General features: G+C 39.5%; 4 protein-coding genes across 10 annotated transcripts in view; 2 read left to right on the plus strand and 2 right to left on the minus strand.

Annotated features, from left to right (window-relative positions):
- The first annotated feature begins 23,287 nt into the window (after positions 1 to 23,287).
- Positions 23,288 to 34,235, plus strand: LOC131228719 (probable beta-D-xylosidase 6). Of its 2 annotated transcripts, XM_058224569.1 has the most exons (6): positions 23,288 to 24,056; positions 30,656 to 30,822; positions 30,927 to 31,024; positions 31,832 to 32,182; positions 32,269 to 32,685; positions 33,530 to 34,235. In XM_058224569.1, the coding sequence occupies exons 1-6, from the start codon at positions 23,322 to 23,324 to the stop codon at positions 34,126 to 34,128; spliced, it is 2,367 nt and encodes a 788-aa protein (XP_058080552.1). In that variant the 5' UTR covers positions 23,288 to 23,321; the 3' UTR covers positions 34,129 to 34,235. The 2 variants fall into 2 exon arrangements, with proteins under 2 accessions (XP_058080552.1, XP_058080553.1); XM_058224570.1 differs by lacking the exon at positions 31,832 to 32,182.
- Positions 34,236 to 37,425: 3,190 nt separating this feature from the next.
- Positions 37,426 to 42,526, plus strand: LOC131229135 (probable beta-D-xylosidase 6). Of its 4 annotated transcripts, none has more exons than XM_058225009.1 (6): positions 37,427 to 38,375; positions 39,934 to 40,100; positions 40,199 to 40,296; positions 40,796 to 41,146; positions 41,233 to 41,649; positions 41,730 to 42,526. In XM_058225009.1, exons 1-6 carry the CDS (start codon positions 37,641 to 37,643, stop codon positions 42,326 to 42,328), a joined length of 2,367 nt encoding a protein of 788 aa, XP_058080992.1. In that variant the 5' UTR covers positions 37,427 to 37,640; the 3' UTR covers positions 42,329 to 42,526. The 4 variants fall into 4 exon arrangements, with proteins under 4 accessions (XP_058080993.1, XP_058080992.1, XP_058080995.1 ...); XM_058225012.1 differs by lacking the exon at positions 37,427 to 38,375 and adding an exon at positions 38,478 to 38,965; XM_058225011.1 differs by lacking the exon at positions 37,427 to 38,375 and adding an exon at positions 39,331 to 39,568.
- A 985-nt stretch (positions 42,527 to 43,511) lies between these two features.
- LOC131229031 (uncharacterized) lies at positions 43,512 to 57,098 on the minus strand. Of its 2 annotated transcripts, none has more exons than XM_058224888.1 (11): positions 56,953 to 57,098; positions 56,629 to 56,841; positions 54,899 to 54,994; positions 49,738 to 49,826; positions 48,663 to 48,791; positions 48,336 to 48,456; positions 48,108 to 48,192; positions 47,883 to 47,992; positions 46,113 to 46,264; positions 44,200 to 44,296; positions 43,512 to 43,936 (listed from the first exon to the last, which is right to left on the minus strand). In XM_058224888.1, the coding sequence occupies exons 1-11, from the start codon at positions 57,031 to 57,033 to the stop codon at positions 43,628 to 43,630; spliced, it is 1,482 nt and encodes a 493-aa protein (XP_058080871.1). In that variant the 5' UTR covers positions 57,034 to 57,098; the 3' UTR covers positions 43,512 to 43,627. The 2 variants fall into 2 exon arrangements, with proteins under 2 accessions (XP_058080871.1, XP_058080872.1); XM_058224889.1 differs by having other exon boundaries at positions 43,768 to 43,926.
- A 3,784-nt stretch (positions 57,099 to 60,882) lies between these two features.
- Positions 60,883 to 72,089, minus strand: part of LOC131229893 (fatty acid amide hydrolase) — an 18,305-nt gene continuing 7,098 nt past the window's right edge. For both annotated transcript variants that reach the window (XM_058225954.1, XM_058225953.1), the window contains exons 12-21: positions 70,387 to 70,438; positions 69,456 to 69,536; positions 69,279 to 69,362; positions 69,000 to 69,103; positions 68,735 to 68,827; positions 66,839 to 66,907; positions 66,436 to 66,500; positions 64,951 to 65,012; positions 61,403 to 61,498; positions 60,883 to 61,302 (exon numbers count right to left, since the gene is read on the minus strand). In XM_058225954.1, the coding sequence (XP_058081937.1) occupies positions 61,240 to 61,302; positions 61,403 to 61,498; positions 64,951 to 65,012; positions 66,436 to 66,500; positions 66,839 to 66,907; positions 68,735 to 68,827; positions 69,000 to 69,103; positions 69,279 to 69,362; positions 69,456 to 69,536; positions 70,387 to 70,438 (769 nt within the window). In that variant the 3' untranslated portion in view covers positions 60,883 to 61,239. The remainder of the gene's footprint in view (positions 61,303 to 61,402; positions 61,499 to 64,950; positions 65,013 to 66,435; positions 66,501 to 66,838; positions 66,908 to 68,734; positions 68,828 to 68,999; positions 69,104 to 69,278; positions 69,363 to 69,455; positions 69,537 to 70,386; positions 70,439 to 72,089) is intronic.

Consider the following 72,089-nt stretch of genomic DNA (forward strand, 5'->3'; position numbering starts at 1 on the left):
GTGTGTATATAATAAATACATCACCATGGGGCCATATAACTTTGATCTCCTTTGACCCGTTCCGACAACTCTGATCTCGAGGAGCGTCAGCGTGCGTCTTCGCATGACACGTGCCTGCACCATCATATAGATGGTGTGTGTTAGACACTGTCCAACCATTTTGACAGCTCATTTTAGGGCATGATCACAAAAATGAAGCTGATCCAATTCTTAGGCGGACCACACCACGTGAAAAGTCATGATTGAATTCCCATCATTAAAAAACTTCATGGATTCCACCAAATGTTTATATGACATCCAACCCATCGATAAGGTCACAAGGACCTAGATGAAGAGACCTCATAAATAAAATCTTGATCAAAGGCTTTTGTAGCTTATAAGAAGTTTTTTATGGTCAATTACCACTGTTTCCTCTACAATAGTCCATTTTGGATATAGACCTGCTTCATTTTTTGAATCATGCCCTAAAACGAGCTTTCAATATAGAAGGATGGCATGAATGTAGTCAGATACATTACGGTGGGCCCCACAGTCAGGGTCCCACCCACCTCAGTAGATCTTGGTTTTTCCCTTCATGTGTGACCCTATGAAGGTTGTGGATATATATACATCATAGCGGGCCATAGGAAGGTTTCAACAAGGACACTATGGCATAATAGGCCCGTGATCCAATCCATCCATCAGAGCGGCACCACTATATTGATGCTCTTGAACAAGAATCTGGTTGATCCAGTGGACACGTGGGCCACATTTTGCAAAAAAAATGTACGGCTCTGTTGGATGAAGTTCTCTAACCCATCCAATATTGGATCGCACAAGCTGAATGGACCAGGTTTATTTTTAGGAAAACATTCGCATGGTTGGACCCACATGATGGATGGAATATGTCATGTTAGCACGTGTGGTGTGTGAGCTGCACCAAGTCAGTATAAAACTGGCCTCATACGTGGCTGTTGGATTGTCTTTGGGGTTTGGTGATCCACATCTTATCCCATGTAGGGATTGGATTCGTGCAGCCTCGAACTCACCCAATGCGGTGCAGGTGCAACCCTTGTTGGGCCGACCCTGATGTATGTATTCTATATCCACACCGTTCATCTGGTTTTTCAGATCATTCTATACTATGATCCTAAAAATGAAGCAGATCCAAATCTCAGGTGGACCATACCGTAGGAAACAGCGGTGTTTGACAGTAAAAAAAACTTTTCATGGGCCACACAAGTTTCGGATCAAGTTGATATTTGTTTTTTGCTTTTCCCCCTCTTTCAGATTTTTTTGACCTAATCAACCGATTAAATGTTTAACAAACATTATAATGGGCCGTAGGAAGTTTTCAATGGTGGGTTATTCAATCACCACAGTCGCCTATGATATGGTCCACCTGAGATTGGGGATGGAGATGCATATTGCGTGGTGTGCCATGCACCACGGACCTCAGTGGTAGGTTGACATGGCCAAATTTTATAGCCTAATCGGTTCCCTCTTCTGTGATGCTACACCTACACCCAGCCACGGTGGCTGCCTAAAAATCTCTAATATAAGTACTGACTGATGGGGATGGAGATGCATATTGCGTGGTGTGTCATACACCACCGGCCTTGGTGGTATGTTGACATCACCAAATTTTATAGCCTAATCGGTTCCCTCTTATGTGATGCTACACCTACACCCAACCACGGCGGCTAATTAAAAATCACTAATATAGGTACTAACTGATGGGAATGGAGATGCATATTGCGTGGTGTGCAATACACCACCTTGGTGGTATGTTGACATCACCAAATTTTATGGCCCCACCATGATTTGGCAAAATGAATGGCAGTGTGGATATTATTGATAGGCGTTCAATCACCACACAAGTATACCATACAGCTGGTGTATTGAAATCAACAAGTTCTGTGGGTCTCATCGTAAAGTTTGTGTTATATTATCAAGTGGACCATATTGCAAAAAGTTGTGGGGGATTGAACATCTACCATTGAAACCCTTTTGGGGGTCATAGAAGTTTTGGATCAATATAAAATTTGTCCAGGCCTTTGTGACCTTATGAACGAAAATAAACCTTATTGTACAAATTTTGTAACGATGAAAATCATTATCTCCACTGCTATTTGTAGTGTGGTTTGATTGATCTTTGGATATGATTCATTTTTGTATAATGCTCTTAGATGATCTCAAAAAAATGCATGAACAGTATATATAATAAATACATCACTGTGGGGCCATGTAACTTTGATCTCCTTTGAACCGTTTGTACAACTCTGAGCTCGAGGAGCGTGACACCATCTATATAGATAGTGTGTGGTACACACTGTCCAACCATTTTGACAACTCATTTTAGGGCATGATCCCGAAAATGAAGCTGACCCAATTCTTAGGTGGACCACACCACATGAAAAGTCATGATTGAATTCTCATCATTAAAAAACTTCATGGATTCCACCAAATGTTTATTTGACATCCAACCCATCGATAAGGTCACAAAGACCTAGATGAAGAGACCACATAAATAAAATCTTGATCCAAAGATTTTAGCCCACAAGAAGTTTTTAATTGTCAATTGCCACCGTGTCATGTACTATGGTCCATTTCGGATATAGACCTGCTTCATTTTTTGAATCATGCCCTAAAATGATCTTTCAGTATGGAAGGACGGCGTGGATGTAGTCAGATGCATTACGGTGGGCCCCACAGTCAGGGTCGGCCCACTTCAGTAGATTTGGGTTTTCTCTTTATCCGGCTCTGTGTGACCCTATGAACGTTGTGGATATATATACATCATGGTGGGCCATAGGAAGGTTTCAACAAGGACATCATTGTCAAACTGCTTTTTGTGGTGTGGTCCACTTGAGATTTGGATCCTCCTCTACGCAGATGCCCTAAAATTATCTCGAAAAATGGATGAACGGTGTGGATATAACACATATATATCATAGTGGAGCCCACAGAACTTAGTGATATCAACACACTACCGAGATCTATGGTGATGGTTGAAAACACTGTAGTGGGATTTCACCACCTATGGATACACAACCCTTGACCAGGTGTTGAAACTTCTAAGAGTCCACCACCTCAGCAAGATTAAGGATCCTATGTTTAACTTTTCATAAGCATTCTCAATAGCTTGTTTTTTGAAATTATTTATTGTGAGTTAATTGTATAGTTTCTAAACAAAATATCAAATGGGTTTTTACGATTGCTAACTTATATATTGTGCAAAAATATTCGCAAGTGGTTAATGTAAGTAAGTCCGAAAAAAAAGAAGAAAAAAGAGCCTAAACCCAACACAAAAAGCAAAACGAGTAGGGATTTAAATGGTTCAGCTGTATACCTTATTTATGCGCAGTAACGTGCCCACTCCATGGGACGGTAACAAAGTCATTAAAAATTATAGGTGTACACGAGTTGAATTGACTTGGCATAGCCCGCAGCCAACCCTAACTTGAACTCTACTCAGCTTGCTCCTTGAGTTTGATTGGCTAACTCGGCTTGATTTGGTGAACAACTTGGACCAGCTTGAGTTGAGTTTTAGATTGTGAGACATTTTTTCAAACATTTATATATATATATATATATATATATATATATATATATATATATATATATATATATATCTTCAATCTCACACACTTCAAATGCAAATTAATAAAAATATTTTGCAAGCAAATCATCAAACACTCAGTGAACAGCGTTAGGATCAGGATTTCAGACAGTCTTATATCATAAAGTTTTTTTAAAAAAAAAAAATTGTTTTTTCAATCTTCCATCGAATAATTATTTCGAGAATACCCAGGGCAGTCCAAGAAAAAACACTTCGTTGATGCATTTCATCAAACACTCGGCAAACAACATCAACATCAAAATGACCAAATCACCAAACCAATTCGATCCGAGTCGATTCGAGTCGGGGTTCGAGCCTAGTCGAGTTGAGCTTGGACATGGTTGAACTCTACTTGAAACTTTTTCTAGCTTCAATTACCAACTCAATTCAGTCCAAATCCAATTTCAAGCTGAAGCGAGTCGAGCTTTTTTTAGCCGAGTTGAGTCAAGTGAGAGCTAACTCGACTGGTATACAACTATATTAAAAATAAGAAAAATATAAATACAAAACTCACTACTCTCTCTTACTCATGCCAGCAATCCCACACGAAAGACCACTCTCTCTAAAAGATGAATTAATGAAATTCTCACTCTTTATACATACTCTCCTTACAGAAATATCATAAGAGAGTGCATATGCTAAGGACCCATGAAAACTAAGCTTCAAACCATACACACACGTACATAAACAAGTAGGAAAGAGAACAGAAGTTGAAAGTAATAGACGTCAGCCTCTGTACATAAGGCACCGTCTCAACATTACCGTGATTCTAGAACCATGGCTCATACATGCAGTCGGCACCATTGGTGCCAAATCAATGGCTTTGATGGCCTTGAAAAGTAGCCCAAAAGATGGCCCATTTCTTGGAATTTTTGCTCGTTTGTCATGTAGTATCAAGAAAAAATCATTTAGGAGCACAAAGTTTCAATGGCTTGTTCCAATTGATATACCAAACGTGAGCACTAACCATTTATATTTAATATTTTGATATGACAATGAAAATTATTTTATTTGTGATCTGTGTAGTCCATGAGGTGACCGTGACGCCATATGCCCATTGGTGGAAAGAAAGGAAAAAAAAAAAACTGATTGGCTCACTCATCAGGCGGGTCAACCGTATGCATGAAAAAAAGTGTAAGACTCTTATCAGGTGGGCTATACATGATCAGCAGTTTAGATCTGACCATTGGATTATTTAGATTGAGCAATTAAGTGGGCCCTACTACAATTGTGATAATTGCAAATAGGTTTGGGGCGGGACGTTTGAACCACGGTTCGTATACACGGTTAATTAAGCCGAATATGGAAACCTAGGGAAAACCCTAGAGGAGAGAAGTATGATGGATAAGCTTTTGCAGCATTCTTTTCTATAAATATATGTGTTAGTCCCTTACCAATAGAAGAGAGAAAACCCTAATCCCATTTTAGAGGTTCTCCTAAGTGGGTGAGGTACGGAATATCAAGATTCCCATCAGCTACATCGAGACATTAGGAATGTCTTCGTACTTCCTAATCAGGTACCCTTTAAGGTTATGGCATTAAATCTTCATTATTGATGTATAAACGATCTGCCAATTCCGCAATATAGATCTAACAAAAAGATCCTTAGAGAGGCCAACCAATGGACCACAATTTTGCGGACATTGGGCCAACTGATGACTCAAATGCCTGATTTTCAGACAAATTGCATGCCTTCTTGATTGAACCACTTATTTTACTATAATATTTCCCCGATGAACCACTTGAATCTAACTTCATCGTTCGGACGTGTCTTGTACAGATATTCTCTTCCCCACCTATCGGTTACCCGTTGTTGTTGTAATTTCCTACAAGGAAGTTTTCTAGTGTAAATTAGTTAATTAGTTTTCATCCTATGCCTTAGTGGCCCGCAATAGATATGAATTGGTTAATCGCCATTGTTTCTTATGGTTTGAAACAGCTGATATTCGGATTTCACAATCTTATGGATCAAGCCATAGAAAGAGTCATCAACACAGATGAATGATGGTGGAACTTGGCTATCCAAACACGCCCTAAAATTGAGATAGATCGAAATCTCATGCAGACCATATCATGAGAGAATAGTGGTGATAGAACGCCCACCATTAAAAGCTTCCTAGGGCTAATTATAATGTTTATTTTGTTAGAATTTAGAAATATAAGAGTTTCTTGTACACAACGGAGGATAGAAGAAAATGATAACAAAACGATCAGATCTATCGGGTTCAAGACTCGACTTGAATAGTCAATTTCTCAAGACAAATTTGCTGCCCTTTTTTTGGAATTTCCAGCAAGTGCAAACGAAGGAAATCTGCAAATTGTCTTCAGGATACAATGAACTCTCAATCCGATTTTCAACACGAAAATTTGCACATTTAAGTGTTGAACAGATCTCTAGTTTTGACACCGATATGCCTTAAGACGCTAAAAAAAAAAATCAGCAAGAGATCAGATCGAGAGTAATTGCATAGAAGATGATATAATCTCAAGGATTAAGAGTATTATCTTCTGGATTATAGTATCCAGGATTTATATTAATTGAAAGGTTATGGATTTCTTCTTGAAGAGGTACAAAAGTGCCTCTTTAAAAAATTCATACCCATTCACAGCAAATAATTGCCTTCCATCAAAGGACATGACTCTTTGTCCTATAGCAGTTATTTCTGTACCCATTCAGACAGAAGCAGTTATCCAATAGGAAAAATTGTATCCACATAAGTGACACATGGCATAGGTGCCACATGTACAATCATGTCACAATTACTCTCAATTAGGAAAAAAAGGTAACAAAACATCAGGGTACTATGGTCCAAAAAATTGAACCATGTGCCAAAAAGAATAAGGCTCTTATTGCTTCTTGCGACGATGCGCGAACGTGCGAAGTGCTAAGTGCGCCAAAAATTACCCAAGCAGCCCTACAGCTCATGCCACGCGTGCGCGGATGGTGCTTCATACCGTCCTTGAGGAGATTTGAACCCTGGTTGTATAAGCAAAAACCCATTCTCTTACCGACTGGCTATACACACTATTTATGGAAAGTTTAAATAATTAATATATTTATTTACTTTCTAAAAATAATTTTTATTTTTGAAATTTATTTTTATTCTAAAAAACACAACATATTTGCCATCTAAGTCGTTGATTAAGTCGAGAAGACTTGGATGAAAGGAAAACACAAATATCAACTTCATCTAAAACTTTTGTAGCCCCTAAATTATTTTTAATGCATGATGGCCGTTAATCAATATTATTTTATGTGGTGTGGTTTAGATGAAATTTAGATCTACTGTGCGAATTTTTGAACTCATGTCTTGAGATAATCTAAAAAAATAAATGAACGTCACATGGATCACCGCAACACCTATAGAGCACTGGATCAATAGCTATTAAGAGTGTTGGTAGGCAATTCGCGTCCCAAACAAGCGGGCAAATGCAATTGTTGTCATATTCTCTTTTCTAAATTTCTAGCCGCCATATTCAAGGTATTTAACAATGATAATGATGTTTGTAATGGTTATTTTTGTCACTGGAATTTGGCTATCAAATACAATTAATTAGTCATAGAGGTATGCCCATCGATGGACTTGCAAAGAAATAGAAAGATATAAACAACGGAGTATGTCGATAACAGTTGTGGACCATCTAATGCTTAAGTTAGGCTGGTAGGCTTGGATCAATGGCTTACAATCGGGTCTTTTTTTTAGCTTACCTCCCCTTATTTAGGGTATTTGTACTTATAAGGTCATTGGACAGTTCCAAAATCAGCCCAAATCCTTCTTTTCTAGATTCGGGGGAGATTCTTTGCAGATTTCTCATGGTCAACCTACTCAACTTGGGGTGTTATATGTTGGAATATTTGGTTGAATTAAATAGGCTATTAAAAATCGAGAACCAAAAAAGAAAAATAAAATTTTGAGAAAGAAAAACTTATTGAATTGAGTCGAGGCGTGACTGAGTCACTTGGCTTGAAATCGAATTTGCTCCCCTTAGACAACGTCCCAAGTGCAACAAGTTTCCAAAGCAATCGACCTCCAGGATACAACGACTATGACCCGGTCTCAGCGATGCACTCACTGTACACGGGCTCGAACCACTTGCAGTTTAATCCGAAAGTGCTGAGTTGACTTAACGATGAACTCAGTAGAAAAATGCTTAAAACCGAATATCAGAGAGCATTTTATAAGAGAAGAATTTTTTGTATTTTTTTAAACTGGAATCAGTAGTCTTTATATAGACTCCGAAGTGGTGCATAAGCACCCTTTACAAAAGGTTAGGTCCGTTAGGTTTAAACCCAAAAGGGGCAACCAACCGGAAGGGATGCATCTCTCTGGTTTAAAACGAAAAAGCGCAAATGTGAGTATACTCTCGCACATACAGTCCTGCGAGTACCCATACACACACCCACGCGAGTACACTCACACCGCACCCCCACCCGCACTCTCGCCCACGCCCAGCCTAGCCCGTCCAGTCCCGTCTCGTCCCGTCGCGTCGTGCACGCGCACACACACACGAACATGGACTCAGACTCGGACTCGGACTCGGCTCGGCTCGGCACGCACGCGCGCGTGTGGTCAATGACATAGATTAGAGCTATTGGCATAGCCCCCCCTCACAGGACCAAATTCACATGCCTCCTGAAAGGGGCTCAAGCCCTAGGCAAAAAGACTATCTTATATACAAGATAGTTTACTTTGTCAAATCCGATATGGGACAAAACCCACAACTCAAAAGTACCACAACTTTTCAAAACTGGAGGAAAATCACCGAAAATTTAAAAATTCAAATTTTAATATTATTTTAAAACAAAATATAACAATCCCCCACATGTTTTAAAATAAAACTCTTTTGGATTAAAGCGTAATAGTTATGCAATGGTGTCGGTGTCACCATAGACTTGAACCGACATTAGAGCAAGCAAGATAGGTCTACAGGAATTCGGTGACACCATAGTCTTGAACCTGAATCCTTTTAATGTAGATCGCAAGTACATGCCACTCACACAACTCTTCCTCTGCAAGTGATTCTACGGTTCGGTGCGTTTCGGCTACACACCATTACCTGAATTTCATGAGTGCTCTAGAGAATTCGCCTAGATTCTTATAGGAAGCGGCCTCCACCTCCACACGCAGCCCTACAGCCCATGCCACGCGCGCGCGGACGGTGTGAACCCTGGTTGCATAAGCAAAAACCCCTTCTCTTACCGACTGACTATACACACTATTTATGAAAAGTTTAAATAATTAATATATTTATTTACTTTCTAAAAATAACTTTTATTTTTGAAATTTATTTTTATTCTAAAAAACACAGCATATTTGCCATCTAAGTCGTTGATTAAGTCAAGAAGACTTGGATGAAATGAAAACACAAATATCAACTTCATCCAAAACTTTTGTAACCCCTAAATTATTTTTAATGCATGATGGCCGTTAATCAATATTATTTTATGTGGTGTGGTTTAGATGAAATCTAAATCAACTGTGCGAATTTTTAAACTCATGTGCAACGCCCTGAAAATCGGGGGTCGAGCACAAACTCGATTCCTGAGTTCCAACGCATCACTTATGCAACAAAGAAGATGATAATTAAATGTTGTCCGTATTGGTGCATTAAACATGAGTGGGATTATACCAAAACAGCGTATCATACCCCAGAGACAGTTAAATCACGCAAGCAGAAGACTGTAATGATGGATATAAAACATGTAAGTTGTGGCACGTCCCCAGAGTATAAACATCTCCCAGGTAAAATATTACAAATATTGTTTCAAAATACAAAATGTCAAAAATATGAGAGCCCACTACAAGTATAACCCTGAAGCCCCGTTGATCAGAACGGTGTATATGAATCCGCCTAAATACTGCATATACGAGAAAGCATCTTCCTCGTCTTTGAAGTCTGGCTCTGCCTCGCCAGTCGGGTCTCCATCTGCAACTAAGATAGAGTCTGGTTGGTGTTTAAAACACCATCCCGTAACGTGGGAGTGAGTGATCAACTCAGTGAAACAATAAAGCAAAGATTAATATGTTATCAATTTAGTCAAGCAGTAATGATAAAACAACACAATCAAACATCCTTAAGTACTCTGATTAATGCAAGAATGGTATGTATAAATGATGTATGCCCTCACCTGCACTCCCTCTGCGATCTTCATCTAACGGTCACGCATGTCAGTCACTTCCTCGTGCTCTCTACTCAACGTCAAACGGCATATGTAGTGCGGTGGATGAAGGTGATTACCAAATTCTTATTAGTCTTTTTTCATACAGCAAGATTGGGAAGCTAAGGTACCTCCCTTATATCAGTTCCCAAATGATGATCCATTCTAGGGTCGTCAGTTCTAGTAAATCTCATACGATGTTACGGTTATAGGTCGTTACAAAGGGCTTGTCACCTTATCCGTATAAGCCTAGTTTGTACTCTTGTTGCTACGGAAAGGCTCGTCGCCTCTACACAGTCTCAGAATATGCTCGAAGTCACTACAAATGGCTCGTCACCTTATCAATATAGGCCAATAACTCGAATACAGTGTCTCATACCACCGCATTCGGCTCACGAGGCTATGTTGCTCACTGGTCACTACGGGGAGGCTCGTCGCCCCAGCGTAGGCCGACAGCTCGACCACGGTGTCCCATACCACCATGTCTGGATGAGTCTTAGCGGATCGAGGTACCATGGTTAACGAAATTTTCAGTGGTAAGTTGGTACCTTAAGTTCAAGCAGTATCGTCCATACATGGTAAACATACATTGGGTCAATCGGATTACTTGACGAGTTCGACCAGTATGAGCGCACATCGAATTGATCGACATGAAGTGCACGAGCACTCCGTGTGGCCTAACCACTGTCGACAACTGAAGTACAGCTCGGACTCATCGAACACATCCTATGGGGCGAAAGCGACCTTAGCCACCAAATCAGGGCCTGTTACCGATTGCCTGGACTATATCGTAGTCCCAAACATATCCAATTTCAACAAGTATTCATATGAAATAGTCAAAGCAGTAATAAACATATAATTCCAATTCTACAATCATTTGAGCATGTTATGAAGTACAACATACATAGGAATTCACACATGCGCATTTCATAAGTAAAACAGACAATATAATATAAGTTGCATGGAGGAAATCATACACATAGTCAAGGTAGTTGAGAATCTTATCTCAACACTCATATAAAACACCTAATGCCAAGTACTTACTCATTCAGACATTTTTACGAACACTTAGACTACACCTTTTTTAACATACACAACGTATGTTGGCCATAACGTATACTGGGGAAAATCCTTTCTCCAAAGAGTTGTTATACATACAACTAGTATAAATACATGACAATTAATTATGGTAAACACACTTTTAAATTCCATACGTATACGATCCTTTCTACAAATACATGGAATACACTAAACTCAATATAGTTCATATATATCTAAAACGCGAAACAAACATCGCATTTGACATGTGAAATAGCACCCACATCAATAATAAACTATTAACCGACATTGAAAGCCTTGAAAATCATAACCTATGCGTTTATAGTCCGCACCTTTCGCCGATAGAATCGTAACGAACTTAGTTTAAAATCTAAGTCTTTGTCTACGGCACCGTAATAACCTATAACAGGGAATAAGTTAGCTAATTCATCTATTACACTAGTCGAAAACCCTAAAATAAGTTAGAGTTAGGTTTTCTGACCTCAAAAAGTCAATAGATATGACTCCATCACGCAACATGTGTTTCACTATATTGTGTTTGAGTCTAATATGCTTGCTTTTTCCATTATATATTTTACTCTTTACTTTTGCTATAGCTGTTTAACAGTCACAATGAATAGACACGGCCGATACAGGCTTTGGCCACAATGGTATATCATCTAAGAGATTTCTAAGCCACTCGACTTCTGTTCCAGCCTTTTATAAGGCAATAAACTTGGATTTCATAGTCGACCGAGCGATACATGTCTGCTTGGTAGACTTTCAAGAGACTGTTCCTCCACCCAAAGTGAAGACATATCCACTTGTAGATTTTGTCTTATCTGAATCATTGATCCAGTTAGCATCACTATATTCTCCTAATATAGCAGGATCACCGATATAATGTAAACCATAGGCCATACTGCCTTTTAGGTATCTCGAAATCCTAGACAAGGCATTCTAATGCTCTTTTTCAGGGTTATGTGTATATCTATTTAGCCTTCCTACTGCAAAAGATATGTCTGATCTAGTGCAGTTTGTTAGATACATAAGGCTACCAATTATTCTGGAATATTTTAATTGAGATACACTATTTTCTTTATTCTTCATGCGAGTCACACTATAATTATAAGGAGTACTGACAAGTAAACAGTTCAAATGGTTAAACTTTCTCAATATCTTTTCAATATAATGAGATTGTGATAACATAATAACACAATTTTTTCTGATTACTTCAATATCCAAGATTATACTAGCCTCTCCTAAGTCTTTGATGTTAAACTTAGATGACAAGAATTTCTTAGTTGCATTAACTAATTTAATATTAGTTCCAAAAATAAGCATGTCATCAACATAAAGGCATATAATAACATAATCATTTTCAGAAATTTTACTATATACACATCTATCTACATCATTTATATGATAACCATTTGATTTTAAAACACCATCAAATTTTTCATGCCATTGTTTAGGAGCCTGTTTTAAACCATATAGTGATTTAATTAATTTACATACTTTATTTTCTTTACCTGATATCTTATAAACCTCAGGTTGTTCCATATATATTTCTTCTTCTAAGTCTCCATTTAGGAAAGTTGTCTTAATGTCCATATGGTGTTTACTATATACACATCTATCTACATCATTTATATGATAACCATTTGATTTTAAAACACCATCAAATTTTTCATGCCATTGTTTAGGAGCCTGTTTTAAACCATATAGTGATTTAATTAATTTACATACTTTATTTTTTTTACCTGATATCTTATAACCCTCAGGTTGTTCCATATATATTTCTTCTTCTAAGTCTCCATTTAGGAAAGCCATCTTAACTTCCATCTGGTGTACCACCAGTTTATATATAGAAGTTATCGCTATTAAGACCCTGATAGTAGTAATTCTAGTTACAGGGGAATATGTATCAAAGTAATCTATTCTTTCCTTTTGTTTAAATCTTTTCGCTACCAACCTAGCCTTAAACTTATAAATAGTCCCATCTGATTTTAGTTTCTTTCTAAACTCCCATTTACAGCCTATTGGTTTGTTTTCAGGTGGTAGGTTTACAAGTTTACAAGTGTTATTAGATATAATAGATTCTAACTCACCATTTATTGCTTCCTTCCAAAAGGTTGCATCTGGAGAGTTAATTGCTTTTATATAAGTTGTAGGAACATCTTCTACTAAGAAGGTGAAAAATCCATCTCCTAGGTTAGTTTCTCTTCTAACCTTAGTACTTTTTCTTGGTTGTATCTCTTCTACTACTTTCTCATAAGCATTTTTACTAGTAGACGCAATATCTGATTCATTGACTTCCTCTATTCCTATAGATTTAGATTTCATAGGGAATACGTTTTCAAAGAACTTTGCATCCTTAGCTTCTATAATTGTATTAAGATCTGGAATATTATCCTTAGTTTTTAAAACTAGAAACCTTTAAGCCGCACTGTTTTGTGCGTAACCTATAAATACACAGTCGGTTGTTTTAGGACCTAATTTTCTTTTCTTAGTTTCAGGTAATCCTACTTTAGCAAGACACCCCCACACTTTAATATATTTGTAACTAGGAACATGATTCTTCCAAAGTTCATAGGTGTTTGTTTAGAAGATTTAGAAGGAATTCTATTTAGGATATAACAAGCAGACAAAATTGTTTCTCCCCACATATTTGAGGGTAAGCCTGAACTATTTAACATAGCATTCATCATCTCTTTTAGAGTTCTATTCTTACGTTCTGCCATTCCATTCTGTTTTGGTGTATAAGGAGCTGTAATTTCATGAACTATTTCATTCTTTTCACATAATTCTCTAAATTTAGAAGATTCATATTCACCTCTTCTATCTGTTTTAAGTCTTTTAATTTTTATATTTAACTGATTTTCAACTTCAAGTTTGTATTTAGAAAAAATATCTAAAGCTTCATCTTTGTTTCTTAACAAATATACTCTAGTGAACCTAGAGTAGTCATCTACAAAAGTTATATAATACCTTTTTCCACATCTAGACATGTGATTTTTAAAATCACCTGAGTCACTGTGTATTAACTCTAATAGAACAGATGATCTTTCTATTTGTTTAAAAGGTTTTCTAATGAATTTTGATTTTACACATGTTTCACATTTATCGAATCATTCATTAGATATATTAGGTAATAAACCTAATCTTTTCATTTTCTTTAAAGATACTACATTCATATGACCTAATCTACTATATCATAAATAAAAAGATTCAACGATATAAACTGAACTGGATGCCTTTTTATTATTATCATTGGATACATTTACAATGAATAAACCATCACTACAGTATCCCTTACCAACAAAAGTTTCATTCTTAGTCATTACAAGCTTATCTGAATCAAATATTAACTTGACACTAGCCTTATTGAGGAGTGAACCAGATACCAAGTTTCTTTTAATGTCAGGCACATGTAAGACATCATTCAACATTAGAGTCTTTCCAGAAGTGAGTTTCAGAAGTACTTTCCCTTTCCCTATAACTAGAGACGTTCTAGCATTACTCATGAACACCTGTTCATCATCTCCTGATACTTTGTAGAAGGTAAACATGCTACGATCCTTGCACACGTACCTATTTGCACCAGTGTCTAGCACCCACTCCAAGTTGTTTACAAGGAAGACTTCTAACACCACAGCTACTACCCTGTCAGACTCATTACCTGTTTCTGTAAGATTAGCCTGCGGCTTATCTTTGTTTTTCTTAAGCCTGCAGGTTTTGACATGATGCACAGGCTTTCTATAGTTGTAGCAGTTTCCTTTTTTTCTTAAATTGATTGTTTGCATTCTTCTTTTTGAGCCTGCATTTATTTGTATAATGTCCAGGTTTGCCACAGTTATGACAGTTGTCATTTTTCTTATTATTTGTCCGACTTGATTCCACAAGATTCGCCTTTGAATTTATCTCATTTTTATTTTCTTTTTGGTCCCTGATTCTATTAGCCTCCTCTATTCGTATGTGTAGGATAGTGGTTTCCAAAGAAACACCGTTCGTTTTATGTTTCATTCTATTCTTATATTCTTTCCAAGAGGGCGGTAACTTTTCTATTAGCGCTCCTGACAGAAACACTTCATCCAACTTAATTCCTTCTGTCGATAGTTCGTGAACTAGACTTTGAAAATCGTGAATCTGATTTGTGACAGGTATATCGTCTGTCATTTCATAATGAAGGAAATTAGCAACTACATGTTTCTTAGCACCTGCATCTTCTAATATGTATTTTTTTCCAAAGTAGTCCATATGTCTTTAGCAGACACGTAAGAAGCATACACATCATATAGTTCGTTGGATAAAGAATTTAGAATATAGTTTTTACAATTATTTTCATCTGTTACTTCAGTTTGATTTGCTGGATCTATAGTAAATGATTCAGATAAAATGTATGAAACTTTCAGGGTAGTCAGAGCGAACATCAGTTTCTGTTTCCACCATTTAAATGATTGTCCAGCGAACGGTTCGATTTTGGCTAACTCAGCAGAAGCATTTACTGTTACTGTAGTATAGTCTATGTAATTCAACAAATTCGATTCAAGATTGTTGGAATATTTGGTTGAATTAAATAGACTATTAAAAATCGAGAACCAAAAAAGAAAAATAAAATTTTGAGAAAGAAGAACTTATTGAATTGAGTCGAGGCGTGACTGAGTCACTCGGCTTGAAATCGAATTTGCTCCCCTTGGACAGCGTCCCAAGTGCAATAGGTTTCCAGAGCAATCGACCTCCAGGATACAAAGACTATGACCCAGTCCCAACGGTCCACTCACTGTACACGGGCTCAAACCACTTACGATTTAATCCGAAAGTGCTGAATTGACTCAGCGATGAACTCAGTAGAAAAATGCTTAAAACCGAATATCAGAGAGCGTTTTATAAGAGAAGAATTTTTTATATTTTTTTAAATTGGAATCGGAATCGGTAGTCTTTATATAGACTCTGAAGTGGTGCATAAGCACCCTTTACAAAAGGTTAGGTCCATTGGGTTTAAACTCAACAGAGGCGACCAATCGGAAGGAATGCATCTATCTGGTTTAAAACGAAAAAGCGCAAGTGCGAGTACACTCTCGCACATACAGTCCTGCGAGTACCCATACACACACCCACACGAGTACACTCACACCGCACCCGCACCCACACCCGCACCCGCGCCCAAGCCCAACCCAGCCCAGCCCGTCCCGTCCTGCAAGCACACACGGACTCGGCTCGGCAAGGCACGGCACCGTTCCGCACGTGCACGCGTGTGGTCAATGGCATAGATTAGAGTTATTAGCATAGCCCCCCACAGGACTAAATTCACATGCCCCCTGAAAGGGGCTCAAGCCCTAGGCAAAAAGACTATCTTATATACAAGATAGTTTGCTTTGTTAAATTCGATGTGGGACAAAACTCACAACTCAAAAGTACCACAACTTCTCAAAAATGGAGGGAAATCACTGAAAATTTGAAAATTCAAATTTTAATATTATTTTAAAACAAAATATAACATTATAGAGCTTGGGGCCCAAGTTCCTTACCTTGTGAGTCCTTGTCCCGTGTTTGTACATGGTCCAAGTGAGATGATTCTTTCCACACTAAAGCGTGTCTTTGGATAGCTCAGCTCCAAGGCTCATCTCAGAATGAGTTGCTTGTTCTACCTTCATCGAATGAGTTGCTTGCAATGTCTCCGGGCTCTTTGCTACAGCAACTCGAGCCATGTGTCTTGATACTCTGGTCACCTCAGCTTTGGGGCACCTTCCTCGTAGTCGATGGTTCCTTCATACTTACAATGGGGTTGTTCGATTTTTCCCACAATAATGATTGTACCTATGATTATAACATAGGATGTAATGAAAGTTAGGCCGTTAAAAAAATAAATAAATAAATAAATAAATAGATAAATAAATAAATAAAAATCTTATATTGAAGCGGTAACGACTCATGCACTAGAATGGTTTGAAAAAAAATATATTGACGGCCTGGATACATATAGATAGAGTCATGCTCCCTGTGCACCTACGCACGTGCGCACCTTTGCACACGTGTCATGGGTGTCTAATCTGAACGGTCCATGTGATGCGGAATCCCATGAAACCCCATGTGACAAAATTTCACCCTGATCTAAAATTCTGGTGGGCCATATCAAAGAGAAATGCAAATCAAGGGAGGAAACTGTTTTCATTTTTTATGGCCCATCAAAGTTTTAGATCAAAGTAAAACTTGGTCCTGGGGGGTTTTATAAGGTGCTGCTTCACATGAACGGTTCAGATTTTGGATCCACATCACGTATGATGGGTTCTCAAAAAAGTTCGTATGTAGTACGTACGAACTGGTTCGCAGGTGAGCGTTTCCGCATATAGATATATCAAGGTGGGCCCCACGATAACGGCCGCACCGTGTTGGGTGAGGCTGGGTCTCACCTGATCCACTCCCTCTTCTTTTATTTCTTTGCAGCAGTGGAAAATTAGAAGTTATGCTGCCCACGTGGTGGCACGTCTCACACCCACGTGCTATGCGTCTCACACCCACGTGAATTCACACACATGCGTAAATGCGCGTGGGAATACCCAACTTACAGAGTCAACTCAGAATCGACCCGTGATCCACGTCAAACTGCTTCAAGATGCTGAAAAACCTGATGGACTCCAACACCACTCAGCTAGCTGGTATCAAAGCCCCGTGGACCCACTGTTTTATCCACGCCATCCATCAATTTTTCCAGCTCATTTCAGGGCACTAGCCCAAAAATGAAGCAGATCCAACACTCAAGTGGACTGGGCCACAGGAAATAGCGGGGATTGAATGCTTACAGTTGAAAACATTTTGGAGCTAAAGAAGTTTCAGATCAAGCTGATATTTGTGTTTTCTCTTCATCCAGGTTTTTGTGACCTTATCAACAGGTTGGATGTCAAAGAAACATTACGGTGGGCCCTAAAAAGTTTTTAATGATAGACTGTCTTCATGTGGTGTGGTCTACCTAAGATTTGGGTCTATCTCATTTTTGGGCTTATGCTCTAAAATGAGATGGAAAAATAGACACAGGGTGTGGATAAAATAGATACATCATGGTAGGCTCACTGAGCTTTGACATCAGCTATCTAGCTGGTGTTGGGGTAACTACCCAAACCGTGTCCCCATCAGATGATCATATTTCCAACTATCTTGGACAATCTATTAAGCTGTCCTCTTGAAAACTTTGATATTTGAGATCTTTTCCCATAGTAAATCTCACCTTTTACCCACTGGCTTTATCTTTACTTCTATGGCTAAACAACTAGTCCACTGCCGTACAGATTAACTCTCAGTAGATGGAAATACCCTTGCTTTTATGGTGCCACTGTGGGACTCTATCTTGTCCTATGGTGGCACCCTCCGTTATCAAAAAAAGGGGACAGAGGCCGTAGCTAAAGATATTTGATTCATAGCCATTAAGATCTATCGCTACGGTTCTAATCCATAGCCATTACTTCTATAGTGAAAAGTATATACACTAACATATGAAATTGAGTGAGCCTAATATAAAATTGAATGAGATTCAAATGAAATAGAGCGAGCTTTACATGAAATTGAGAGATTCTAATATGAAATCGATTGGGGTTCACATGAATGTATGTGGTCTATTCACGCTGTCCATCTGTTTTTCCATCTAATTGAAGGGGTTGAGCCCAAAATTGAAGCATATTCAAAGATCAAGTGGATCATACTATAGGAAATAGTGGGAAAAATCATTTTCACCATTGAAACCTTGCTAGGCTGCATAGTGATGTTTTATTTGTCATCCAGTCTGTTCATAGACATGGATGAACAAAAAACATTGATACAAGCTTGATCCAAAATTTCTATGGCCCATAAGAAAATTTTTCAGTTTAGGTTTATGGTAATATAATCAAATATACTTGTAATGTGTGCTTTCTTTGATGGATGCGTCATTTTCATCCTTTATTGACAAATTAAAATGAAAACAAATAAGTAACGATTTGGTGGAATGACATTCTTATATGAATAAGAGAAAAGATTTTAGAAAATGAGTTTTAGGTAGATGAATATTGTTATATGAAGATGATAGAATATTCTAAAAAATGGATTTTAAGTAGATGGGTATTGTTGTATGAAGATGAAAGAAGAATCTAAAAAATAGATTTTTGTAGAAGATGAGAGGAGAGAAGATTACAGAAAATGGGTTAGTAATGTAGCAGTATTTTCGTCCAAAAAAAGTCAATGGTTTAATCTTGAAAAGTAAAGTTTGAGAGCATTTAAAGAAGCCGGTGGATGAAATGTAAAATTTACAATCGGAAAAATCTCATGATATTTATGAGGCAGATACAAAACTCAAATATAGTATGCCATGATGATTAACAGTTACTGTTGAATTCTCGCTGGGGTCACAGAAGATTTAGATCAAGCTAATATTTGTGTTTACGGTTCATTCAGGTCCATGTCACCTCATGAACCGGTTGGATGGTAATTAAAAGTCACAATGAGTCCAAGGAAGAGATCAACAATAAGTGTCTTATCATTGCCGCTTCCTGTAAAATGGTCCACTTCAGCCTTCTAACTGTCTCATTTTTGGGCTTATTCACTAAAATGACATGGAAAAATGGATAAATGGTGTGGGTAAAACTCATACATTACGGTTCCTCCCTTGGAGCCCATGTTCGTTCCGAGTTGGGATAGGCGGGGTTGTGCCGTATCCGCCGTGAATTCAGGTACACCCTGCGGGTTCCAAGATGGAACGGGCAGTGGCTCCGAAGGGCCACCATATAGTATGAGTTTTATCCACACCGTTCATCCATTTTTCCATATTAAGGTATAATCTAAAAAAATAAAGCAGATACAAAGCTCAAGTTAACTACACAGTGGAGATTAAACAATTACCCTTGAAAACTCCTTGGGATCCGCAGAAGTTTTAGATCAAGCTTATATTCATGAGTTCACCTCATCCAGGTCCATGTGACCTTACAAGAAGGTTGGAAGGTAATTTACAATCACATTGGATTATAAGTAGGTTTCAACGGTGGGTATCATTATCATTGCTCTTCCTTTAGTGTGGCCCACTTCAGCCTTATGTCTACCTATATTTTAAGCTTATAACAAAAATGATATGAAAAAAATAAATGGACCATGTAGATAAAACCCATACATCAGGTGACCCCTTGGAGCCACTGCCCATTCAAAGCTTCGCACAGGCAGGGGCAGCACCCCAATCCGCCGCGTTCCTATCAAAAGCCGCCCGATGTGGGATCGGCATGCAACTTGCTACTAGCTGTTGAAGCTTTGCCACTACTTTCTTGTACTGATGCTGTTATGGCCCACTTGATAAGCTTTCTCCAACAATATGGAGTTGCTACTTGCGTTCAAAGCCTCAACAGCAAAGTCATGTTATTTGCTAACAGTCAACCTCTTCATAAAGATTAGCTTTTCCGTCACTTTCTCATATGGTATTGCGCAGAAAATGTTAGGGTATTTCATAATCACGCCTTGTTTGGACACACATCATCTCTGGCAATTGAGGAATTGATTGTCAATATATTAATTCAATGTCGAAGTTTATTTTACTCATATATTCGATTTATATACTATTGAGACTTTGAATTTGCTAAAAAGAATTTAAATATTTGGGTGTGAGTTATCTTCCCTTAGCGTGGAGATGTTGGGTAGCTCATCATGCTATCAGTATACATGCTTTATTTGTCAATTTATTAATAATTTATAGTGTTTGCGTGTTGTAAACGTACTGGTCGAAATCTCTATTGGAATCATTGTTATCGTCATGTTATTGTTGTTTTTCTCTCCTGGTGGTAATGTGCCGTTGCTATTCAGGCTGTTCCTGGTTTTTCATAATGGACTTTTATGTTACATATGATTAGCGTTGTACACAAACTGAGTTGGCTCGGTTAGCTTGATTGAACCGACTCGAATAAGCTCGACTTGGCTCAAAATTGGATTCGGACCAAATCAAGCTTAAATTTTTAGCTCGAAAAAATTTCAAACCAAGTTTAAGTTGGTTGAACTCAACTTGACTTGGTCAGTTGATATAAATATCAAATTTAAAAATTAAAAAAAATAAAAAAATAAAAAATAATAATAATAATAATAAATGATCCCCATTTACATTTCTCTCAGGTATGAACAAGTGCCTTATCCTGACAACCCCTAAAGCCACTCATCCGCTCATCCGTCGATGACAACCTTTGGTTTGAGTTACAAGTTCGTCCATCACTATCTTGCTCACCCCGTCCGGCTGTCGTACCTTCTGATCCAAGCTCAACTCATCATTGTCCTACCCGTTCGTCCGATAAACAATCAAACCCTTTCTCATTTTCCATTATATTTGGGCGACCATGTTGGCCATGACGGCCCGGCAAGACATTGTCCATGGATCAAAAGCACGAACTTGAACTTGGCTTGAAAGAATGAGCTCGAACTCAGCTCGAGCCGGTCCCGACGGGACAGTCAAGCTCCAGGACCAAGCCGAGCTGAGTTAGAGCTGGGGTTGGCTACTGGCCGAGCCGAGCTTTGCCAAGCTTGACTCGGTTCAACTTGTGTATAGTTTTAACTATGACGTGGGATTTGTAAGGTAATTTTACTCTTGTTTGGAGTCTTTTAGAATGATTTGTTAAAGACCTTGATTGATGGTTAGATGATTAGGATGTCAGGCTGAGTCATGGATGATTAGAGTTTGGTTCAAACCATGTCTTAGTTATCTTAAGTTGTGGGCCCATGTGCAAGTTATTATTCTATCACACTGATTCGATTTTATGGTCTTGCTAAATAGAAAGGACCAACTATTCAAGTGTAACAACCTCCATCGCTGGATGACAAAATTGAAAAAGAAAGGTGAGCCGAGCTAACCACCCACAATTAAAATTTCAAATTTCCATGCTCATACGGCAGTTTAAATTCTTACTTTCCGACTTCATGGACATGAAACTCAAAAATAGGAGGCCATTGTTATAGGAAAAATTGAACAGACCAATGATAAAGGAACACATCCGTGCCATGGGGATGAATATATCAGTATGTGTGACCTTATGAATATATTGGATGGAAAATAAACATAATTCAATGTTTTAGGCTCATGCTCTAAAAATGATCTGGCAAATGAATCAAAGGTATGGATACAATGAAAGCATAATGTGGGTCCCATTTAACTTTGATATCCTTTGAACGGTTGGTACAACTTGGAGCGCGATGGGCGTCAGCGCTCGATATCACACTACACGTACCCACTCCAGACAGGTCGGAGGTGTGTAGTACACCAGCCAATCCGCTTTCAATTGCAAGGATAACATAGAAACGGATTGGCTACTCCCCCTGACACCAGCCCATGGCTGGTGGTTGGTGCTATGTGGAGCCCACCATGATGTATTATTTTCATCCATTCCGTCCATCTATTTTTAAAAATCATTTTACGGAAGGAGACCAAGAATGAGGTATATCCAAATCTCAATTGGACCACATTACAGGAAACAGTGTCGAATGAGCGTTTACCATTAAAAACATTTTGGGGGCCATAAAAGTTTTGGATTAAGCTGATTTTTGTTTTTTCTCTTCATCTGGGCCTGTATGACCTAATCAACAGATTGGATGTCAAATAAACAGTACATTGGGCCTTAGGAGGATTTTAATGATGGATATCCAATCACTATTGTTTTTATGTGGTGTGGTCCACCTGATATTTATATAGCTCTCATTTTTTGGACCAAGCCATAAAATGATCGTAAAAAATGTATGAACGGAGTGGATGAAATATATACATCATGGTGTGGCCCACAGAGCACCGACCACCAGCCACGGGGCTGGTGTCAGGGGGAGTAGCCAATCCGTTTCCGGATAACAACGTCCAACTCATCCTGACGTCGTAGTGAATCCGATCACGAAAGCCAATTGCATGGTGTGCCACACACGGAAGCGGATTGTATGGTGTGCCACACACCATTGTTCTCAGTGGTGTATTGACGTCACCAAGTTCTGTGAGTCCACCAAGATGTACGAGTTACATCTACACCGTTCATCCATTTGTGAGATCATTTTAGGACATGTTCCGAAAAATTAAGGCAGATGCAAATCCCAAGTGGACCACATCACAAAACGACATGGGGATAGAAAGTCTACAGTTGTAAACTTTCCAGGGGCACAGAAGTTTTGGATCAAGCTGTGTTTTGGCTTCATCTAAGTATACGTGACATTATGAACATATTGGATGAAAAATAAACATCATGGTGTGCCTAGGAAGGTTTCAACGGTGGTTGTCAGTGTCTCAAAACTTTCTGTGGTGTGGTCCATTTGAGCTTTGGATCTACCTTAATTTTTGCCCCAATCCCTAAAATGATCTTCCAAAATAGATGAACCGTATGAATATAACAAATAAGTCATAGTGGGGCCCACAGAACTTGGTGACGTCAACACACCACCAAGATCGTTGGTGGGGCACACCACGCAATCCGCTTCGATGATCTGACGATCATGATAACTATCGGTTGTATTACAAAAAGCCACTCTCCCATCTCCAATCCAACTCCCTCCCAGATGGCCCATTGGAGAACAACCACCTTTCTCAAAATCCTCACCATCCTCTTACTCTCCGTATTCCACCCGATCACAGCCGTAAAAACACCCACAGCAACAACTACAACGACAGAAAAACACCTACATCCAAAATTCCCATGCAAACCCCCCCACCAAAACGTATACCCCTTCTGCAACACCTCCCTTCCCATCGACACCAGAGCTCAATCCCTCCTCTCCCTCCTCACCCTCGATGAGAAGATCCTCCAACTCTCCAGCAAAGCTGGCCCCATTCCTCGCCTTGGCCTCCCCGCCTACGAATGGTGGTCAGAATCACTCCACGGCATTTCCACAAACGGCTATGGTGTCAACTTCAACGGCACAATCCCCGCCGCTACCAGCTTCCCTCAAGTCCTCCTCACGTCAGCCTCCTTCAACCGGAGCCTCTGGTCTGCAATCGCCACTGCGATTGCAGTCGAGGGTAGAGCGATGTACAATCTAGGTCAGGCCGGGCTGACGTTCTGGGCACCTAATATCAACATCTTTAGGGACCCCAGATGGGGAAGAGGGCAAGAGACACCTGGCGAGGATCCGATGGTCACAGCAGCCTACTCGGTCGAGTACGTCAGGGCGTTCCAGGGGGAGTATTTGAGTGGTGGGTCCCAGAAGCTGATGTTATCTGCATGCTGCAAGCATTACACTGCCTATGATTTGGAGAGTTGGGGGAACTTCAGTCGGTATACTTTCAATGCTAAGGTAAAGAGGTTATCTTGGGTTCTTCTCTTATTACTGTCGTCGTTGGATTCTTTTTCATGTTCGTCTCTGTATTTCGATCGACGTAGTCAAGAACTACGTTTTATTTCGTTGATGTGTAGTGATCGTAGTAAAAAATATTCTCCAATTTTCGTAAAATCTTGCAGAATCTTTTGAGAATTTTCGAACGAAGAGTTCCTTTATTTTGGGTTTTTAAGTTTTCAACCGTTAGACATCCGGAAGCGGATTGGCTAGTGTAAGAAGACGAGCACTGACGCTCCTCGAGCTCGGAGTTGTACGAACGGTTAAAAGGAGATTAAAGTTAAATGGTACCCAAAATGACTTATTTATTATATCCACACTGTTCATCCATTTCTAAAGATCATTTTACAGCATGAGCAAATAATTTGTAGGTCTCACCGTAACATTTATTTTCCATCTAATCTATTCGTAAGGTAAAAAAAGACATGAATGGAGAAGAAAAACAAATATTATATTGATCCAAAACTTCCGTGACTCCAAAAGAGTTTCAATGGTAGACGTTTAATCTCCACTGCTGTTTGTCCACGTGATCGGTCTTATTTTTCTACTCAAGCTTTACAATGAGCTCAGCAAATGTACTCATGGTTTGGATATAACATATACCTCACAATAGGACCCCATGAAAATGGCGGCACCACTGCCGGACATGCAGACATGCAGTAGGCAGCGGCCACCAGTACTGCATGTTTCAGGGGCGGCGGCGCCACCGCCGGACAGGGGTAGTTTAGTCCGGCGGTACGTATTAGTTTGGGAAAGTAAAGTTTAGTTCCACGGAAAGAGTCCGGATCCTCTGTTATCAGGTCAACAGAGAATTCCTGATACCCTAATTCTCATTAGTCCACGTCACTACTCACTAAAAAAATAAAAATAATAAAAAATAGCTTCGGACGCCAAACCATTAGGGTAACAGGAATTCTCTGTTGACCGGACAACAGAGGATCCCGACTCCCACGGAAAAGCGCGTGGATAAAAAGTGGGATATATGGTCAGAAAAAAGTCTTTTCAAGGGTAAGTACTCTGTCGGCCGCAACTGAAATTATATGAACCAATCGTAGCCCTACGTAGGCTTAACTTTATGTTTGTGATAAATCCACCCCGTCCATCTGTTTTTTCATCCATCTGTTTCGTTAGAGTATTTTTGAAGTAGGTTTGCGTTCAAAGTGGGCCCCACGATTGCCCCAAGAAGTTCAACGGTTAGGTCCAATCCTACCGTTTCCTGTCGTGTAGCTCACTTTTTTTTTCCACACGCACACACACTATACACTCACGCTGGTGGAATTTCACCACCAATGGGCACTCGAACTCTTATCGGGAGTTGAAACTCTCGAGAATCTACCACCCGGGGAAGAGTAAGGACCCGTTGTCGAGCAGCCTACCTATGGCCATGCCTTCAAATGAGATGGCAAAACAGTTTTCTCGCAAAAATCATGGTAGCCGCCACCGTATATGGCTATGTACTAATTACACCTAACGCCGTCCACGCCCAAGGCTCAATGACGCGATGGACCCAACGTCATCGTACGTGTGCCTACCTCGTGCGCCTACGTGGATGTTTGTGAGAAATCCACTCCATCCAACTGTTTTCCCAGTTCATTTTAGGGCATGGGGTAGATCCAATGCTCAAAGAAGTCCCATGATGTCCCAAGATGTCGTAAGGTGTTGTTCAATCTCACCATTTCCTGTCCTATGGCCCACCTGAGCTTTGGATCGTTCTTATTTTTGGACCCATACCTAGAGGTGGGCATAATGGACCCAATCCGACCTGACTCGGTACCGTTTCGAACAGAACCGGCGGCATAGATCGGCCTGATCGAGTCTGTCCATCCAGATTCGATCGTTTTTCAGATCAAGTTCAGATAGCGGTGTATCCGGACAGAACCGATCCGAAAATCTAGACCAAAAGAGTCTGAACCAACCCGGGGATGTAAATATCCCTCTATTTTACAAAATATCCCTATGTCTTTGGCTTTTCGTTTGACGCCAAAAAAATCCGCCCAACATACACTTAGCCCCCAACTCTCTCTCTATCTCTCTTTATATATGTCTTTCTCTTTATATCTCTTTCCCTTTCTGTTGAAGATGAAGGCGAGTAGAAGACTAGTTAGATATGCGGTAGATCAAATACCTCTCTTTCTGCCGTTGGATTTTGGAGATTTCTCTGTTGGAGAGATATATACTGAGATATGATGGATAGTTGTGGATGGAAGAGAGAAAGAGAAAGAGACTGGTAGCAAACATTGATTGAAGAAGGTTGGCGTACCGCTATTCACAGGCGTCGTCTTGACAGCCAAACCTAAAGACAGAAGCAAATTGGCTAGTGTAATGTTAGCAAGTTCTGTGGCTCTAATCACAAGGTATGTGTTATATCCAAACCGTTAATCCATTTGGCAATATCATATTAAGGGTTAGGACAAAAATAAAACAGATCTAACCATTAAGTGGACCACACTATGGAAAGCAGTGGGGTATTGAACGTCTACCATTGAAACCCTTTTTGGGTTCACAAAAGTTTTGGATCAACATGAAATTTGTTTGTCCACTTCATTCAAATCTTTGTGACCTTAAGAACAGATTGGATGGAAACGGAACATTATGGTGGCCCTACAAATTGTTTAACGGTGAAAATCCTCATCTCCACTGCAATTTATGGTGTGATCCAGATAATCTTTAGATCTATTTCATTTTTTTGGATAATGCTCTAAAATGATCTCTAAAACTAGATGAATGGTATATATATGATAAATACATCACTGTGGGGTCGTGTAACTTTGATCTCCTTTGGACTGTTCGTACAACTCGGAGCTCAAGGAGCGCCAGTGCTCGTCTTCGCACGACATGTACCTACAGCAAGTACGTATAGTTGGCGTTAGCTATATAGCCTATAGTAGGCAGTAGTACTTCTTGGAGCGCACTGAGTTACTACACTCTTATCGTACTGAGTAAACTAAGTTGGGCCCACCGCAAATGCATGTAGTTCATCCACGCCGTCCATTCGTTTTGCCAGATCATTTTATGGGTTCAACCCAAAATTGATGCATATACAAAGCTCAAGTGGACCATACCATTGGAAAAGGTGGAAGTATTGATTTCAACCGTTGAAAATTTTCTAAGGCCCTCAATGATGTTTACTTGTCATCCAACTTGTTCTTAAGATCCGAAAGACATGGATGAAGGGAAAACACAAATATCAGGTTGATCTAAACCCTCTGTTGTCACCAAGAATTTTTCAACAGTAGATGTTCAATTCACACTATTTCCGGTTGGCGTGGTCCATTTGAGGCTTGGATATACTCCATTTTTGGGGTAATACCCTAAAATTATATTTCAAAAGAGATGGACGAAGTGGATACAATGCATGAATGCCACTGGGGCCTACTGAGTTTATTTAGTACGCTTACCGTACTGAGTTACTCGGTACGCAATCCGCTACCCTTCATACAAAGCTTCTTCAAGAAGCTGATTTCATGGGAGATATTTTATCCATTGAGTAAACTATGTGGGGCCTGTCTTAACTTTTTTTTGGTTTATCCACACCGTCCATCAATTTTTTCAGATCATTTAAGAGATTCATGCTAAATTTTAAGGAGATCTAATAATCAAGTAGATCTCACCATAAGAAATAGTGAGAATAATGATTTCCACACCGTTGACAAAAATGGACATCCAAACCTTGCCCAACCCAATCCGACTCAGTTTTTCTGACCGAGTCGGACTTGGATCGGTCCAGGTCAGCAGGGTTTAGGATCAGATTGGGTTAAAGGACCTGGACTCGGTCCCGGATCTGATCGAGTTCGGGTCAGGCCATGCCGAACTCGCACCTGGTCGAGTTGGGCCCAAACCGTTTCGACTCGGTCCGATGCCCAGCTCTACCCATACCCTTAAATGAGATGGAAAAATAGATGAACAGGTGGATTTATCAAAAACATCAACCTCGATGTTTGTGCAAGACTAGCTTAGTTTTCTTTTTGTCTGCCCCACAAGAAGAAGATCCAGACCGTTCATTTGGAAAGAATCATCATGGATTGACCATATCCCCAAATTTGCATTCGTCTTAAGTGACATAGAGAGCAGAAACATTATGAGGCATGCAATGACGTGTGTGGGACCCAAAACCCCACGGAACGTGGACCCACCACGATTATTGTGAGAAATCCATCCCGTCCATCTGTTTTCCCAGCTTGTTTTAGGGACATGGGCCAAAAAATGAGGCAGATCCTGGGTGCAATGGACCGCACCAAAGAAACAGTGGGGATACTAACGCCCACCGTTGAAACCTTCTTAGGGCCCACCTGAAACTCAGATCGGACTCATTTTTGGGCTTGTGGCTTAAAATGAGATGGAAAAATGGATGAACAACGTCGATCATACCCATACGTTAAAGTGGGCCCCATCGAAGCTCGTGCGGGATCACCCCTACCCCTTCGGGCGCGGATTAGATACTGACAAGGTCCGTATCCAAATCGCTGCTGAAGTGACGTCACCAAGTTTTGTGGACCCACCATGATGCATGTGTTGTATCCATACCGTCCATCCATTTGGAGAGATCTTTTTATAGCATGAGAAAAATAATGAGATAGATCTAAAGTTCAAATGGATCCCACCATAGAAAACAGTGGGGATAGTGACATCCACCGTTCAAAACTTCTTAGGGGCCACAGAAGTTTCCCATCAAGCTTATATTTTTGTTTTCACTTCATCTATCTCTAATGTTAACTTATGAATAGGTTGGATCTAAAAAAATACATCATGGTGGGCCCTATAAATGTTTCAATGGTGGGAGTGACTGATCACACGGTTTTCTGTGGTGGGTCCACTTGAACTTTAGATCTATCTCACTCTTTTTCCCATGCCATAAACCAATATCTACAAATGGATGGACGGTATGGGTACAACACACGCATCATGGTGGGGTCCACAGAGCTTGGTGACGTCACTGCAGTAGCGATTTGGCTGCTAACCTTGTCAGTATCTAATCGCGCCCCTTCAAACGGGGTATAATCGGTAAAATGCAGGACGCGGATTAGCTACTGAACTCGACAGTAGCGACTCTAGCTGCTGAAGTGACGTCACCACGTTCTGTCAGCCCAACCATGAAGTATGTATTGTATCCACACCGTCCATACACTTGGCCCATATCAAAGGCGGGGCACATACAATGGACAGTCCACATCAAAAGTGAGCTCCACATGATGGGCAATAGACATTAAAGATGGGGCCCACATGGTGGACAGTTCATATCACCTATGGGCAATGGACGACATTAAAGATGGGGCCTACATGATGATGGGTCTAAAAAATGGGTATTCCACATCAAAGGTCCACCCAAATAATGAACAGCCCAAATCCAAGGCAAGCCCTGCATGATGGACTTCCCACATTGAAGGTGGGGCCCACATGATGCATGGTCCAAACTCAGGGTGGGCTCCACAAGATGAACAGTGTACATTGAAGGGGACCCCACATAATGGATGGTCCACATCAACAATCAACCCCTAATGTTGAATGGCCCACATCCAAGGTGGGTCCCGCATGATTAATAGGCCCTATCAAATGTGGGCCCCACATGATGGATAGTCAACATAAAAGGTGGCTCCACATGATGGGCAGTGGATATTGATGGTGGGCCCCACATGAGGACAGTTCACGTCAAAGTTCGTCCCGTAATGATTAATGGTCCACATTCAGCCCACATAATGTAGGGCCCACTTCAAAGGCCACGCATTATGGATGATCCACATTAAAGGTGGGCCACTGCATGATGGACATGCCACATCAGAGGTGGGCCCCGCATGATGAATAGCCCACATCGAAGTGGGCCTTGCAAGGTGGATAGTCCACATTGAAGGTAAGCCCTACACAATGGATGGTTCACATCGAAGAGAAGGCCAAGGTGGGCCCAACATGATGAACGATCCACATCAAGGGTAAGCTCCATGTAATGAAAGGTGGATATTAAGGTTGAACCAAACAAAATTAAAGGATAAGTTCTCATGTGACATTAGAAACTAAACATACTTTTCCACTTTTGGTTGATTAGTATTTGTTTAGGGCCCGTTTGCATACCACCAAATAAGTTACTTTTTCTACTTAACAGCAGTGGATGAGTAACTTATTTAAGATAAGTAAGTTTGGTTTATGATCAATTATGAGTACGTTTTTATTTAAAGTTACTTAATCACACCAGTTTAATAAGTAAAAAATCAAAATAATACTTATGGCATAAGTAGCTTATCCTACGTAACTTTGGATCCAAACTCTCCCTTAACAAATGTACTTATATACTATATCCGTGGAAACCAAGATAAGCTACTTGAGTAATGTTAGATGAGCTGTTGGACTTGTATAAGTGTGTGTGTGAGTGATCTAGGGTTCAATCCCTGGTAGTGTTACCTTATTATTATTATTATCATCGAAATAAGCTACTTATGCATGCATAACACATACGCATTCAAGATAGGAATTTTTATTTTTGTTTTTTTGAAGGATTCATTCAAGCTTTAGTAATTATAATTCCAGCTAGTAACATGTAATCATGTTTTGTTCATCTCTGTTATTGTCAGGTGTTGAAGCAAGATATGGAAGACACATATCAGCCCCCATTTCGCAGCTGTATCGAAGATGGTGGTGCTAGCTGTTTGATGTGTTCCTACAATCAGGTAGATGGGGTGCCTGCATGCGCACGGCATGATCTCTTACAGAAAGCTCGAACTGAATGGGGATTTAATGGGTAATTGATATTAATAAAAAGTGTTTATGTATATGCTGTTTTATGCAAACATGTACTGAAAATGATCATGAATTTGCTGACTAATTTTTCAAATGAAAATACAGATATATCACGTCTGACTGTGATGCCGTTTCAATCATCTACAAAGATCAGAAGTACGCATCAAGTCCTGAAGATGCAGTTGCAGCTGTCTTGAAAGCAGGTTAGCATTGTTGCCTGAATTAAGAGGAGAGGAATTATACAATCCTTGACGGAAGGATATGGATGAGAGAGAGAGCAGTCCACATTTAACTGGATAAAAGCCAAAGATTGGATGGCTATGATCTTCCAACCTGGAAGTTTTTTGGGGCATGGTCCATCCAATATCGGGTCCTTAGATCAACAATCTCAATTACTGAGGGGATTCTATGTTAATCTGTATTGCAGAATTGACGGATCATTTATGCATCAATAACTAGGATTCAATGTCACAACCTTAATTAAAGTGTATGTGATTGGGAAGACATTCCCAATTCTTCGATATAGCCCACATGAATTTTGATCTTTCACACCGTGCACCTTTAGGAGAACCTCTCAATGGGAGTAGAGTGAGGAGACTAAGACATCTATTTATAGAAAAAAGGGCTACAGAAGCTTACCCTTCACATTCTCCCCTTTAGCATCTCTGCATTATAGGATTCTATATCCATTTTAATAACCATATATAAGGACCACAGTTCAAGCGTCCTGCCCCAAACATATTTGCAACGACAACAACTGTAATGGGGCCCACTGAATTGCTCAATCTTAATAATTCAATGGTTAGATCTAAACCGATGATCGTTTGTGGCCCACCTAATAAGAATCTTACATACTATACATATAATAAGGTATAGGAATGTAGAATTCGTATGAAGTAAACATTGCCCAGTTAATTAATATAGTCTGTCATCTGAAATTTCCTTCCCGTCTTCTCCTTGTACCTGTAAGTTTTCTAAAATCCAAATAAAACTATCATCTCTATGAGCAGGAATGGATATAAACTGCGGAACGTATTTGCTTGAGCACACTCAGTCAGCAGTCGAAAAGGGAAAGGTTGGAGAAGAGGACATCGACCGAGCACTTCTTAATATCTTCTCAGTTCAACTACGACTCGGGCTTTTCGACGGAGACCCAAAAAAGCAGCAGTTTGGAAATTTAGGACCTCATGATGTATGTAATCAAGATCACAGAAAACTGACACTAGAAGCTTCAAGACAGGGGATTGTACTTCTTAAGAATGATAGGAAGTTCTTGCCACTGAAGAAGAACACAATCACGTCGTTAGCAATAATCGGCCCTGCTGCGAATGATACTAGCAATTTGGGTGGTGGCTACTCAGGTTTTAGATGCATATATAGTAGCAAATTTCCATCGAATTGATTCGAGTTTTGTTGTTTTTAAGTTGTTGGGTTTTGAAATGTGCAGGTATTCCATGCAATCCGAAGAGTATTTTTGAAGGACATAAGTCTTATATACAGAAGACACTGTATGCCTCTGGTTGCCTTGACGTGCCATGCAAATCTGATGATGGATTTGAAGAAGCTATCCATGTTGCCAAAATGGCAGATGTTGTGGTTGTAGTTGCTGGGTTGGATCCAACTCAAGAATCTGAAGAACATGACCGGTTGAGCCTACTGTTGCCTGGTAAACAGATGGATCTTGTATTGGCGGTTGCCCATGCGAGTAAAAGGCCAATCGTAGTGATCTTGATGGGTGGTGGCCCGCTCGATGTCTCATTTGCAAAAGATCACCCACTAATTGCAAGTATTTTGTGGGTCGGATACCCAGGCGAAGCTGGCGGGAAAGCAGTTGCAGAAGTAATATTTGGAGAATTCAATCCAGGTTAGTACCTTGAATTATGCCGAAAGATTTTAATACAGATGTAGAGCGGATTCAAGACACTTTCACGGCAAAGACGGACTAGAGAAGGCCCGATCGGAGGCGGAAATGATCCGGACTATTAGAACCTTAAAACAATCATCTCGCAAACTGGAATGAGTTTTTCGACATATCATATATAATTTTGGGCAGAAGAAGCTACTTGACCCAACCAACCCTGATATGCCGGTTGCTCATGCCGGATTTGCGAGATTCCATTATATCAATAGTGAAAAGTCTAATTTCTTTTTATTTTTACTATAAATAGTAAGTTTTAGTTCGCATATAATTTTTTATCGTATTTGCAAGATTCCATCTTATCAACCGTCAAAATTCCAATTTATTTTTGTTTTTACTATAAATAGTAAGTTTTAGTTCACATGTAATTTTTTATCCTTTGAGTTGTAGGAGTCATGCCCAACATGAAAAGAGCTTATAAAACTTAAGAGAATAAGTTGGCCCATCCTAATTGGACACTTAATATTTTTGGCAAAAAATCATGAAGTCTAGTAGGAATAATGGAGATCATTTATAAATAGTAAATTTAGTATTTATAGTAAGTCATGTTTTTAGGGTATTTGAGTTGGAGTTGGAGTTTGATTCCAGAACTCCATATAGCTCGTTATTTAAGGGATTGTAATTTCATATATATATATATATAAGTTATTAGAAATTATTTATACTTTTATCCCGGATATCTCCGTAGATATCCCATGAGTAAGACGATGAACCTCATCACGTCCTACTCTTTGTTAATTAGATACCCTTGATAAAAGACACTTAATACAATCATGGAAATGTGAAACAGGTGGGCGGCTGCCAGTAACTTGGTATCCTGAATCATTCACTCATGTGGCCATGACCGATATGAGGATGCGGGCCGACCCTTCACGTGGGTACCCTGGAAGAACATACAGATTCTACAGAGGAGACGTGGTTTACAGATTCGGATACGGCCTGAGCTACTCCGAATACTATTACAAGTTCATATCAGCGCCTGATAGAATCAGCTTGTCAGGATCTGTTGTTGAGGCCAATCCAAATAACAGATTGGCATATGAAAGAAAAGATGGGTTTGGTTACATCCACATTGATGACGTGGCATGCTGTGATGCTTTGAGGTTCAACATTCAGATCTCTGTAGTCAATAACGGCTATATGGATGGGTCCCATGTCGTCATGTTGTTCTCTAGAGCAGTTACAAAGCTCAAAGGCGCCCCACTGAAACAGCTGATCGGATTCAAACGCTTGAATACAGTGGCATACAAAGCTATTGAAACTAGCATTTTAATCGATCCATGCAAGCATTTTAGCATGGTGAATCATGCTGGATTGAGGGTGCTGTCTCTGGGAGCTCATGTTCTGATGTTGGAAGGTGTAGAGCATTCTATCTTTATTGAAACATAAGAAGGTCAGTTTATAAGATTTGTTGTTTGGGGTATGTGAGTGTTGTAATTTCTTGTGACATGTATTGCAGTTAAAATTGTATAATGTTGTTTATAAACCTTTCTTATCGCTTTTGGGCTAAGGGTTAGGTTAACCATGGCATCATAAATAAGTGCATTATTGGAACCATCCAAGTGTAAAATGTTTAATACACAGACCTCCATGTCAGAAAGTGCGGAAGTGTGAGCCCTCAAGATCTGACAGTTTGCATGATATGAAACCTTCATGAAGCTGAAGATTAACGCTCCAGATCCAGCGGCCCACCTATTCACTACTGGAGCAGATGGGTTTATTCATCCCTTTGATTCTATGGTATAAATGGCCCCAGAGTACGATCTATGGCTTAAATCGTCTCAATGACAAATTAAACGGATAAATTTCTATCCTTTTATAGGAAATAATGGGAGTTTGGATGAGACCATAAGTTATCAGTCTTATCCCTATCTTCCCATCTAAAATCAAATTCAAAGTTGAATTTGAAAACTAACTGAAAGGAAGAGGCCGAAAGAAGCCTAAACTCATGGGACCAACCCACTAGTGATTGCCCACCAGTGGACCCCACAAGCCTATCTCCAACACTCCATATTTAGAAACTAACTGCTGGTAGATGACTAGAGATAATTTAGAACAATGAAATGAAAGAGAATGTTCAGTGGCTACAATTCAACTCCAAAAATGAAATGTCAGGATCATTAGTCAATCATGATTATATAGAAATAAAATTTGTGGTATTATCAACAAAACGGATGATTTAAATGATCAGAACATCTCACAATGTGGGCCCCAACTGGTGGCGGTCCACAGGGAAAACTGAGTGACCACATTGCAAAACGATTCTACTTTGAAAATTGAAATTACAATGATAAACTGGCTCTGAGAATGAGACCGGGTTGGAAATTTCTATGTGGTACTGTGGCTAATAGATTGCAGGGTCCAATGGGGCTATGTTTCAGAGATTTAAAACATTGGTATGATAGAACTCACCTTGGATGGTGAGTAAATGAAAGATGGTCCATGTTAAAAGATCTTATCCTAGAATATTTGGCCCTTTATTAGTTGAATAAAGACAGTCCATTTTCTCACCACCCATCCAAGGGTTTACGATTTACTTATGTAAAGATTTTTTGTGCATGGGCCATTCATAGTAGGTCCACAATGCCAATAGCTCGAATAACATTTTTGATCTATGAAACCAAAATGGAACTTTACACGCTCTCCACCAGAGTATAGTGGGCTTAACAAACTCTATGGGCCCCACTATGACATTTATGTCTTATCCGTACTGTTCATCCATTTTGACAACTCATTTTAGGGCCTGATCCAAAACAAAAAAGGCAGATCTAAATCTCAAGTGAACCACACCACAGGAAACGAGAGAATTACTTGGGTGCCACGGATGTCTTGGATCAAGCTGATATTTGTATTTCCCCTTAATTCAGATCTATGTAATCTAATCAATGGGTTGGATAGCAAATAAACACTGCAGGGGCTTGGCTAGTTTTTAACGTCACGCATTCAATTGCCACTATTTTCTTGTTGTGGGTCCACCTAAGATTTAGATCTTCTTCCTTTTTGTGTTCGTGCCCAGGGTATAGATCAAACAAACATATCATCGTGGAGCCCAATCCAGTCTGATTATGAAATTCATGTCTATCAATAGTATATTAAAATGTTGATTTCATTTAAAAGATGAAGTAAAACAGTCATCTTAGGATATAACGGCACCCATCCTTTGTGGATAAGATCATATGAGGCTCCTTTATGACCTCATCCACAAAGGATAATGGGCGGGATTTTGAAGAAGTTTAAAAGCAGGTATTGGTTAAGGATGGGCGGGATTTTGAAGAAGTTTAAAAGCCCTGCCATCTGCTGTTCGAACGGACGTTGTTTGATCCCTCTTCCCTCAGATTGATGGACTTAAATTTTAATCATTTTATTTTTCTTTAATATGATTGTTTGAAAATTGGTGAAAGTATTGTTTAAAATCAAAACCCTAACAATAAACAAAGAATGAGATCCTTACACTTAACAGAGAACCAAGACCCTACCCTTACAAGGCCAACTGCAAAATACAACCTCAAGTCAATAGAGAATTAAGACCTTGTCCTTTGGACTATAGCCACCTTCAAAGTGACAACCAAGACCCAATCCTGTTCTCTGTTATCATGATTGATGGGGTTATGGTTCACAGTGACCCCTTATTAAGGTCATGATTCTAATTCACAATTGCCTTTATAAGAACAAGGTCACAATTCTCTGTTGACCATAAGGTTATAGAGAATTGAGACCTTGCCCGTGGGACAATAGCCACCTTCAAAGTAACAAACAAGACCATATCCAGCACTCTGCTGTCACGATTGATAGGGTTGTGGTTGGCACTTACCCCCTAATTAGGGACATGATTCTATTTCACGGTTGCTTTTATAAGAACAAGGTCTCAATTCTCTACTGCCTGTAGGGTTGTAGAGAATTGAGACCTTGTCCGTGGTACAATAGCCACCTTCAAAGTAACAACCAAGGCCCTATCTAACCCTTTGTTGTCACGATTGATAGGGTTGTGGTCGGCACTTACTCCTAACAAGGGTCAAGATTCTAATTCACAGTTGCCTTTATATAAGCAAGGTCTCAATTATCTATTAACTATAGGGTTATAGTTCATAGTTGCCTTGTGAGACAAAGTCTCATATATCTGTTAACTATTTGGGTTGTAGTCCATGGGTTACATAGTCGCCTCTATTTTTAAAAAGAAAATTAAATATTTTTTTTAAAGAATGAAAATTAAAAAGAAGAATGACAAGACAAATGTACGTTATTTTATTTATTTGATATTTTTATTTTCTTTTTTATTTTAGAAATATTTTTTTCATTTATTAATTAATTTGAAGAAAAAGAAGAAAGTAAATTTATTTATTTATTTAATATTATTCTTTTTATTCTCTTTTTACTTTTTAAAGAAGAAGAAAATATGGAAGTTATATTTTTCTTATTTATTTGTCTTTTTTTAAGAGAGAAGAAAATGGAAAAAACAAAAAAAAAAGTTATTTTATTTATTTGATATTTTTATTTTTGATTTTTTTATTATTTTCTAAAGGAGAAGAAAAAAAAAATATTAAAGGTGTTTTTACATTTATTTTTCTCATTTTCAAGGGGGAAAAAAAAGGAACAAAGGGAGCAGGGGTATTTTCGTCTAAAAAAGACACGATGCAATAAATGTCCAAAAAAAGGGTTTTGAAATTACCAATTCGGACGTTCGGTTGTAATAATCCCTTCTTTTGTCCATAGATAAAGACCTCTTATCTTTATCCTTACTGGTAAAACGGAAAATTACAAGGGTAACCCTCTCTAACTCATCCTGACGTCACAAGACAATGACCACGGTCAAGATAACGATGATCAGAAAAATTACAAAAAGGCCACTCTCTTTTCCCATCTTACAGTCTTACTACTGACTTCAACCACAACCAAACAGCCAAATGTCCCAATGGAGATCTACCTCATTCGTGAAAATCATCTCTCTCCTCTTCCTCTCTCTATCCCACACAACCACAGCCACAAAAACACCCACACCAACAACTACAACGACACCAAAACACCCACATCCAAAATTCCCATGCAGACCCCCCTACCAAAACTCGTACTCCTTCTGCAACACTTCCCTTCCCATCCACACCAGAGCTCAATCTCTCGTCTCACTCCTCACTCTCGATGAGAAGATCCTCCAGCTCTCCAACAACGCGAGCCCCATTTCCCGCCTTGGCATTCCGGCCTACCAATGGTGGTCGGAATCGCTCCATGGAATCGCCACCAACGGCCCTGGCGTCACCTTCAACGGGACCATCCCTGCCGCCACCGGATTCCCGCAAGTCCTCCTCACGTCGGCATCCTTCAACCAGAGCCTATGGTCCGCAATTGCAGCGGCGATTGCGGTCGAGGCTCGCGCGATGTACAATGCGGGTCAGGCCGGATTGACATTTTGGGCCCCTAATATCAACATTTTTAGGGACCCCAGATGGGGAAGGGGCCAGGAGACACCTGGCGAGGATCCGACGGTCGCCGCCGCCTACTCGGTTGACTATGTCAGGGCCTTTCAGGGGGAGTATTTGGGTGGTGGGTCCCAGAAGCTGATGCTCTCTGCTTGCTGCAAGCATTACACTGCCTATGATTTGGAGAGTTGGAGAAACTTCAGTCGATATACTTTCAATGCTAAGGTAAAACAGGCTGTCTTGGGTTCTTCTCTTATTACTGTCATTGGATTGTTTTTTTAATGCTTGTCTTTGTTTTTTGCTAATTCGTTGCAATGACAGTTGAATTTGGAAGAGTTACAATATTAATTCGATAAGAAATGGATTTTATTCTGTTTTTATATTTCAATCGAATTCATCAAGAACTGCCTTCTGTTTCGATGATGAGTACCGATCATAGTAAGAAGATCGTCCAATTTCCATAAAATTTTCGAACGAACCCAAATCATGGATGAGCCAATGGTTGAGAGTTGCAGGGGATTGGCTGTTTCTAACCATTTGATCTGTACACCTCTTTCCAGAACACTGCTCTAAGCTTTTGACTGTCCAAAAATAGCTGATGGACTGAACAGTTATGAACTTCCAGATGCAATTCCAGGCTATGGTTCATCCAAGAGATGGGACATTAAAGTGGAGAGCCTGGTTCCATCGTCAAATTAAAGATTGTGGTGGGGGAACGGATATTTAAATGCATTCCTCTATACAATAATGTTTCTATTTTCAACTCTAGGAGGGGAAATGCAAGCTATTCTCTACTGTTATGGATGGATCAAGAGGTTGGTTTTTAATATGTTATTTTTTTGGGATTAGTATTAGTTTAGCAGCTTTATTCAACATTTTGATCCATTTAGAAACCTACCCATTGGGAGATAGTTTCAGTTAACGAGATTCATGGTTTGTTGGATGTTCGTCATTGCCCACCATCAGGGATTGGTAGCTTACACTGCCCGTTATGTCATGAGTGTGGGAGTAGGCATATCAGATCAACTATTAAAGTATGCATATAGTTTCAGAGAAATTTGGATACTGAAACCTAAGCTAACATGTCCAAGATCTGGGATATTTGTGAGGTGTTCCTGTGTGTGTGAGACTAGGAATCAGGCCACCCAACTCTTCTGGTGGGCCAATACACTTGCGTTGAATCTGGATTGGTTGTCATTTTCAACTGCCTTTTTTTTTGCCATAAATGCGGCCCACTTTGTGTTGCTTCACAGTATGCATGTAGTTCAGAGAAAATCTATTTGCAGCACTGCATATCGAAACCCAAGCAAGCATGGCACACATGTCCAAAATCCATGACATTTGTGAGGTGGGCCCATGGCAGGATGTGTCTTAGCCGAAGAATCGGGACACCCAATTCTTCTGGCAGGTCAATACAGGTGCATCGAATTGAAATTGTTGGTTTTCATTTTTAACTGTCTATTCTCTCATGAAGTCCACCTTGCGTTGCTTCAGAATTCAAGTAGAATATAACCAAGTCTGGAATTCACAGCAGTAAGAGATTTCAGGCTAGAAATTGCTATTAACCTCTCTTGTTGATATGAAAAAAGATAGAATCATTTAACATCCCTAGAAGGTTTCAAATTCGACACGCTTTTGATGGGTCCGAAGAGTGCTTCAGTTTTTATACTTCTTACATTTATGCAATCATCTGTCTACAGAATAACAGTCGAAGATTGCATAACATAAAAGCATTCAAGCTTAGTAATTGTAATCATGTTTTGTCCTTCTCTATTATTGTCAGGTGTCGAAGCAAGATATGGAAGACACATATCAGCCCCCATTTCACAGCTGTATTGAAGAAGGCCATGCTAGCTGTTTGATGTGCTCCTACAATCAGATAAATGGGGTGCCTGTATGCGCACAGCATGATCTCTTAAAGAAAGCTCGAACCGAATGGGGATTTGATGGGTAATTGACATTAAGAAAAATGTTTATATATTGTTTTATGTGAAGATGTACTGAAGATGATCATGAACTTGTGTGTAATTTCTTGAATGAAAATACAGATACATCACATCTGACTGCGATGCTGTTGCAATCATCTATGAAGATCAGAAGTACGCATCAAGTCCTGAAGATGCAGTAGCAGATGTCTTGAAAGCAGGTTAGCGTTGTTGCCTGGATTAAGATGAGAGGAATTATATGATCCTCAGCAAAAGGATATGGATGGTCTGGTTCTTAGTTTTTCACAAGTTGGGACTTGGCTATCCAGTCCCTTGATCTGACTTACCCAACTGTCAATTGATCATGACCCAAAAATCTCCTTGGTGAGGAGAAGTCCTAACTTGTTGATTGGCGGCCTGAAAAAAGGAGATAAAGCGGCAGTCCTCGTTTAACTGGAAAAAGGCCAACGATTGGATGGCTATGATCTTCCAACCTGGAAGTTTTTTGGGGCATGGTCCATCCATTGTCGGGTCTTTAGATCAACAATCTCAATTACTGTGGGATAATATACATATCATCAGATATGGGATTGTGGAATTCATATGAAGGAAACATGCTCAGTTAAATCTCGAGTCTGTCATCTGAAGTTTCCTTCCTGTCGTCTCCTTGCACCTGTAAGTTTTCTCAAATCCAAATGAAACTATCATCTCTATGAGCAGGAATGGATATCAACTGTGGAACATATTTACTTCGGCACACTCAGTCAGCAGTCAAAAAAGGAAAGGTTCGAGAAGAGTACATCGACCGAGCACTTCTTAATCTGTTCTCAGTTCAACTGCGACTTGGGCTTTTCGACGGAGACCCAGAAAATGAGCTGTTTGGAAAATTGGGACCTCATGATGTATGTACTAAAGAGCACAGAAAACTGGCACTAGAAGCGGCAAGACAGGGGATTGTACTTCTCAAGAATGAGAAGAAGTTCTTGCCACTGAAGAAAAAGATGGTCACATCGTTAGCTGTAATAGGCCCTACAGCCAATGCAACAAGCAATTTGGGTGGTGGCTACACAGGTTTGAGACGCATATATGGTAGCCTATTTCCATCGAATTGATTCGAGTTTTATTGTTTTTATGTTGTTGGGTTTTGAAATCTGTAGGTATTCCATGCAATCCGAAGAGTATTTTTGATGGACATAGGGCTTATATACAGAAGTCATTGTATGCCTCTGGTTGCCTTAACGTGTCGTGCCAATCTGATGAAGGGTTTGAAGAAGCTGTCCATGTTGCCAAAATGACCGATGTTGTCGTGATGGTTGCTGGGTTGGATCTAACGCAAGAAACCGAAGACCATGACCGGGTGAGCCTACTGTTGCCTGGTAAACAGATGGATCTTGTATCAGCTGTTGCCCGTGCAAGTAAAAGGCCAATTGTACTGATCCTGATAGGTGGTGGGCCGCTCGATGTTTCATTTGCAAGAGATGACCCACTAATTGCAAGTATTATGTGGGTCGGATACCCAGGTGAAGCAGGCGGGAAAGCAGTAGCTGAAGTTATATTTGGAGAATTCAATCCAGGTTAGTACCTTGACTTGTCCACAGAGATTTTGATACCCTTGATGAAAGACAGTTGATGCAATCATGGAAATGCAAAACAGGTGGGCGGCTGCCAGTGACTTGGTATCCTGAATCATTCACTCGCGTCCCCATGAATGATATGAGCATGCGGGCTGACCCTTCACGTGGGTACCCTGGAAGAACATACAGATTCTATACGGGAGAGGTGGTTTACGGATTCGGATATGGCTTGAGCTACTCCAAATACTCTTACAAGTTCTTATCGGTGCCTGATAGAATCAGCTTGTCAGGATCTCTTGTCAATGCCAATCCAAATAACAGATTGGCGTATGAAAGAAAATATGGGCTCAGTTACATCCACATTGATGATGTGGCATCCTGTGATGCTTTGAGGTTCTACATTCAGATCTCGGTGGTCAATAACGGCGATATGGATGGGTCCCATGTTGTCATGTTGTTCTCTAGAGCAGCTACAATGCTCAAAGGTGCCCCACTGAAGCAGCTGATCGGATTCAAACGCGTGCATACAGTGGCATACAAAGCTATTGAAACTAGCATTCTAATCGATCCGTGCAAACATCTTAGCATGGCAAACGATGCTGGATTGCGGGTGCTGTCTCTGGGAGCTCATGTTCTGATGTTGGAAGGTGTAGAGCAGCCTATCCTCATTGAAAAATGAGTAGGCCTTTTGATGAGAGATGAAGTTTGGGGTATCTCAGAGCTTTATGATTCAAAGAAGAGAGGATTCATGTAATTGGATTTCAATCTGTTATAGGTCATTCATCATCTTCAACTGGGCCCATCATTGATAAGAATTGAATTTTGTGGTGTAAAGCACATCCTATTTTTATAGAAACATAAGAATGCCATTTGATGAGATTTGGAGTTTGGGGGGGTGTGTTTTAGTTTCTTGGGACATGCATTGCAGTTAAAAATGTTGTATGTAATAACTCAAAGAAGATGATTTCATGTCATTACATTTCAATCAGTTATAGGCCATTCATCATCATCATCAACAGCTAGGCCATCATCGTATTTCTCAATACTCTTGTAGCAGTTTCCACAATCTTCAAGAGTAAGATTCAATTCCACGACAGATGTATGAACATATACAACTGCTGTTTGTGTCAACTTCTAGATGTTTAAATACATTTCTTCTAAAACACAAGCACATGTACTGACATGGCACACGTATGGGGATCCAATCCACCATCAGGTGGGTCATGCCTTGCTCATCAGGTGGTCTAAGATGCTAGAAACAAATGGTGGCTTAGAAAAACTTCGACAAGCCTTACTTATGCATCCATTTGTTTCATAAAATGTAGCCCACCTCATCAGTGGAGTGGTCTGAATTTTGGATCAAGTGAAGCTCAATGATGGAACCAAGCTGCTGGACGGCTTGTACTTACCATGCCCCAACTACAAACTCTGTATTTGCAGCCCACAATCGCTCCTGTTCCACCAAAATTCCCCTATGCGATCATAACCATCAGACCATCAGATGGATCTACGTCCGATGGGGACCATTGATTGTAACCATCATGGGCGAGAACACAGGCCCACCAGATGACATTATAGATTGCTGAAAGGTCTGCTGGATCAAACTAATTTCCCAGTTTGGCATACGTCGAAGATCTGGACCATTCATCAGGTGGGTCCCAAAAACTATGTTCCACGGCCTAAAATAAGTATTCATTCTGATCATCAGGTGGACCACATAAATGTCGAATATCAACCAAACATTTTAACCATCTTTTTCTTTTCATTCGTCGTGTGGCCTGCCTGATGACCATATTAGCCTGATTTTCAAGCCAACGTTCACAAATCATCCATGTCAGAACACAGATCCACACAACCCAATATTAAAGGAAAAACGCGGCATCATTTTCACTCTATAAACATTTCTTATCCTGAATAAATATAACAAAAATCCAATCACAAGCAAACCCTGTCGGAAAATAGGGCGCGGAAGCTGCAATCATTTAGCCATGCTTACAGGCTTGACAAACACCCCCAGCCCAAGTAAGATTGCAAGGATGACAATAGCTATAGTAACAATCATGTTCGAATTTTTATTTTTAGATCTACTACTGCCTTCTTTTCTTGACAAATCTTGTCCATTCTTTCTTGCAATGTGGGGATCAGAGTCAGATGCTGGCTTGCCAGGGACCACATCCCAGAATGATTTAGCAGTCAATCGAGTGGCTTCCTCTTCCAGTTCTAAGATTGTTGATGTATCTGTCGGGAGCTCCATGGACATCATCTCCTTGCAACGATCTTTGAGATCCTAGAGAGCACGAGAAATATCGGTAGGCAATTTGTAGAAGATAGCAGTGATGAGACATGTACTAGGATGCACGCCTAATAAAAACTCTATGAAGTGTCATGCCAATTGGAACTGTTGACCTACCGTGGTAGTAATTGGACAGCCTGTTTGATTTTGTTGCATGTCTTCCCCATTGACTGGGCTATTGCTCTTTTATTAGCTGACTGCCTTTTTTACAGGCAACAAGTTTGGAATTAAACGAGAGGTGGGGGCAATATACTAACCTCAAATGTCTCCAACGGCTGTAGATAGTCACAAATAAAGATCCTGCCCAACCAAGGAACAAGAACTCTTCTTGGAAAGGAGAGACTGCACGTTTTTCTGTTTCCAAAGGAATGCAATAACGCACTTAAAAGATAGTAGATAAACATAGGAAGTAATTATCAATGTAAATAAGAACAGTACAGGTCATGTGCATCATATCACGTGTCAGTGTTGGACATGGATAGAGATGGTACTATTTTTAGAGAGAGAGAGAGAGAGAGAGCTAAAACACCTTGCTAGGTGCATGCATATGACATTTATCTACAGAAAAGACACCCCACCCCATCACGGTGTGCTGTAATAGCCCTTGTGGGAGCCGTAAAGGCTGTTACGTAAAGGTAACAGTGGCAACCATTAAACGTTACGTGGCTGTCACAGAAAAAATGACCCGTAACGGCTTGTTGCGCCCTCCGTAAAGGCTGTTTTGGCCCCATAATGGTCCATTACCGGGCTGATACAAGTTTTTTTAATTTTTTTTAATTAATAATTTTTTAAAAAAAAAGATACTGTAACAGCCGTTACATCTATATCATAAAGGTAACGGTGGTGGAAGTTACGGCGGCCGTTGCAGAATATCTTGACCCCCATACATCTTGGCCACTTGTTTGCAATCAACAGCTGCTGCTTGAGGGGTACTATGTGGCCATGCCGGGGCCTGATTCTGTGGCGCTGCATGAGTGCTGGGTTCATTCAGAGTCCTTCCCTTAAATCCAGGGTATTGGTCGAGCTGCCAAATGCTTCTCTCCCTCTTTTCTCAAGGTCTGCCTGTGGTGCCATTCCAAGCATCAAAAGACTCCTACAATGCAACCACCACTCCAAATGCTTTCTTTTGCTCACTGATATATCTCTTTGGTTCAAGCCCTTTATATAAAAATGGACAAGGCTTCAGTCATAGTTCACTGCTGTTTTAAAATGGCAGTGACTTGTCCTTTCTACACATGGCATAGATGCGCACAAAAATCTCAAACCGTACAAATCATACATCCCCAAAAATCTAACTGATTGAGTACCGTAGCTGTCCAATTCATTGCTATCTGATGCATGGTTAAGAATGATATGGTAAATGGTCCAAATTCAACAAGCAGATTCAGATGGTTAAGATTGTCCCATCAACGTTTTCTTTGGGATATGCTCCATGCATAATGGATCTTGTGACTTGGGTAGTCTAGATCAGGGGTGCTTGTGCCCCACATTTATAGTGGATGAGGACCATTTGAGAAAACAGAGGTACATTTGAGAAACAGCGGCTGTTAAAAGCCAGATTCACCACACATATACAACTATTTAAAATAATAAAATACCACATCTTAATAGAATTTATAACTCAATATTTAAAAAAATAATAGAATAAAATAAACAACAAACGATAGGAAACCAAAAAACTCAATTGTTTATATGTAAAAGAAACATCCACCAAAAATTAAAAGAAAACAACAATAGTTCAACAAAAGTGTCTTGTTTTTATACGAACTGAATCTAGGAATATCAGGCCTGCAGACATGAACATATGGACATGGACATGGACATGTGTCGATGGTGATGCACCTTGTTACGTCATGATATGGTAATCAACAGATGATGCTGTGAAACTCAAGTGTGGCACATCAAATCCGCTTAATGAGCAAGATATTTTAGTCCAGGATGTCAGCAGTGATGGCACAACTACAACAACCACAATAGCAGTGATGATGATGATGATGGCACCAGGTTACAATGACATAGTGGTGGTGGTGATAGTCAGATTTCCCCAGTCAAAGAATAGTATGATAGATCAACAAATTAATAAGCTTGACTATGGCTACACATAATATGTTGAAGTATTCACAAATAATGCATCAGCATATGATATATCAATACTACATGATGAACCAACCTCAGTTCATCTAAGATGAGTTGGTGGGTCGATTTTTCAGTTAATATTTCACTGTTTGCCTCCCCACTGCCATCAACGGTTGAGCCCACATCTTCCTCTGCCTCGTCACACATGATATCTAACCTACTCCGTAAACTGGTGATAATGTCTCCCTAACAGAAAAAAAAAAAAAAACATGAGAAGCATTGATGCATTTGGGAAAACGTATGAAATTACAAGTGCATATAAGAGTCAATCTAACATTGGATCGTCAGGAAAAAATACTTTCCCTTGGTTAAGGTAGTGATATACAAGACAGCTAGGCCTTAAAGGTATTGAGACGAAAATGCCCACGTAGATTTTGGGTGCATTTGTTGCACCAAAAATAATGAAATTCCATGATATTTTGCACCAAATTATACTGATTAATCATGAAATATCATGATTTTTGGTGTACCAAACACACCCTTAGGGATTTTTACTGCAAACTTCCTCAAGAATTCTAATTTTGCCGAACAATGTCTTGACTTAAAAGTACTTCTGAGTGAAATGACTAAAATGCCCTCATCTATTATTTTTCTAAAGAATAGTGGTAGTCCAGGCATTGTAGGATCCACGTGTTGTATGCCATCCAACCTGCCCAACAGATGCACACCGCCATGCTGATCATGCTAACCAGAATTCAGGTTGATCCAACTAATCCAACCACCAGGTTGACCATATCATAAAAACAATGCACACCACCCAAAAACTTCCAAATTCACATGCTGACACCTGATAATTTGATCAGTCTAATCATTTGGTGAAATGCACCTGTTGGACAGGTTGGATGTCATAACACACCACATGGATCCCACAGCATGCAGCTGCCAGTTTTTTAGAAAAATAATAGATGAGGGCATTTTAGTCATTTACCCAAGGCGCATCCCTGTGCTATGGAAGAGTCAAGGCTGTTTGGTAAACTCAAAATTCTTGAGGAATTTTGTGGGGAAACTGTCCATACATTCATGCTCGTTAAAATGCTAAAGGTAAATACTAAAAACGTTAATATATGTTGAGTGGCACGCATAGGGGAACAATTTTATTTATAATGGCAGCACAAAAAATTGACCATGAGACAGGTTCAAGCCGGCAGCTCAATGGTAGATAGCAGGTTTCAACATTGACGTCTTGAGCTCAAGACCATGAGACACCATTGTGGACACGGCCCATGAGACACCAATGCAGAATGTAGACACGGCCCATGAATTTGTACCCATTAACATTTTTTTAACATGATATTTCCATTAACATGCACAATATGCTAATGGCTACAAACTTGAAAGTTAACCCCTAAGATCAACAGAAAGTTAATTAAAAAAATACAATCATAATAGGACGGAAACTATATCATGATATTTACCAAACAAAAGGTCCCTGCACTGGTCACTTCAAATTAGGTCGAAAGTGTCATTAGGAATCACCTCACGTATTCATGCCCGTGTTCTTGTTAGAAAAGGTTGGCAGGTGCAACACTCAGGATTGGCATGTCGAGGTGTAGAGATTGTCTTCTCACCCTACATTTCTTTTTAAGTTGGAATACAATTTTAAGTTGGATTTGAAGTGGCGCTAGTCAGAATCTTAGTTTTCAAACCGATACAGTAAACCTTGGACAATGCCAAGAAAATTACTATAAATATTGTTCAAAAAATGTTGAAATTATGTGACCCTTGGAAAAAAAATAGGTGAATAGCATGGATGTGAAGTTCCCTAATGACCAAGAATAATGCTGAAGATGAAGCTATCCAATACCTTTATATCAGATATGGCTTGCAAAATTGATTCTTTTGGACACAAGTATGAAGAAGAACATACAGCCCCACTGAAGATAACTAGGCCAGCGACCTCCTCCATGCTGAATGCTTTTCATAATACACCACAGCATTAGCAGTTCGGTAGTAATAATTTCACTAATGAATACAAACGAACATAAGAAAAGGGAACTTTATTTGATTCAATACATAAGTGGCAACACACCTTCAGCAGGCCCATCTTTCATGAATGGCAAAAGAAGCTCAACTTCATGAAGACCGTCTGAAGTGCTTTGCTGATCTTTAACCACCTAAGATTATACATAGTAAAGCAATACTTTACCAATCCTAAAAGAAATTACTTTCCTAGGCAAGATGGTAGCCACAATACATATCTTAAAATATTTAAAAAATAATAATAATAACTTTAGAAACATGTATACAAGGTCTTTACCAAATTTCCATCGACCAAGGCCTTTGCACCTTTCAGCTCTTTCACATGATATGAAATTCCATTGCGAAGAATGTCTCTCAAGGTACTAGCATTCGGTGCATCCTTAGTAAATATGGGTAATCTGGGCAAAGGAAACCCACAATAAGAAATGAAATCCAACATTCATAAGTAAAGCAATAATGCAAAATTGCAAATAGTGATAACTCTCTGTTTGTATAGTTTTTCTGTTTTTCTTAATAAAATTCTTCACCCTTAATGCAAATAATCATATAACTTTAAAACAGGAATGGAATACAAGACAACATCACTATGAGATATGAACATTACCTCATCTCAAAGCTGTACATGCATCTAAAAGTTTGAAGGGTAGCTAATGGTTTTCCCATTTTGAAATCACAAGCCCTTAAACTGGTCGATGTCATACTGGAACCCAACATGCAACTTCGGCAAGTCCACCTATACAAAACCTAAAACTTAGTGTATCGGGAAGCAAAAATATGTTGTTGGACCATAATCAATCAAAGCAAAAAGAAAATTTTACATGTAAGGTCCTGAAATTTTACATCTGTTAGTTCACAGTGTAACTTAAAGAAAGCTAAAAATTTATATATAATTATTGTCAAGATACACCTTATCTATGGACTCATGTCAATGTTTAAGAACTTGCAAGTGGGCCAAATATTTCAGCAGAATGGTAATCAGCCATCCATTTGGTGCTGATGGATTTTGGGAGCTACATTATGCAATCCTTTGTGTGTGTGTGTGTGTGTGTGTGTGTGTGTGTGTGTGTGAGCATGTTTTCCTCCCAAAATCAATATCCACAAGCATTATGAGTATTATTTAGGTGGAAACAGCTCACGCATCCAACTATTTTGAGACATCCAAATAGGCCCATAATAGGATGCTGAAGAGGGAATGAGAATATGGTTAAATATCTAAAATATGAGACCCATCACACAATTGCAGCCTGTAGCATAGCTGCACTAGATGAACTGTTTGCAATTATCCAATGTGCTGATGTATTGAAATATTTAGTGCTCAAAAGACACCAGCAACGCCAAACTGGAAGTAGGCCAGATCAATCAAACAAAGAACTAGAATCTTAACCAACATTCTAATTTTGTTTTATTTTTTCAGTTAAACTGACACTCAAAGAAAAGAGAAAGTGGAATTCAAAATGGCATTGGACTTGTCAAAGAAAAACATATTACATTTTTTATAGAAATATACGCCGTAAAAGGAAGCAGATAGCCACCCATTCGAATAAAAAATGAAGCTTTTCGAGTACATAATTTCACTGATGACAATCGACATGTATTTATGTGATTTCCTCGACAGAAATTAGAAATCAAGATTCAAAACAGCAAATTAGAAGTCAAGAAATTTCTACAGAATGCAACACCTTCTCGGGCTATACGAAATGTGAATTAGTAGCCTTTCATCCAAATCACTCTCGTAAAAAGGTGCTGCTTCCGCAACTCCCTTGACTGTCTGCAACAAAAGACACATTAGTAAAATGAGATTAGCTCATTTCATCTATCAAATTACTAATGACTATCTGTCAAATTATTCTAAAAGGTAAACTTCATAATTTACCACATTGCAGCAAGAACAGATGTTATATTAGAGTTAAACAATCAGAGTACTTGGATAAAGAAATAAATTTGGTTCATCAAACAAAAGAGAATTGTCTGTTGGTCCAAAATTTGGTCTTTCAACTTCCAGGTTTTAGTTAGCCAAGCTACTTTGAACTCACCAATTCATTTATCAAATCTCTAGTCTTTGATAATTCAGCACGGTTCTACTGAAAAATTCCAAGTATGGAATCAGTATTTCAAGTTTATCAGCTAAGAACATCGGCTGGAATTTTTGTGCTTCATTACATGACACCAAAGCAGATGCTAGTCCTTTTTATTTATTTTCTTTTCTTTTCTTTCCCACCTCCTCCTCCTCCTCCTCCTCTGTGCTTCATTACATGCCACCAAAGCAGATGCTAGTCCTTCTTCTTCTTCTCCTTCTTCTTCTCCTCCTTCTCCTCCTCCTCCTGCTCCTTCTTCTCCTTCTTCTCCTCCTCCTCCTTCTCCTCCTCCTTCTCCTTCTTCTTCTCCTCCTCCTTCTCCTCCTCCTCCTCCTTCTCCTTCTTCTCCTCCTTCTCCTCCTCCTTCTCCTCCTCCTCCTCCTCCTCCTCCTTTTTTCCATCAAGAAACACAAATTTTATTAAAGAAGTGAAAAGGCAATCTAAGAAACCCAGAACCAACACCGAAACAACAATGCCCTGCCAACAAAGAAAACAACAAAGCTAAAAACACCAAAACACAAGCACTGGATCCCACTCCAAATGATTAAATGAACTGTTTAATCAAGCAAGAAGACCAGTGCAAGCCACCAGACAAGGCATGCAAATGGCCCACCTAGCCAGCACATTGCAGCCACTTTCAGAATTCACCATCAAACTTCCAATCAGAGTGCAGAAAATCTGTCGAAGCCCCGGATGGGGTCAAACAACCTTGCAGTCAAGATCAGTTTGTCTTTGGAAATCCACCTATTCCTCTCATGGTATTCTTACATAACGGTAACAGTATGGGCCATTACGTGTTATGGGGTCATAATAGCCTGTTCCAAAAAAATCGGACCATAATGGACCGTTACGGTCCAGCGCCATTACACATATACAAGCCCCCTTTTGGGGGCTATTTTCCAATATTTCGCCATTTCTCCTCCACTTTTTTATATTTTTACTTCTTAGGACTATTTTTAACCCATTTTCGACTAGATTTTTGCAATCTTTGAGGATTAAAATACAAGATTTAAGCACTTTTTTAAGAATCAACGATCCAGGGCCAAATTTAGGAAATTTTGAAAAAATATGTAGGTGGTCTTCCTTCTTTTTTTTCTTTTCTTGTTTTGGAAGGTAATGAAAATTTATTAGAATAGAAGGGAAACAACAACAGCACAAGCCCGATCAAGATGGGAAAAACCACTCAAGCAAAACCCATGGAACTTAAAGCCCAGTCCGCAAATCAGACTTCACCGTTCTAAAAACCTCCAAAGTCATCCCCCCTTAGTTCTGAAAGCACCAATTATTCTTTCCCCCCAAAGAAACCAAAAACTAGCAAACAAAGTAAACCTCCACAGCACCTCACCATTTTTTTTTTTCTTGCTGCAAATGTATTGATCAGTGTTTTAAATAGCAGTAGCGTGTTGCGTAGCATTCAGCCCTGTATTGCATGTAGCATGAGCTACACGATACTTCTAATTTTAATTTTAAAAAAGGAAAAACATGATAAATAATAAGAAAAAAGCAAATATATATATATGTGTGTGTGTGTGTGTGTGCGCGCCTAAAAGATGATTCATTTTTCAAGCAAGTTCAAAAAAGTTATTAATTATCACTTATCAAAAGCCAATCCAGATGTATAAAGTTATAAACCAAATCAAATAATTATCACATCAACAACTTTGTAAGAAAACCACTTTAATTAATAAGGTCTAATTGAAACTACATGTCACAACTCACAGGTATGAAAAAGAAATAAAAAACCCACAGGTTAAAGAGTATTAAGAACAATACAGATGTCATCAATACAAAGAGAGGTTTTCGAAAACTGTCTCTCAAAACCCTTTTTTCTTTTAAGTTTAGTTTCAAAGGTTTTTTAATGTGTGAGTTTCACACCAAAGAAAGGTGAAAGTAAACAAGGAAAGGTTTGATTTTAACTTTACATCTTAAGTTTTTCATGACGTTTGTTTTACACCTTTTTTTTATATATATATAAGCAACGATCAGAAATTCATTAAAAAAGGGGGGAACAAACAACAAGAAAGCAAAAGCGAAAAAACAGAGGCACAAATCTGCTGAGATAGCAGAAAGCACCTAACTACCTAAAAAAGTAAAATCAACACTAGACAAGTTCTTGACATTAATAGCCCATTCTAAAATCATCCTTTTAGCCCTAGCCCCCACCGTAGCAGCTGTAGAAGAACGGTTATTGAAGCATCTCTCATTCCTTTCTTGCCAAACCGCCCACCAAATAGCGAGAATAGACATACACCAGATCTGCAATTTGTTGTTTTACACTATTTTTAACAACAACAACAGCAAATATATATATATATGCTACACACTACGTAGCTGTAGCGTACGCTACAGAGGATTTACGCTACATAGCGTTACAACTACGCTACGCCACGAGCACTAGTTGAAACAATGATATTGATTTAACATTATATTACTAAAGCGACCGAATCTTGCTAGATTTGTACTCGATTTGGCAATTACACACACACACACACACACACACACACACACACACACACACACACAGTTTTTTTACTAGTTTTTATATAATTTTCAGCAATTTTCAAACTTTTTTTTAAATATTTGAACTGTAGATTGTTCAAATACATGTATAAAGTTCAAATCTACATATGCATGTACTAAATCAGTGCTTTTCATCTCTTTTTTCTTTTTATTTTTTGTATTTTTGTAATTTTATATCATTTTTTGAATAATAATGCCAAATTTGTTTTTAATTTTTTTTTTTCCTCAAATTTCTTGGTGGGAATGATAATCCCACAGATTGCATGAATTTCAACTCGTTTTAGGGGGGCACTCACATGGTCCCAAATCAGCCCGACACTCTGCATCCGAATTTAAATTTAAATTTTTCCCCAAATCTCTTTAGGGAAATGGTGTCAGATGGTTTACGATATGCATTAGTAGGATGAGTTCCACAGATTGCATGAATTTCAGGCCATTTTAGGGGCATTCGAGTGATCCCAAATCTGCCTAAAACTATTCATCCGATTTTATTTTTTAATTTTCTCCTCAAATTTCTTGAGAGAAATGGTATGAAATGGTAGGAATATGCATTAGTGGGATAAGTTCCACAGATTGCATGAATTTCGAGCCTTTGTAAGAGGAGCATTCAAATGGTCCTAAATCGATCCAATACTTTCTTTTTTTTTGAGAGATAACACAAAAGATTGTATTGATGAAACAAAACAAAACAAAACAAAACAAAACCAAAAAAAAAAAAACAGGAACACTGATCTGCTGAGATAGCAGAACACTTAGACATCTAAAAACGCAAAATTACAATCAAAAGGCTTGACAGAGTAGGTGGCCCATTCAACCAGATAGTGGATCGCCCTTGAGAACGTAACCTCCGCAGGATTGGCTCTACCATTGAAGCATCTGCCGTTCCTCTCGACCCAGACAGCCCACCATACAGCAAGAAGTGTCATCCACCATAAGGGAGTACACTATTTCCCGCACTTGACTCCATGCCAAGAATCAGGAAGGTTGGAGGTTGAGACAGGGAAGCACCAGGAAATGTTAAAGCGGAGAAGAGTAGCCGACCAAATCTGGAGAGTATAGGGGCAATCGATCCAATACTATTCATCCTAATTTAATTTTTAATGTTTTCCTCAAATTTCTTGGGGGAGATGGTGTAAATTAGTTAGGAATATGCATTATTGGGATAAGTTCCACAAATTGTATGAATTTCAAGTTATTTTTGGGCCATTCGATGGTACCACATGCATGATAGGAAAAGGTTGATTGACTCCCAAAGAAAGACCCAAATGCATTTAATGCGTGGGCATTTCACACCGGGCTCGAGTGGGGTAGCCCGTGGGATGCGGGGACACACTCGGGGTGGGCGGCCCATATGATTTGGGGCCCACGAGCCAACGAGGGGGGTTCGGCCGAGGTCCTAACCCATGAGATGTGAGGCCTGAGCAATGAGATAAAGGGGTTAATTCGCCATACTCTAACAGTTCGAGCTTTTAAAGCGAGTGGTTAAAGCGGGAGGTCTTGTGTTCGAGACTCCTCACCGGAGGTGATTAATGCAGAGGCATTTTCACACCGAGCTCAAGTGGGGTAACCCGTGGGATACGGGAATACTCGGGGTAGGTGACTCATGTGATTTGGAGCCCACAGGGGAGGTCTCGTGTTCGAGACTCCTCACCGGGGGTGATTAATGCAGGGGCATTTCACACCGGGCTCGAGTGGGATAACCCATGGAATGCGGGGACACACTCGGGGTGGGTGGCCCATGAGATAAAGGGATTAATTTGCCATACTCTAACAGTTTGAGCTTTTAGAGCAAGTGGTTAATTGTCCTGCATCAGCATTAGTGACATTTGGGGCATGATAGGAAAAAGGTTGATTGGCTTCCAAAGAAAGACCCAAATGCATTCGAGGGCAATTGGGGCATTCGAGGTCACCACGTGCATTAGTGGCATCCGAATTTAATTTTTAATGTTTTCCTCAAAAAAAATTAATGTTTTCCTCTCTTCTATGCAGCTAGCCTTCTTTCCATCTTTTCAATGACAAGTACCAGATGGATGCAGATGGTGGATTGTCTCCCAAAGAAAAACCCAAATGCATGATAGGAAAAGGTTGATTGCAACACATACATAATCCATGCAAATTATTAGACCTATGGGCACTAAAGGTAGAAAAATGCACAAGCATAACTAAAAAAAACCAGTGCACGAAAATCAACATGAACAAATGATACCCAGATTCATATTGTAGAAGTAATATGTGAAAGAAATACCTGCCAGAGTATTGTGCTTGAATTCTTGAATGAACTCTCAGAAGCCCATATATAGACCCCAACCACATTCACGCCACCCAAGAGCATCTTATATACCTGAAAGTGCAATATAACCTCAAAAAGTGCATCCTCAATGCAAATTGCAAGCATTCTTCAAATGCTAACTAGTTATTAATGGACCCCAATGCTTAACTTTTCATATAGAAATTTTCAAAGCATCACATAGGATATCATTAATTGATTAGCATGAACAAGTTGAGAAAATTTTCAGTTTACATACTGCTTTGCACAATACAAGCCTCCAACACACAACTTCAAGAGATTTTGCTAACCACACATGCACCTCTACCCAGAGACACATGCCAATCTGGCATCTGAACTGTGTATCAGGAATTCAGGTGGGACCCACTGTGTAGATGATATGGTCACAAATCAGGCTGGACAACTATGATCTAGCCCACACATGCACGAGAACAGTGAAATGTCTAAAATGCACAAGCTCTTTTTGACCATCCATTGCCTACATACATTTGTGGCCCATCTGATTGTTGTCCATCCGAGTTTTTGGCCAAATGATCAACATGATGGACCCCACCAAATACACGGATCAGAGGCCTTACATGCATGCCAGGTGGTTGCATGTAGAGGCAAGCATGGACAGGAGCATACAGGACTAGTAAACCTCTATCTTCAGTAAGCTTGCAGACGTATATTGACGAGTGACAGAATTTTTTACATTCCACTTTTTTTTTTCTTCCAAATATACAATACTGTGTCTTTATCACTAACTAGTATATGAAGGCACCTACTGACACTTGCATTTCAATTTCAAGGTTGCACTTGTAGTTTATGGTGAGTAAAGGTTTTCAGCTTTTCTTTTTTCCTTTTCCTACTACTACACTTAGAGAGAGAGAGAGAGAAGATTGAGGCTCTGCCATGGCTGGTTCCAGAACCCAGGTAAAAGAAGAAGATTCATGCGGCTCTGCCATGGCTGGTTCCAGAACCCAGGTAAAAGAAGAAGATTCATGCCTAGTGGGCAACCAACCATAAAACTTTTCCCAATCTACCATTTAAAAGCCGGCGGCAAAGTTCTGAAAGAAGGCTAAGATGATGAGGATGACAAAAGATAAAACAAATCAAAAGTGGCAACTTTTCAAATTAAAAGGAAATATAGTATGCTTGACCTACCACCCTTTTCATTGCAGCAAGCAGTAAGTATGGGTGGGTCCCATCTTTCACAGATCCAGATTCCAAACAGTTCACCTGATGGGAATTTGTCTGCATAAGACTTTACCCGGGTAATCCTAGGCACCCAACCATTGGCCTACAAATGAATGGTTACAACTAAAACAAATCAGTGGTCTATATGTGATGATAAAAGGTCCATCAATCAGATGTCTCAGATTGTTGGATGGAACTTTCTCTTTCACCCAACAAACAATTTAGATAACTAAGAGGTGGGCCCAACTCATCCAATACCTCTCAATAGAAAGCGCATCATATCAGCAGTCATCTTGATAGCAGATTCTTAGGACAACAACAATTCCAAACAGCATAGCCTTTTATTCTAAAACAAACTAAGATGTTCCAAGACAGATTTCACATGCATTTGCATTTTAGCGTAGCGAAAGATCAACAACAAATAACCAGATTGCAATCACTGAAACCAAAAACGCAAATTCAATACCGAAGAGCAGACCAAAAAATCAAGTGGGTATTTTCAATTTGACCTGACGAGCGTGTTCCGCCAACCAATCCCGATCGACCAACAGCATTGAAGCTTCCATCTGAGACTTCCCTTTAGAACCCTTCTTCCTGTCATCTCTTCCACCGTCCGATATTGAACAAGCTGGTTCTCCAGCATCGTTGGGGGGCGTCGGTACCAAATCAAAGACAAATCCCCGGTCTAGACTGGAACTCAGCTTGCCTATAACAAGACCCACCTACGGAAAGAAGAACCCATTCCTAAACTCTCACGAGAAGATTTAAAAAAAGGCAAAATTTACGATTTTGGAAGAGAGAGAGAGAGAGAGAGAGAGAGAGAGAGAGATTGCCTGTGTTGGTACTTGAGATTGGAAGAGTCGATCCTCTGCTGATTTTAGTTGGGTTTCTTCTCCAATTACTGATTTCACCATGTCTCGGAGATGGGGTTTTTAGATATCACAGAGAAAGAGCATGTGTCTATATGAAGAGCGAGCTTTGCTCCCATACAAAGTCTCCGGCTCCAAGTAGGCCCGCCTCTAATCACGTGGACCGTTGGATGCGAGGGGTTCAACTTCGACTGCACGTGGCCACTATATCAACCTGATTAGCTGATCAAAACCGTCGAAATGAGGGATTGAATAAAACGGCAGCATCAAATTTACTCTGACCGTACATTTTTCATGCTGTTTTAATATTCGATCGCGGTTATTTTATCCGTAAGGTAACATCGATGGCATGTTCTCGACTTGACTCAAAAAAGTTTGATTTGACTCGGTTGGAAATTGAGTTCGAACTGAGTCGAAACAAGTTCAAGTTTGCCTGAGCTCGACTCGGCTCGGATCGAACCCAACTTGAATCGAACTCTGATTGAACCAGTTCGATGACTCAGTTACTTTGATATTGATGTTGCTCACCAAGTGTTTGATGAAATTACTCAACAAAGTGCCAACTGGTAGCAAGGACGGTATGTTTCATCAAATAAATACTCTTTTTTTTTATTTTGATGTTACCTACAAGGTGTTTGGTGAAATACCTATAAAACCATGGCTGGTGTTTTACATACAGTGATAATTTGAAAGTGTAGCTCATGTGTTTGTGAAAATACTACACAAGCAAACTCGGCTCAATCTTGGCTCGAACTCGACTCGAATTGACTTGAGCTGCTAACTGAACCGAGCCAAGTTGGCCATTTAGGCTCAAGGACCGAGCCGAGTCAAGTTCGAGCTGAGGTCAATTAGTGGCCGAGCCGAGTCGAGCTGTGCCAAGCTTGACTCGGTTGGACTAGTGTACACCCCTAGTCCTTGTGGAAGCGGATTACGTGGTGTGAGCGTGATGTGTTGAAGTGACAAAGTTTCTTGGGCTTTACTATGATGTATGTATTATATCCACACCGTCCATCCAGCTTGAGAAATCATTTCAGAGCATGAGCATAAAAATGAGGCAAATCTAAAGCTCAAGTGGACCACACCACAAAAAAGCATCGGAGATTGAACGCCTACCATTGAAAACTTCTTGGGAGCCACAAAAGTTTTAGATCAAGCTAATATTTGTATTTTCCCTTCATCCCAAGTCTGTGTAAACTTATGAATAGGTTAGATGGAAAATAAAAATCATGGTGGACCCTAAGTGGGTGCAATTGTCCCCAGTGCTTTCTGTGGTCTGATCCGCTTTATTTTTTGACTCATGCCCTAAAATGATCTAGTAAAATGGATAGACAATGCATGTATAACACATACATCATAGTGAGGCATACGGAACTTTGCAACTTCAACACACGTCTTTGTCAATTGTATGTGAACCCAAATGGCCAAAAGGGGTAGAAATACCCGATCCTAGTGAATGTCATCCGTTGTGAATTTGGTCCATTGAATATAATTCCATGGTCCACCAGACATGTTTTTGTTTAAACTAGTGTTTTCCCCTGGCAAAGGTTTTATCCCAAACATGGGATTAGATGGATACAATACCATGGTATTTCCATATGCGCAATCATTGTACAATAATGATGTTAATCCCATCTTACACAATTCAATTCCACGGACCAAACATGCCCTATAGTAGGAGAAAAAAACAAGGCTGCGTTTCACATATGCCACACCAAAGGCAACAATGGAGAGAAACGTCAAATATTATTTATTACAGGGCTTTCTGCAAAGATTATAAGAAATCCACTCTAACTATTTGATTCTATTATAAAAAATAAAAATAAAAAATTAGGCCTGGGCTCCAGAATCAGGACAATCTATGATTCAGGTAGTGACTTCCTTCCGCATTGGAATCACAAGGGGGGTTTTTGGGTATTCAAAAACTGAAAATATTCCCATGAATCTATACAATTAAGTAAATATTTTGGTAAACAAGAAAGTCAAAACATTTTATGGAAATATCATATTTTTCTGGAAATTTTCAGATCAAAACCCCCAAAATTTTCTTTTTAAAGATTTTCTGCTGCTGAAAATGCATTCCTGCTAGTGATTAGTTCTCATTTTACTTTCGTCTTTATGAAATTCCTACAGATATGGGGACCGGGGTAACAGCTCAGTGGGTGAGTCCCTGTGAAATGTATGCGTAAGGATGTTGAGCTCAGCTTGGAATGCAATCATGAACTTGAAAGTACCAAATATTCTTATGAGCATACCATCAAGAAGCTTCCTTGACCTATATCAAGAAAACAGCAGGAGCAGCCGCAACATGAGCTAAATACGCAACAACAATCCTGACCATAGGGCCCATCTGGGTGTGTGTTGTTTAGCCACTTGGTCCATCAGTTTTTTCTTTTCATTTTAGGGCATGGCCCAAAATGAAGCAGATTTGAATCTCAAGTGGACCACACCACAGGAAACAATGGCCATTGAACATCAACCATTAAAAACTTCATATGGCCCAATACAATGTTTATTTGTCATACAACCTGTTGATAAGGTCACACTGACCTGAATGAATACAAAACTTCTGTGGCCCATGAGAAGCTGACGGGAAACACAAATATCAGCTTGATCTAAAACTTTTTGTGCCCACAAGAAGCTTTTAATGGTCAATGCCCACTTGAGATTTGGATTTGCTTCATTTTTTAATCCTCTATCAACACCAATTTGAATCCTTAGAACATTGACCCAAATGAAGTTATCTCTTCTTCTTCTTTTTATTGCCTAGCGACCGTTTCTTGTTGCTGCTGCTGCTGTTTGGTGCATGGACCATCTAAAGTTAGACCCACGGTATCAAAGTTCTGAATCATTGAAGCATTGGCCCCACCTGTACAAACTAGAAATCCGAACATTACACTCCCCCTAGGCATTGTAATTGCATGATACCTCCTAGTCTCTCTTTTTTTTTTCTTTTTTTTCTTCTTTTTTTTTTCCTATTTTTTTTTGGGTTAGCTTGTTAGTACACACCCATGTCAGTACACACTCCATGTTAGCCACCCCCACTAGGGATACCTCCTAGTCTCTGAGTAGGTTTTAAGTTGCAAAAATGTTAGTTGCTGCCGGCTCCGTGCTTGACCCATGTAGACCTACTGCAAGCATGTCTAGCTCAGATGCACACATGCCTGTTCATCAGGTGGCCAGTGGCCACACATTTCCATCTCTGACAAAGTATACTGCCAATTCTTCCTTTCTTACTGTCCATTCATACTCATGTGGCCCACCAAATGAGTAAAATGGCCTGATTTTCAAGCCAGGCATGTTTGCTGCCCCTCACCTGGTGACATGGTCTTCTTGAGAGGAAAGCCCCTATGTTGCAATGCAATGTTGGGTACAACCACGAACACCATTGTGTCATTCATTGAAACAAATTCATAACAGCTTTCTATCTACAAAACTTTTTTTAACACACACACACACCACAGTGGGATTCCCCGACAATGGGTACTCGAATCCATGACCTTGTGTTGAGACTCTTGTGAGTCTACTACAAAACTAGTTCATAATGAAGCTGGGATTGTAACCTAGACTGATAGGGTGCCGGGGTGAGTCTCATGCATCTATACATGTCATGGGCACCTCAAATGAAGACCACCTAAATAGCACGACCCAGTGTAGATTGATCATATCCCCAAGATCAGACTGATTAGACAATCATGAAGTCTGATTGGTGTGCATTGGGACAGTTCTCGTTTCCAACGTCCATCAGATGCCCACCAACGTGCCAGTTAGGATCACACTTCCAGCAAAGCTCTTGGGCTATAAATCCATCTACAGTGGGGTCCACTATTTGGGTAAATGGGATTTGAGGCAGATCCTACGTGTAAAGCAGGAGGTGCGCTTGCACCATAGTTGTGGTAAAAGAAACCAAGCAAACAGGACAATATCTCAATATGAAACTTTAAAATGCCAAGGCATTTTCTCCAGTAATATCCAGTAGCAGATTTGAAGAATGAATCACCAAAGAACTAGTCAAGTAAACATTCATATAGACTTCGAGACAGTATCTTCAAGAACAGAACCCATTATTTTGTTGAAAGAGAGTAGCATTTGAATTGAACTGACACACAAGCCGTCACATACTATATGAGCTGCAATGGACGTTTATGCCTCATATTGAAAAGATGGTCAGAGTCGAAGACACTTGAGTTGACACATGACAGACTCCCCAAGAAGGCCACAATCAACATGAAGCAGAAGCATTCAGCTACATCCTCAAATTCCCTGGAGAATATCATAAAATTTCGAAGGCTGATTCCGGAACTTCCAGCAGAGTTCCTGAAAAACAAACCACTCCTTGCTGTCATTAGTTGTCTACAGGTAAAATAAAAAAAAATGGACAGACAGACACTTGTTCTTGTGTGAAAATAACAATCACCTCCACTGCAGAAGCCACCCGCAAGATAGTGGCCTCGCCCCACGGACGGCCTATCAATTGCAAACCTATAGGGAGTCCTTGTTTATCATGACCAACCTGAACATGGAAAATGTTAAACCACAAGAAAGATAAAAAGAAAGACAGGTGGTGAGTAATGGACAAATGATAGGTGATCGGATCTTCCAAGTCCTACACAATCTTGGTCACATTGCTTGAAGGTGCACCACCTACTCTTATTTAGATACTGAAGCTTTGCTAGTTAGATTTTTCCTTTCACAATTTTCTACACTACCGTTCCAGCTCTCATAGTATAGTTGTACAATCCTCAGGCCTGATGAAGCGTTAAGGTGTCAGCGGTCCAGAATTGCTAAAAATTAGAGCCCATGGTTCCGATCCAGACTGTTGACATGTGGTCCATCAAAGTATTATTGCTTAACAGTCGATTTGCCTGGCAACAGATCAAAGGGGAGGATCCCATCAGGCAGATTTTGGGGCACAGTCCATCCACAGTACAATTAATCAGATCAACTGTCTGGTTGGGGTGAAGGGCCTTATAGTAAGGGCTGAACCTGACCTGCTACCTATTTGTTGTGGCCCCAACCAATCTTATAATTGGATTGGTCCATGACAAGTGCATCTTCCTTGCTGCGATTATATATATATATATATATATATATATATATATATATATATAGAGAGAGAGAGAGAGAGAGAGAGAGAGAGAGAGAGAGAGGTGGTCTCCTGTGCACCATACCGTAGATACCTTTGTGCGCACCAAGGCTGACTCACTTAGATGGGTAGGGCTGGGTAGGATGAGGTGGGCCTCACCATGATAAGTTCATGAAATCTACTCCAATCATTTGGTTTGTAATATAAATTTAGCAGTAAGGGTAATAAAACAGGAATATTCGTGATTCAAGTGAGCCACACTACAAGAAACAATGGGAGAGCGAATGCCTATTGTTGAATCTTTACAGGGCATACCGTGATATGTACATGAAATCCACTCCAACCATTAGCTGATTCGTGAAAATGGATGCAGAGGGGGAAAAAAATTAGGCCCATGGGTTTATGTGAGCCACATCAAGTGAAAAAGTTTGGATGGTGGGTGCCCCTGTGCACTGTTTCTACTCATATTACCCGCCTGGATCAAGGGTTTGGGTGACTTCACATACGCATCACAACACCCCCCACGATGTGGATTGCGTAACTAATGGGCATGGATTGCTAGTTGGTGGTCATGGCCCCAAAATAACGTATTTGTTTTATCCAAGCTGTCCATCTATTGTATCATCTCATTTTACAGCATTAGCTAAAAACCGAGCCAGATCCAAATGTCAACTGGACCACACCACATGAAAACAGTGGTGATGGAACGCCCATCATTAAAAACTTCCTAGGTCGATTGTATTGATTAAGTCATACAAGCCTAGATGAAGGGAAAACACAAATATCAGCTTGATAGAAAACTTGTAAGGCCTCCAAGAAAATTTTTAATGGTGGTCATTTAATCACCACATTTTCCTGTGGTGTGGTCCACTTGAGAATTGGATCTTTCTCGTGTTTGGGGTCATGCCCTAAAATGATATGAAAAAAGGGATGGACGGTGGATAAAATATACATATATTATGGTGGGGCCCACATTATACTTCCAGCACCTACCAGCAGAAGTTACTGCTGGCAGGCCGTCTGGTCAACATGCAGAGATGGGTGGGAGAACTAAGGGAGGGGTGGGGGTGGCCCAATGTGATTTGTAAGTGAAATCCACTCCAAACATATGGCGTGTGATGACAATTTGGTAATAGGGCTCAAACTTCATCCACATTTATAATTTATGGTGGGCCACGTTAGCTGAAACAGTGAAGGGGATGCGAGCCATCCAAACTGTTTCACTCAATGTGGACCACATGAATCACTTACGGGCATAAAATTTGGTTCACATGTATGGATCTTCACTGGGTGGATAGTGGTTGGAGTGGATTTCATATAAACATCATGGTAGGCCCAGTACAAATTCAATGGTGGTTATTCCCTACTCCACTGTTTCCTTTGTTTGGCACACCTAAATCATGAATCTGACTGATTGATGAGCCTCATGGCTAATTTTAGCCTGTCCGGCTATAATGGGCGGAGTGGATTCCATGATTACAATATGATGGAGCACACCCCAGCTCTACCCTCTAAGCAAGTCCCCCTTGGTGCGCGCGGACGTCTCTTGCGGTACGTGCGCAGGAGACCACTACTATATATCACACCACTACTATATATATATATATATATATATATATATATATATATATATATACGGGAAATGGTACTATGAGGTCGACCTCATGGGAGCTCTCCATGACGTCGAGCTGTGTGGGCCCCACAATGGTGTTTGTCGAACATCTACACCGTGAATTTGATGGGTCCCCTTTAAGTTATGTGATATCCCAAAAATCAGCCATACACGGAAATCAGGTGGGCCATACCATATAAAACCATGTGAAGACATTACTAAAATATATAAAAGCACTTGGTGCGGCCCACTTGAGTTTGGGATGTGGCTAAAACTTGGTCTGACCCCTCATCCAAATGGGACACACACAATGGATGGGCTAGATTTGAAAACCACATCTCAGTGGGCCTAATAAATGATTATGAATGTTTTAATGGGAGGATAACCCCTCTCAATTGTTGTATGTGGTGTGGCCCACCCAAGTCATGGATTGACTTGATTTTTATGCCCGTGGCCCACCATGGAATGGTGCATCTGGCTGATCGGGTAAGATGTTCGACACACATCACAGTGGGGCCCACATAGCTCGACCTCATGGGAAGGTCGACCTCATAGTACCATTTCCCTCTGTGTGTGTGTGTGTGTGTGTGTGTGTGTGTGGTTTAGTTTGGCATAATCATCTTCTGTTTGAAGCAATAAAAGGTGATATATTTTCTTAAAGGAGATACCCTTCTAAAATTCCTCTAATTCTACAGAAAACATCAAAGTTAAATAAGGCTATGAATTTTCAAAAGTACCAGAGTATTCCCTTAGGGGTGCGTTCCAGTGGTACCGGTAACACCTCAAGCTACCATGGGATTGGGCAGAAGTGCGGCTTATGTGATGTATTCATGACATCATACCCGTTCATCAGATGCATCACCTAACGTTACCCCCAGGGACCAAAAATAAGTCCAAATGGAAACTCAAGTGTGAACAGTGATGGGGATGGTTGAGAAAGGATTGCCACCCTCGATTTATTTGGAGGGTCGACCATGTTGTTTATATGGAATCTATGCTATCCGGACCCTTCATCTGCCCTGGATAAAGGGTTAGGACAACAACTCAGGCTGTTATGCAACTAAGGTTGGCCCCATTGAGAATCGAGGATGGGCGTCTCCTCCCACCTTGTTTTCTGTTCTGGCCCACCAGCATTTTGGATTGAACTGATTTCAGTCCCTGGGGGTATCCTAAGGGCACGCATAAGATAAAGGTTCATTCCAATTTGAAGTGTCTGAGTGACAGAACTTCATAGGGAAATTGCAAGGAGAAGACATGTTTTACTTACAGGGACAGAAATAGCTGGGAGTCCAAGAAGGTTTCCTGCTATTATAAATCTCATGAGATAACCTGAAATTGAGATCCAACAAAAAGCAAAATAAGTGTTCGGAAAAGTTTGAATGAATTTCATCATTGAGATCTATTGGAGAGAGATTGTTCAAATAACATGAGGTGTTCCATAATTAAAAAAATATATATTAAATTAAAAGAAAAAAAAAAAAAAAAAAAAACTGAAACAAGACTCCAAGGTCCAAAGAAATGTCTGCTCGCATTCTCGGATCCAAGGCAACATAAGTTTTTAAGATTTTAATCTCATTTTTTGATAGGTAAGTTGAGTTCAAACCCAAGACCTAAAGATTTTAGTCTCCCGTTGTTGCTTTTCCTCCACAGGCAATACTTCAAAGGAGAAGACCATCTGACGATGGGGAGAAGAGTACAAGTGAATCAAAGTTTCTAGCAGCAACATATTTCGGTCTCTGTTAATTCTCCTTTACTATGTTGCACTAATTTCTTCTTGTATAGAGAAACTATTTAATTTAATTTTATTTTATTTTTTTTTAAAAGAAGGGTTGGTGTCTGGCAGGCAGCTAATCATTGAACTTCCATCAAAAATCAAGAGAGGCCAAACTGAAATAGCTGGGACAAGGCCATGATGATAATTGATAACAAGGAAATTCTACCAAATTTGTCTTTAAAAAATCACTTCTAAATCTTAAATAGAGATCCTACCCGAGTGACAAGGGGTGCCTCGCACCTTCCTTTCTTGTGGCCGCTCCTATTTTTGGGTGCGTCTACTTGTGGATTTAATTTGGACCCCCTTTTTCTTTCTTCTTTTTTTTTTTTTCTTTCTTTTTTTTTCCAAAATTCAATTAGGCATGATAACCTTCAATAGAATTTGGTTGAACAGGATATCCTTCATTTACCTTTGTTCATCCAATGGAACAAGTCCAAAGCTCACAATCAAGGTGTTCCATAATGGTAACGGTGGCCGTAACAGCCACCACCGTTACCGTTACGATACCGGCCATTACATCCTTTTTATTTTTTTGGAAAAACCTGTTTCAAGACCATTACGGAGCCGTTATGGACAGTTTTTTCTTTAACGGCCGTTATGGCCCCGTAACGCGTAATGGTTATGGCAGTTACCGTTACATAATGGCCATTACGTAACCATTTTTATATACCATGGGATGATGTCATCAAAAGTATTTAGTCAATGAATATCCCAGAATAGCATGCCACCATTTTATACACAGCACAAAATAGTGATCTAGATTCTAGAGACTTCTAGCATGGAAACAGAACTCCATAATTAAACAAATCTCTCATTCAACAAAAGTTTTCACACAAGCACACTTGTAAAGCTAACTGGATCCAGGTAATATTATGTTAGTAGAAAGCAAAGACAGAGCATAGACATCATCTCATGCAAAGATTCTGGAATGAAGGTTAACCAATTCCTAGGTGATGGTAAAAGGATAAAACAACTGACCTGACACCTTCAAATTGGACTCCCCACACTTGAGAGAACTCGGAGGTATCAATGGGGCTGTGATGCTGTTGTACCCCAAAAAAAAAAAAAAGAAGAAGAAGCAGGTTATCCTACTATGTAAATATATACACACGTATCAATATAGAGCCTATCATGTTTAGAATTGTGTGGAATAAAAGTCAAAATGTTGCGTAGGAATGTATGACTAGACCATTGTAGAAACTTCATGGCTCCAATTTTTTCTCAGACAATCATGGCTTCTTCATTTCAAAGAACCCCAAACGTGGCAGTCATATAGTGAATAAAATGAGATTTTAAATTCGAAATGTCTTTCAAAAACATCAACTCAGTACAAATCAAAGTTGTGGCTATGACTGTAATCTAACAGAGAAGTAGATCATACCCAGTTGTTGGGGTAACTATAACATCAACCTTTTTGAAAGCTTCCATATGATAATACATTATCCTTCTCCTGTCATAACAAAACAAGATGACAAAAAATAAATGCAAATAGTACACCATCTATCATCATCACTCCTATGAAGATAAATTGTAATGGTTTTCAAATTTTCATAAGACCAATTAATAACATAATTTCCGAAAGCAAATGAGCATAAGGAGAGGAAGAAATATTGGCTAAAATCTTCAAACTGAGTAACATCCATATGGTGTTTATAGCAGGCACACAAAACTTACGTGGCCACCCATAGAGACTCATTTAACTCACTATTTTTATTTTTATTTTAGAATATATACAAAAATCAGAATGTGAAAGGATTAGCAAAGATGAGCAATTACTGGCATGTGCATATTTATTTAGAGGGTAGTATGTAAAGAAACCAAAAAAGTAGGAAGGCTTCTATAGTCGCCGCCTTTGCTTAGCTTGCTGGAAGAACAAGATCCTTGCTATTGTCAATCTTTGGAAGTGACCTACGATTTTACAAAACGTGTCTGCTATGTATAAAAAAGCTGAGTTGGTAGACCATCTGTTTATTCATTGTTCGTTTTCTAGGATTATCTGGTATTCTTCAATGTTCAGACTTGGCCTGGGCAATGCCAGGCTTTGATTGAAGGGTTGCTCCGCTCTTGGCATGCGGAGGGAGGAGGCTGGTTGGGCAAATCCAGGTGGAAGGTTGCTTTGCTTGCTATTCTTTGTTCCTTGTGAAGTGAAAGAATTAACCAATGCTTCCAGAATATCAATGGGTCTACTGATGGGGTCCTTAGGTACATTTGTATTTAAGGGAATGGTGTCTGATTGTGGGCGTGGGCTGTTGCCTATTGTTGGGTCTCTAGTTTCACCTCTTTTCTGTTGTTCTGTTTTTAGGTTGTCTATTTTGGGCTTCATTTGATTTTTTTTTTCTGTTTCTGCAATCTTCTGTTGTAGTTTTTTTTTTTTTTTTTGCTGGCTGCAACAAAAAAAGGGGGGGTGTGTGTGTGTTAATAGCAGCTCTGTGACAGTGCGGACAGCCATGCAAGGACTGTATTATCCTACAGAAATTGAAGAGAAAGCATTTTTCTCACTCTAAGGGGAGGAGCAATATAGACAAAGAAAGAAATGGAAAATCTTTTGTTGAAGATTTCCATCTAGATGTACATATCATAAACATCATGAGTCATTGTCAATACACATATCGAGTGACGTGAACCATGTGGGCTTTCAAACAGATGTTTCTAAAAACAATTTCAAAAAAAAAATAATAATAATCCTAATCTAAAAGTATAGCAGAAAAATAAACCATAATCTTAGCATAATTCTAATACCAATTAATCTTGGAAAAACGCAGCCGTAGTCCCCGGCAATGGCGCCAAAAACTTGTTCACAACCCCAAGTGTAGGGTCGTGATGTAGTAATAACTCACCAAGGTCTAATCCACAGGGACTAAACTTGTACGTATTCCGAAAATAACTAGAACTAGAACTAGAATAAGATCTAAATCTAAATCTGAAATAAAAGAGAGTAATTGTGAATAATGTTGATTAAAACTATCAATTGAAAGGTGGGAACTAGGGTGCCAAGGATCCACTTGTAGCTATCAGGATGCTACCTTACTTGATTCAAGGAACACAATTGGAATTGGAGTCCTATCCTATCCAATTGGAAGATAAAGCAATTAAATCAAATCTCTGAACTTTTCATTGATCTATTCCTCAATGAAGGAGTATTGTGAGGATTGGAAGGAATTTCATCACCCTACCATACCCAGGAGACAATGGTGAACAACAGGATTTACTAGAAGCCAAAAGTATTGTCGTGTTAAAACTAATGAGTTCTCCAAATTCATAAAATAAGTTTCCTCACCTAATTCGTTGAGCGGCAACATACTCTGCTGCAGTAAATGACTCGAAAACAGCCAAATTAGTTCGGGTATCATGCGTTAGTTCAGAACCTTTCCTACAAAAGTAACATAATAAAAAGGTTTTCAATATGAACCCATAAAATTAAAAAAGGTTAGGAGCAAAAATCATTCTTATAAGATCTTTCTAGTTAGCATACTGATCCTAATTGTTGTATTTACAACAAATAAACTTTCTTATTATGTAATCAAACAAATTCGGAAGCATACCCGCTTAAATAGTCAGGATTTAGAGCACACAAGGATTCAGAACCAATAGAAACTACATGGGAATTGCGCATCTCTTGCAATTCTGGCAATATAATCTCAGTCACCTTGATCCAAGACAAATACATAAATTAGGATCTCAGTGTAGAATGTATATGTAAATCCTGAAATGACAATGATTCTCCTTTCATTTAATTCAAAGCTGAAACTTCATTAACCAGATTACTTGAAAAAAAACAAAGAAGCAAATAATGATGGGTGTATTTGCAGTGATAGACTTACCTGGCATCCGTAAGTCGATGTAAGGAGGTTAAGAGCATCCTCACACTTACTGGAGATATCAGTTGAGTACACGTCATTAAACCACTGCAGAAGAAAACCATATTTTCGCAGAGTTATATATTGTATCAATAGCAACTGATATTTCCCCTTCCAACGGTGAAACCTAGCTATCTTTACCTCCGAATATTTTCCTAGTCTCAGTGATCTCAAAGCATCCAAATTGTCACGTGACCTTAAACAAGGCAAACATGGAGGTGACTGCAAAGGAAACAAAAATGGATTAAATGATTACAAGTATAGTTCAAGGTATACAATACAACAGATGAGAAAAGTAAGGTTTTGGTAGCAAAACTTGAATAGTTGAAGCACAACAATTCAAATCATAAAGATGTGAGATGCTAGCAAAATAATGAGAAGAAACCACAGAAGTCCAAAAGACACCAAGTACTGCATTAGAAGCTTAGATCTGAATATTGAATATCCTCATCTATAAAGAGGCAAAGAGAACAAACTGCATTAATTTCATTATATTCGTTAAAATAGGCATAAAGAGTTCAATGTGATATGGATTTTTTTTTCTAGCAGAAAACTTTAATGTGTGGAAGAAGTTTGAAATTTGGATAGTGTTCAAATGTAGCACAATAAGAATAAGCACGTGATTGTAGATACAATGGCTTGAGTAACTATAACCACTTTCATGAATGATAAGGCTGTGGCAAGTAAAATGCACTGAGCTCATGCATTGTGTATTTCATATTTTCATGTGATCAATAGGCAAGAAAACTAGATTATATGCTTTTATATTGATTGATTCTTGTCCGGGTGTCCTTGCTATCCTGTTTCTTCTGTAGCATACAAAATTTCCTATAAAAATATGATATTTTCTAGACATCAGGTGAGTACTACCCACCTTTCAGTTCCATACAGATAACTATATAACTGCAGCATGTTAATAAGCTTTGTGCAGCATGTTAATAATCTTTTGACAAGAAGGATCAGCAATATATACAAGGCACTGAAACAATAAGGTATATCTTTTACTTTCATAGATTCAAATGTAACGAATACATGTGAATGCCTTGACAAAATTATAAGGTCTGAATACTACCGGATTCAAACAGATTCTATCAGCTGGAGAGGAGCCAGTCATTGCTGCATACCTGAATAACCCATCACCAGTGTCAGAATGGAAAGTAAATTCATTTTCAAAAAAAATTGATGAAAAAAAAAATCCTTATAAAAAGGAGGAGCATTGAAGAACAGGCAAAATAATACAAATTATCACCACAACATACTGAGATTGAGTGACACAAAAGATAATTTGCATGCAGGCCAGTCAGAAGTCTTTTTTATTGTACGTCAATGCACCAAAGCCATGCCAAGTATAAAGAACAGCACTTCTCAAGTTTCAACTTTCTAGTCACTACAGAAGTTCTCTAAACCGATACTCACTGCCCCATGGTCAACCCAGCACTGTGTATTTTTATTTTTTTAACATTGATAATTTTATTGATGATAGCCCAAAGCCCAAAAGATACAAAGATAGAACCAAAATAAATTACAACTCACGCCAACTATCCAGAAACTTAATAATAAACATAGAAGCTATTGCCCACTCTATTACATTAGATTTAGCCCTTTTGAATACTTCCGACACTTGCCTTTTTCGATTCTTGAAGCACCGCTGATTCCTTGCTAACCATATAAACCATAATCCCGCTAATAGACTTAATTGCCAAACCTTCCACCTAATTTTACCCTTTCCTCCACCATGCCACATCATAAAGAAACAATCAATGGATTTCAGCGCCACCCATAACACTCCAAATAGTTGAAAGAAATTGCCCCATAACTCTCTTGCAAAAGAACGGTGTATAAAAAGATGGTCTACCGATTCCTCATCGTGATAACATAATAGACGAATATTTGCAATATCATCTATCCTTTGTGAAGGTTATCTATTGTCAACACCTTACTCCTTCCCACTAACCATGCAAACGCCACTACTTTAGGAGGAGCACCATAGCTCCATACAAATTCCGTCGGACTGCCCCCTTCTCCACTACACCTCCCGCTATCTCATTGTAGAAAGATTTCACTGAGAACTTCCTGGACTTATCTTTGAACCATTTCATCGAATCTGATTCTAAAAGCACTGGACACAGTTTAGACAGCAACTTTAGAAGGCCTCTGAGCTATGCATCAAATAGGCACCGTGCCATTGATGAACTATCCAGATCAACTCATCTGGTGGGTTACACATGTAATGAAAACAGTTGACAGTCTGAATGTATTGCCAATGGTCCACACTTAATGTACACATTTGGCCAACATGTCGAGCCTACTGCACACAAGTCAGATGTCCCACACGCATGCCATGTTGGCATGTTCAGCCACATGCAGTGGTGCATGGAACGAAAACCTCCATTCTGTTTTCTCAGTATTCACTAGACTACAAACTCAGCACACATCGTTACAACTAAGCTGTGTTATAGTAAAATACATTGGCAAGTTATCAATGGAAATGAGATAAAGGATAGAAGGTTCTCAATGGAAATGAAATATTTCTGAAAGAAACTTGATATGGCCTCACAACAATGAGCGATAATAGTTTGACTGGCAATTACAGTTGCAGCCTCTAAACAATTATGGCACTTACAGTTGCAGCCACCCTAAACAATTATTTTCTTTCTGTGTATATAGAGACTAGAATTAACCAGAAAGGTACAAAAATCTGTGATAATGAAAGCTCCCTGACATGCATATTCAAAAGTAGCATTAGTCTTGCTTTTGTACCATGTGAATACACTT

This window comes from Magnolia sinica, chromosome 16, assembly GCF_029962835.1.
Source record: "Magnolia sinica isolate HGM2019 chromosome 16, MsV1, whole genome shotgun sequence".
In the NCBI taxonomy this organism is placed as follows: Eukaryota; Viridiplantae; Streptophyta; class Magnoliopsida; order Magnoliales; family Magnoliaceae; genus Magnolia; species Magnolia sinica.

Excerpts from the sequence above, each read along its gene's own strand:
- LOC131228719 (XM_058224569.1), top strand. The coding sequence starts at position 23,322 with ATGGCCCATTGGAGAACAACCACCTTTCTCAAAATCCTCACCATCCTC. Across the intron at positions 30,823-30,926 it reads ACTGAATGGGGATTTAATGG|ATATATCACGTCTGACTGTG; the intron begins GTAATTGATATT and ends ATGAAAATACAG. Across the intron at positions 31,025-31,831 it reads TGCAGCTGTCTTGAAAGCAG|GAATGGATATAAACTGCGGA; the intron begins GTTAGCATTGTT and ends CTCTATGAGCAG.
- LOC131229031 (XM_058224888.1), bottom strand. The coding sequence starts at position 57,033 with ATGGTGAAATCAGTAATTGGAGAAGAAACCCAACTAAAATCAGCAGAG. Across the intron at positions 56,842-56,952 it reads AATCTCAAGTACCAACACAG|GTGGGTCTTGTTATAGGCAA; the intron begins GCAATCTCTCTC and ends TTCTTTCCGTAG. Across the intron at positions 49,827-54,898 it reads CAAGCACAATACTCTGGCAG|ACAGTCAAGGGAGTTGCGGA; the intron begins GTATTTCTTTCA and ends CTTTTGTTGCAG.
- LOC131229135 (XM_058225009.1), top strand. The coding sequence starts at position 37,641 with ATGTCCCAATGGAGATCTACCTCATTCGTGAAAATCATCTCTCTCCTC. Across the intron at positions 41,147-41,232 it reads TTTGGGTGGTGGCTACACAG|GTATTCCATGCAATCCGAAG; the intron begins GTTTGAGACGCA and ends TGAAATCTGTAG. Across the intron at positions 41,650-41,729 it reads ATTTGGAGAATTCAATCCAG|GTGGGCGGCTGCCAGTGACT; the intron begins GTTAGTACCTTG and ends AATGCAAAACAG.